Source organism: Urocitellus parryii (genome assembly GCF_045843805.1).
Source record: "Urocitellus parryii isolate mUroPar1 chromosome 13 unlocalized genomic scaffold, mUroPar1.hap1 SUPER_13_unloc_5, whole genome shotgun sequence".
NCBI classification, from domain to species: Eukaryota; Metazoa; Chordata; class Mammalia; order Rodentia; family Sciuridae; genus Urocitellus; species Urocitellus parryii.
The window spans coordinates 652,062-724,150 of record NW_027551773.1 but is presented as its reverse complement, the minus strand read 5'-3'; positions in this window follow the sequence as shown (position 1 = coordinate 724,150).

Genomic DNA, 72,089 nt, shown 5'->3' with positions numbered 1-72,089 from the left:
TTTTCATACATATATTTCACCTATATATGATTACAAATATCGCAGGTTCCCAATACCATTCTACAACTAGCAGAATGTTTCCTAACCCAAATCGAACATGTTCTTAACCCTAACCAGACACTGTTCCCTCAATCGACTTTACACAAGAGCAGGGACAGAGTTGGTCTTACAATACAGGAATGGAGGGGATCTTCCACCTGCTGAGAACCTCAAAGGTCCATGCAGAAATGAACCCTGGAGAAGATGTAGGCAGCTATGAAGGACCTGAGAGAGCAAAAGTCATCTTCCATGGCAAACAACCTGGTCAGGATGAAGGGATGTGTCTGAATGAGCCTCTCTCTTCTTAATGTAGACAAGATGGACCAAAGCAGGCCTGTGTGGAGAGCTGTTCCTTGGTGCCTATGGTTGATATTCCATTCTAACTTGTGAAAGTGTCACAGGAAGCAGGGGCAGCCTCCATCTCATGGGACCCTTGCAAGCAACTGTTGGGACACAGTGGTTGCCGAGGCAGTGACCTCATTCAGTTCCTGAAGGAAGTGACCTCACCTCACTTCCTTGGTGATGGAACTCTCTGAACTTGGGATCCAGGAAGCCAGGCACCCAGAGGCAGTCCCAGTCCCAGTCCCAGTGGGCTCACTTGTTTGGATTTACCAAGGACAGAGTCAGTCTTCCTTGGTACCTACTGATGTGAGGATGGCCAAATGCCAGGAAAGCACTGAAGAGGGCCTTGCCTGAGAAAGCAGGTAGTGGCTCACCGCTGGCTCCTGACAACTTCACAGAGTTGGCCAAGGAGGCCAGATCTGAGACAGGACAGGCCATTTCGGGGGAACATAGTATGGCCCAGCAGTCAGACGACACTCCGGGTAGTCACAGACCTACTTGGGGGAAGGAGGTGCCTTTGTGGGTGTGGGGGTGAGTTTGTGGATTTGTCTCATGTTCTGAGAATAGGTAGGAAAGGCGGTTTGTATGTTTGGAGTGGACTGTTTCCAGTAAGTCTTTGGACAAGGCGAGTGTTTCTAAGTTTGTGTATCTCACTGTGTCCCTGGTTGTAGACATTAGAAAAGAGAATGCATCAATGGATGTGTCCTGTCTAGTAGAAAGCTTCCCAGTCTTCATCCTGCCCAATTTATGAGTGGACTGCGGCTTGCCTTATGGATGGGCAACACCTACTATCTTCCTAAGTTCCTGTTTTCTTCCTGAATTCTGGCCACTCTCCAGAATAGGCTCATGGTTTTGTGTCCAAGATATGTACCACCTCCAAGCTCTGTGACATGGCCATGTACTGGATAGCTGAAAGGAATGGTGAGCATCTCAGAAAACTCAGATATCAGTGGGACCAGTAAAGTCTCAGTGGAGAAAGCCTGCTTTGGGCCTTTTGCTTGCCTATTGTTCTGTTGCCCTGAATGTCAGGAAGGCCTTTGCCTCAGGGCACCCCTTTGGGAAGCCTGAAGAAAACAGTTTTCAAATGGAAATGAATGGGCATCACCTGTGGCTCTTTGCTTCATTGCTTTGCAAAGGGATGTGTCTGAATCAGCCTCTTGGCCCTGTGTGAGGCTGTGGCTTAGATTGTCAGCACCTGATGGATTGAAGAAAGATCCCATGTGTGCATCCAAAGCCAAGATGGCAAAAACGCAGTCATTTTGCATGAAGTCTCTTGCCTTCCTCTGTAAGGTTCCTGACCTCCGTCAAGAGAGCATAGGGATCCTTTGGGTCAAATGAGTTCTTCAAAGCCCTGCAGAGGCTAGCCCATAGGCGCTTGGGTTTTCTCCTGACTCCAATTCACACAAAGAATCTATACCCCGCAGTCAGTAGGCCTCAAATTGGAGAAGCAGAGCAGTATTAAAGGCAGGCCTCTTTGATCACTCCTGGTGCACAGGAAGGCTGTCCAGGCCACCCTGATATTAGGCAAATGAGGGGCAAGGGAGCTTCTTGTGGACACTGTCTTGGGCTGAGCCCCTGATGGAAACCTCCAGCCAGAGGTTATGATGAGTGTGTATATGGAAGAAGATGAGGGCCATGTGGCAGTGTTTTGGTTTGAATTGTGGTCATTTGTGTGGCGGTTGGAAGAGATGACTGGGTCCACCTTGGCGTGAACTCTGGTGTGATTCCCCTTGGAGACTGAGCTCTGGAACTGACCTCAGAGAAGTATTGCCATGAATTGTGTTGAGATTTTAGGAGGCCACGCATGAGAGTCACCCTTGGAATCTGAGATCTAGGCCCAGGTTGGCTTTCCACAGAGCACTGGGAATCTCAGCCAGGATATCCCATGATTTTATTCTTCCAGACCTGGCAGCCATCGTTGAGAGTCAAAACACACATGGACCTCACATTGTAGACCTCAATGGGCCTGGCTTCATGCGACCTTTTGGCCACTCTTTGGGAAGCCTTGTTTGTGAGAGTTCTCCAGAGCTTTCATTGAAATGAGCTTCCTCACCATTTAATGGTTCCTGAATGAATGGAAACCCACAGTGCCTCCAACTTCATCCTTTAAAAATGGCTAGATAAATACCATGAAATTTTTCAGTTCCCATGACCAGGTGGCACTGGAGAACCTTTGGATGTCCTGTTGCTGATCAGGAGTGTACCAGACGGTGCCTTGATTGACTGGGTTTTATGAAAATGGTGTAGAACAGAGATGCCAGTAAGTTGAGTAGTGGGCCTGCTGAGTAGTGGGCCTAGAGAAGTGGTGTGCAGGAGTGTGATAAAACCTCTGTGGTAGGGCCATGTGGATCTGACATTGGGTTCCAAATGGCTTGTGACTGACATGGTGCAGCCAGCAGACACTTCTATGTAAAGGCATCTTGTTATATGGAGAGGTTTCAGGGCAATGTTCAGAATCAGGTTGCTAGGGTCAAGGGGGCAAGCTCTGTGGGATAGAAGACTGGTTGGTGCATTCTCCTAGGACCCTGACCCACCACACGTGACAGAACTCCCTCCAGCACTGTGTCCCAGTTGAACTCCTTGTATTTCATGAAGCAAATACCAAACTCCCAGTGCAGCAGCAAGAAACACCACGAAAAGTAGAGGAGGACCAAATGGCTTCCCAGTCCACACGGGGAGACACTTAGCCTCCAGTGGCCACTGTGGACCTACAAAGAGAGAATTCAGCACTTCTGCCTCATGTTCATTGGAAAATCAGAAACCATGTCCTCCAGGTCACATAGATGCAGACCCAGCTTTGATGGTCTCACTACAAAGGAAGCTAAAGCTCCTGACAACAACATAGATTTCAAGTGCCCAACCTCAGAGGCAGTTTCTCACCAAGTCTTTAGGCCAGCAGAGCTCCATGTTTGTGGAGTGTTTATCCTGTCCCTTACTTATGGAAACTCCTCTACCACCTCCAAGGTTGTGAACTCCTGAGCATTTTCCATTCCACATATGTATTCACAGATTTTCTAACTCTTCCCCTCGAGTTGCTTCTTCCGTGGGGCGAAGGTCATGTCAAGGCATTGTTCTGGATGAGAGTGGGAAGATTTTTGTGTAGCACGTATTTGCATACACATTAGATTCATTTCCTATTTTCCATTTGAAATACTGATTCCCTGACACTAACCCATACCCTACTAGACTCTGACTATGAATCCTAATATGATGGAGAAAAATAACCCAAACAGAATAGTAATACAAGCAGTTCAGAGGAGGCATGGTGTATAGTTGCACTTGCCTTTTGCATTATAAAGGGTAGGTGTTATAAATCTCGTCCAATTGAATAGAAATAGTTCTCCATGTGTTTTTAAAGTTAACAAATATGTGAATTCCTGTCTCCCTTTCTCTGTAGCCTATTCAGCACATGTATTTTTACATGCACATATAGAATCCTACCTGGTATCCCACGTATATTCTTGTGAGGTGGCTGACTTGGCAGATACAAATTGTGAGAAGAGATCACTCCTCCCAAACGCTGTTGGAACTGAAAATTCAACCTATGGGTGAGCTTCCTACTTGAACAACATGATACAAAAATCCATGTTCAGTAAAATGAATATTTTTGGATCAGTGGATGACATATATTTCATGATGAATTTCGATTGGCATATATATTTCAGATTTTTAATGTCTGTGTTTGTGGGTTTTTTTGTATATATATATATATATATATATATATATATATATATACACACACACACACACAGACTCTCCAGATTTTTCAAAATATGAAATATATGTGTCTTATGATACATTCCCTAAATTCATTCATGTTCATATATGTGGATTTATAATCAACTTTTCACAAAATTATTCTCAGAAGTATTTATCTACCTGAAATACATATTTTTTCCTAGTACTGAAAACTAACTTCAGTGGATGGTGCATAGAAATCCTAATCTTTCTACAGTAACTGACCCAGTTTAACATCAATGCAAGTAGATTCCTATGGGACATGATGTGTATTTTGACGTTCATTTTTATTCAACACTGGTACCTTACTATTTCTTCAGCTGATGCACATCATAGGATATACATTTCCTCCTCAAGTTTAAAAATTTCTAGGCATTTGGTTCACTTTCAATCACTTCCTGCTTCACAACACATGTATTCCTCCATGTTTCTTGACTGGTTTGTTCATGAGACTTCATTCCAAACACGTGATTTTCCATTTCCATAATCACTTTTGAAGCAAAACTCACACACCCTTCATGGTAAACCATAACCCTAATATTGCCATTAGATGTATAACTGGTAGGAATGAATGATTGTGTATCAATATAAGATTTCCTATGTAGTTTCAGATATCAATTCAATCCATTATTTAAATTGGAAGCAGTTATATTATTTATTCACAGTATGGTCTATTCATGCATTATCTCTAAATTCATAGACCCAGGGTTCACCTATTTGTACCCCCAAATACTAATTGATACGTCTTCAACATACTGCTCCCAGCAATGGTGGAAGTAATACTCATGTCACCTGATCTGCATATACATTTTATCACTGTGATCTTCTAGACAAAAAAATGCAAAGGTCACACTTATGATTGTAGCAAAGCCTAATTGGAAAGTGAGCATGGATTCCTAAAAACTTCCTTCTCCAGGTTGCCTAATGCTCTCCAATGTCAATCCTATTGGTGACTACACATTTGTTTCTTCCTAAGATTACATATTCATCCTCAACCCTGTTGAAACTGTCTAATCCTATCACTTTGCCTGATTTCCTAATGTCTCTATTGATATCTGCTTTCCACCATATTTTTCCCCAGTTCATCATTGTGACTGACTCTTCACATGTGCTGACATTTACATTCACTCTCTAACCGATACCCTATTGCTAAAGAACTTTTGGTCCAAATTTTATACTCACTCTTCTTCCTAAACCTACCGACTAGCTTCCTAATCTTACCTACTATCCCTTTTTGACTGGATGTTCTCTTCTACATTCAATCATCCAAGGTACAAGGTCCTATGCCATTGTAGATCAATTGATCTGAGACATCTGTGCAGAATGTAATTCAAAGCTAAGTATCCCAATCAAGGGCCCAATGCCCTTCTGGCCTTCAAATCTTACTTAGATTTCTGTTTTCATACATATATTTCACCTATATATGATTACAAATATCGCAGGTTCCCAATACCATTCTACAACTAGCAGAATGATTCCTAACCCAAATCAAACATGTTCTTAACCCTAACCAGACACTGTTCCCTCAATCGAACTTTACAGAAGAGCAGGGACAGAGTTGGTCTTACAATACAGGAATGGAGGGGATCTTCCAGCTGCTGAGAACCTCAAAGGTCCATGCAGAAATGAACCCTGGAGAAGATGTAGGCAGCTATGAAGGACCTGAGAGAACAAAAGTCATCTTCCATGGCAAACAACCTGGTCAGGATGAAGGGATGTGTCTGAATGAGCCTCTCTCTTCTTAATGTAGACAAGATGGACCAAAGCAGGCCTGTGTGGAGAGCTGTTCCTTGGTGCCTATGGTTGATATTCCATTCTAACTTGTGAAAGTGTCACAGGAAGCAGGGGCAGCCTCCATCTCCTGGGACCCTTGCAAGCAACTGTTAGGACACAGTGGTTGCCGAGGCAGTGACCTCATTCAGTTCCTGAAGGAAGTGACCTCACCTCACTTCCTTGGTGATGGAACTCTCTGAACTTGGGATCCAGGAAGCCAGGCACCCAGAGGCAGTCCCAGTCCCAGTCCCAGTGGGCTCACTTGTTTGGATTTACCAAGGACAGAGTCAGTCTTCCTTGGTACCTACTGATGTGAGGATGGCCAAATGCCAGGAAAGCACTGAAGAGGGCCTTGCCTGAGAAAGCAGGTAGTGGCTCACCGCTGGCTCCTGACAACTTCACAGAGTTGGCCAAGGAGGCCAGATCTGAGACAGGACAGGCCATTTCGGGGGAACATAGTATGGCCCAGCAGTCAGAAGACACTCCGGGTAGTCACAGACCTACTTGGGGGAAGGAGGTGCCTTTGTGGGTGTGGGGGTGAGTTTGTGGATTTGTCTCATGTTCTGAGAATAGGTAGGAAAGGCGGTTTGTTTGTTTGGAGTGGACTGTTTCCCGTAATCTTTGGACAAGGCGAGTGTTTCTAAGTTTGTGTATCTCACTGTGTCCCTGGTTGTAGACATTAGAAAAGAGAATGCATCAATGGATGTGTCCTGTCTAGTAGAAAGCTTCCCAGTCTTCATCCTGCCCAATTTATGAGTGGACTGCGGCTTGCCTTATGGATGGGCAACACCTACTATCTTCCTAAGTTCCTGTTTTCTTCCTGAATTCTGGCCACTCTCCAGAATAGGCTCATGGTTTTGTGTCCAAGATATGTACCACCTCCAAGCTCTGTGACATGGCCATGTACTGGATAGCTGAAAGGAATGGTGAGCATCTCAGAAAACTCAGATATCAGTGGGACCAGTAAAGTCTCAGTGGAGAAAGCCTGCTTTGGGCCTTTTGCTTACCTATTGTTCTGTTGCCCTGAATGTCAGGAAGGCCTTTGCCTCAGGGCACCCCTTTGGGAAGCCTGAAGAAAACAGTTTTCAAATGGAAATGAATGGGCATCACCTGTGGCTCTTTGCTTCATTGCTTTGCAAAGGGATGTGTCTGAATCAGCCTCTTGGCCCTGTGTGAGGCTGTGGCTTAGATTGTCAGCACCTGATGGACTGAAGAAAGATCCCATGTGTGCATCCAAAGCCAAGATGGCAAAAACGCAGTCATTTTGCATGAAGTCTCTCGCCTTCCTCTGTAAGGCTCCTGACCTCCGTCAAGAGAGCATAGGGATCCTTTGGGTCAAATGAGTTCTTCAAAGCCCTGCAGAGGCTAGCCCATAGGCGCTTGGGTTTTCTCCTGACTCCAATTCACACAAAGAATCTATACCCCGCAGTCAGTAGGCCTCAAATTGGAGAAGCAGAGCAGTATTAAAGGCAGGCCTCTTTGATCACTCCTGGTGCACAGGAAGGCTGTCCAGGCCACCCTGATATTAGGCAAATGAGGGGCAAGGGAGCTTCTTGTGGACACTGTCTTGGGCTGAGCCCCTGATGGAAACCTCCAGCCAGAGGTTATGATGAGTGCGTATATGGAAGAAGATGAGGGCCATGTGGCAGTGTTTTGGTTTGAATTGTGGTCATTTGTGTGGCGGTTGGAAGAGATGACTGGGTCCACCTTGGCGTGAACTCTGGTGTTATTCCCCTTGAAGACTGAGTTCTGGAACTGACATCAGAGAAGTATTGCCATGAATTGTGTTGAGATTTTAGGAGGCCACGCATGAGAGTCACCCTTGGAATCTGAGATCTAGGCCCAGGTTGGCTTTCCACAGAGCACTGGGAATCTCAGCCAGGGTATCACATGATTTTATTCTTCCAGACCTGGCAGCCATCGTTGAGAGTCAAAACACACATGGACCTCACATTGTAGACCTCAATGGGCCTGGCTTCATGCGACCTTTTGGCCACTCTTTGGGAAGCCTTGTTTGTGAGAGTTCTCCAGAGCTTTCATTGAAATGAGCTTCCTCACCATTTAATGGTTCCTGAATGAATGGAAACCCACAGTGCCTCCAACTTCATCCTTTAAAAATGGCTAGATAAATACCATGAAATTTTTCAGTTCCCATGACCAGGTGGCACTGGAGAACCTTTGGATGTCCTGTTGCTGATCAGGAGTGTACCAGACGGTGCCTTGATTGACTGGGTTTTATGAAAATGGTGTAGAACAGAGATGCCAGTAAGTTGAGTAGTGGGCCTGCTGAGTAGTGGGCCTAGAGAAGTGGTGTGCAGGAGTGTGATAAAACCTCTGTGGTAGGGCCATGTGGATCTGACATTGGGTTCCAAATGGCTTGTGACTGACATGGTGCAGCCAGCAGACACTTCTATGTAAAGGCATCTTGTTATATGGAGAGGTTTCAGGGCAATGTTCAGAATCAGGTTGCTAGGGTCAAGGGGGCAAGCTCTGTGGGATAGAAGACTGGTTGGTGCATTCTCCTAGGACCCTGACCCACCACACATGACAGAACTCCCTCCAGCACTGTGTCCCAGTTGAACTCCTTGTATTTCATGAAGCAAATACCAAACTCCCAGTGCAGCAGCAAGAAACACCACGAAAAGTAGAGGAGGACCAAATGGCTTCCCAGTCCACACGGGGAGACACTTAGCCTCCAGTTGCCACTGTGGACCTACAAAGAGAGAATTCAGCACTTCTGCCTCATGTTCATTGGAAAATCAGAAACCATGTCCTCCAGGTCACATAGATGCAGACCCAGCTTTGATGGTCTCACTACAAAGGAAGCTAAAGCTCCTGACAACAACATAGATTTCAAGTGCCCAACCTCAGAGGCAGTTTCTCACCAAGTCTTTAGGCCAGCAGAGCTCCATGTTTGTGAAGTGTTTATCCAGTCCCTTACTTATGGAAACTCCTCTACCACCTCCAAGGTTGTGAACTCCTGAGCATTTTCCATTCCACATATGTATTCACAGATTTTCTAACTCTCCCCCTCGAGTTGCTTCTTCCTTGGGGTGAAGGTCATGTCAAGGCATTGTTCTGGATGAGAGTGGGAAGATTTTTGTGTAGCACGTATTTGCATACACATTGGATTCATTTCCTATTTTCCATTTGAAATACTGATTCCCTGACACTAACCCATACCCTACTAGACTCTGACTATGAATCCTAATATGATGGAGAAAAATAACCCAAACAGAATAGTAATACAAGCAGTTCAGAGGAGGCATGGTGTATAGTTGCACTTGCCTTTTGCATTATAAAGGGTAGGTGTTATAAATCTCGTCCAATTGAATAGAAATAGTTCTCCATGTGTTTTTAAAGTTAACAAATATGTGAATTCCTGTCTCCCTTTCTCTGTAGCCTATTCAGCACATGTATTTTTACATGCACATATAGAATCCTACCTGGTATCCCACGTATATTCTTGTGAGGTGGCTGACTTGGCAGATACAAATTGTGAGAAGAGATCACTCCTCCCAAACGCTGTTGGAACTGAAAATTCAACCTATGGGTGAGCTTCCTACTTGAACAACATGATACAAAAATCCATGTTCAGTAAAATGAATATTTTTGGATCTGTGGATGACATATATTTCATGATGAATTTCGATTGGCATATATATTTCAGATTTTTAATGTCTGTGTTTGTGTTTTTTTCGTGTGTATATATATATATATATATATATATATATATACACACACACACACACAAACTCTCCAGATTTTTCAAAATATGAAATATATGTGTCTTATGATACATTCCCTAAATTCATTCATGTTCATATATGTGGATTTATAATCAACTTTTCACAAGATTATTCTCAGAAATATTTATCCACCTGAAATACATATTGTTTTCCTAGTACTGAAAACTAACTTCAGTGGATGGTGCATAGAAATCCTAATCTTTCTACAGTAACTGACCCAGTTTAACATCAATGCAAGTAGATTCCTTTGGGACATGATGTGTATTTTGACGTTCATTTTTATTCAACACTGGTACCTTACTATTTCTTCAGCTGATGCACATCATAGGATATACATTTCCTCCTCAAGTTTAAAAATTTCTAGGCATTTGGTTCACTTTCAATCACTTCCTGCTTCACAACACATGTATTCCTCCATGTTTCTTGACTGGTTTGTTCATGAGACTTCATTCCAAACACGTGATTTTCCATTTCCATAATCACTTTTGAAGCAAAACTCACACACCCTTCATGGTAAACCATAACCCTAATATTGCCATTAGATGTATAACTGGTAGGAATGAATGATTGTGTATCAATATAAGATTTCCTATGTAGTTTCAGATATCAATTCAATCCATTATTTAAATTGGAAGCAGTTATATTATTTATTCACAGTATGGTCTATTCATGCATTATCTCTATATTCATAGACCCAGGGTTCACCTATTTGTACCCCCAAATACTAATTGATACGTCTTCAACATACTGCTCCCAGCAATGGTGGAAGTAATACTCATGTCACCTGATCTGCATATACATTTTATCACTGTGATATTCTAGACAAAAGAATGCAAAGGTCACACTTATGATTGTAGCAAAGCCTAATTGGAAAGTGAGCATGGATTCCTAAAAACTTCCTTCTCCAGGTTGCCTAATGCTCTCCAATGTCAATCCTATTGGTGACTACACATTTGTTTCTTCCTAAGATTACATATTCATCCTCAACCCGGTTGAAAATGTCTAATCCTATCACTTTGCCTGATTTCCTAATGTCTCTATTGATATCTGCTTTCCTACATATTTTTCCCCAGTTCATCATTGTGACTGACTCTTCACATGTGCTGACATTTACATTCACTCTCTAACCGATACCCTATTGCTAAAGAACTTTTGGTCCAAATTTTATACTCACTCTTCTTCCTAAACCTACCGACTAGCTTCCTAATCTTACCTACTATCCCTTTTTGACTGGATGTTCTCTCCTACATTCAATCATCCAAGGTACAAGGTCCTATGCCATTGTAGATCAATTGATCTGAGACATCTGTGCAGAATGTAATTCAAAGCTATGTATCCCAATCAAGGGCCCAATGCCCTTCTGGCCTTCAAATCTTAGTTAGATTTCTGTTTTCATACATATATTTCACCTATATATGATTACAAATATCGCAGGTTCCCAATACCATTCTACAACTAGCAGAATGATTCCTAACCCAAATCGAACATGTTCTTAACCCTAACCAGACACTGTTCCCTCAATCGAACTTTACAGAAGAGCAGGGACAGAATTGGTCTTAGAATACAGGAATGGAGGGGATCTTCCAGCTGCTGAGAACCTCAAAGGTCCATGCAGAAATGAACCCTGGAGAAGATGTAGGCAGCTATGAAGGACCTGAGAGAGCAAAAGTCATCTTCCATGGCAAACAACCTGGTCAGGATGAAGGGATGTGTCTGAATGAGCCTCTCTCTTCTTAATGTAGACAAGATGGACCAAAGCAGGCCTGTGTGGAGAGCTGTTCCTTGGTGCCTATGGTTGATATTCCATTCTAACTTGTGAAAGTGTCACAGGAAGCAGGGGCAGCCTCCATCTCCTTGGACCCTTGCAAGCAACTGTTAGGACACAGTGGTTGCCGAGGCAGTGACCTCATTCAGTTCCTGAAGGAAGTGACCTCACCTCACTTCCTTGGTGATGGAACTCTCTGAACTTGGGATCCAGGAAGCCAGGCACCCAGAGGCAGTCCCAGTCCCAGTCCCAGTGGGCTCACTTGTTTGGATTTACCAAGGACAGAGTCAGTCTTCCTTGGTACCTACTGATGTGAGGATGGCCAAATGCCAGGAAAGCACTGAAGAGGGCCTTGCCTGAGAAAGCAGGTAGTGGCTCACCGCTGGCTCCTGACAACTTCACAGAGTTGGCCAAGGAGGCCAGATCTGAGACAGGACAGGCCATTTCAGGGGAACATAGTATGGCCTAGCAGTCAGACGACACTCCGGGTAGTCACAGACCTACTTGGGGGAAGGAGGTGCCTTTTTGGGTGTGGGGGTGAGTTTGTGGATTTGTCTCATGTTCTGAGAATAGGTAGGAAAGGCGGTTTGTTTGTTTGGAGTGGACTGTTTCCAGTAAGTCTTTGGACAAGGCGAGTGTTTCTAAGTTTGTGTATCTCACTGTGTCCCTGGTTGTAGACATTAGAAAAGAGAATGCATCAATGGATGTGTCCTGTCTAGTAGAAAGCTTCCCAGTCTTCATCCTGCCCAATTTATGAGTGGACTGCGGCTTGCCTTATGGATGGGCAACACCTACTATCTTCCTAAGTTCCTGTTTTCTTCCTGAATTCTGGCCACTCTCCAGAATAGGCTCATGGTTTTGTGTCCAAGATATGTACCACCTCCAAGCTCTGTGACATGGCCATGTACTGGATAGCTGAAAGGAATGGTGAGCATCTCAGAAAACTCAGATATCAGTGGGACCAGTAAAGTCTCAGTGGAGAAAGCCTGCTTTGGGCCTTTTGCTTACCTATTGTTCTGTTGCCCTGAATGTCAGGAAGGCCTTTGCCTCAGGGCACCCCTTTGGGAAGCCTGAAGAAAACAGTTTTCAAATGGAAATGAATGGGCATCACCTGTGGCTCTTTGCTTCATTGCTTTGCAAAGGGATGTGTCTGAATCAGCCTCTTGGCCCTGTGTGAGGCTGTGGCTTAGATTGTCAGCACCTGATGGACTGAAGAAAGATCCCATGTGTGCATCCAAAGCCAAGATGGCAAAAACGCAGTCATTTTGCATGAAGTCTCTCGCCTTCCTCTGTAAGGTTCCTGACCTCCGTCAAGAGAGCATAGGGATCCTTTGGGTCAAATGAGTTCTTCAAAGCCCTGCAGAGGCTAGCCCATAGGCGCTTGGGTTTTCTCCTGACTCCAATTCACACAAAGAATCTATACCCCGCAGTCAGTAGGCCTCAAATTGGAGAAGCAGAGCAGTATTAAAGGCAGGCCTCTTTGATCACTCCTGGTGCACAGGAAGGCTGTCCAGGCCACCCTGATATTAGGCAAATGAGGGGCAAGGGAGCTTCTTGTGGACACTGTCTTGGGCTGAGCCCCTGATGGAAACCTCCAGCCAGAGGTTATGATGAGTGTGTATATGGAAGAAGATGAGGGCCATGTGGCAGTGTTTTGGTTTGAATTGTGGTCATTTGTGTGGCGGTTGGAAGAGATGACTGGGTCCACCTTGGCGTGAACTCTGGTGTGATTCCCCTTGGAGACTGAGCTCTGGAACTGACCTCAGAGAAGTATTGCCATGAATTGTGTTGAGATTTTAGGAGGCCACGCATGAGAGTCACCCTTGGAATCTGAGATCTAGGCCCAGGTTGGCTTTCCACAGAGCACTGGGAATCTCAGCCAGGATATCCCATGATTTTATTCTTCCAGACCTGGCAGCCATCGTTGAGAGTCAAAACACACATGGACCTCACATTGTAGACCTCAATGGGCCTGGCTTCATGCGACCTTTTGGCCACTCTTTGGGAAGCCTTGTTTGTGAGAGTTCTCCAGAGGTTCATTGAAATGAGCTTCCTCATCATTTAATGGTTCCTGAATGAATGGAAACCCACAGTGCCTCCAACTTCATCCTTTAAAAATGGCTAGATAAATACCATGAAATTTTTCAGTTCCCATGACCAGGTGGCACTGGAGAACCTTTGGATGTCCTGTTGCTGATCAGGAGTGTACCAGACGGTGCCTTGATTGACTGGGTTTTATGAAAATGGTGTAGAACAGAGATGCCAGTAAGTTGAGTAGTGGGCCTGCTGAGTAGTGGGCCTAGAGAAGTGGTGTGCAGGAGTGTGATAAAACCTCTGTGGTAGGGCCATGTGGATCTGACATTGGGTTCCAAATGGCTTGTGACTGACATGGTGCAGCCAGCAGACACTTCTATGTAAAGGCATCTTGTTATATGGAGAGGTTTCAGGGCAATGTTCAGAATCAGGTTGCTAGGGTCAAGGGGGCAAGCTCTGTGGGATAGAAGACTGGTTGGTGCATTCTCCTAGGACCCTGACCCACCACACGTGACAGAACTCCCTCCAGCACTGTGTCCCAGTTGAACTCCTTGTATTTCATGAAGCAAATACCAAACTCCCAGTGCAGCAGCAAGAAACACCACGAAAAGTAGAGGAGGACCAAATGGCTTCCCAGTCCACACGGGGAGACACTTAGCCTCCAGTGGCCACTGTGGACCTACAAAGAGAGAATTCAGCACTTCTGCCTCATGTTTATTGGAAAATCAGAAACCATGTCCTCCAGGTCACATAGATGCAGACCCAGCTTTGATGGTCTCACTACAAAGGAAGCTAAAGCTCCTGACAACAACATAGATTTCAAGTGCCCAACCTCAGAGGCAGTTTCTCACCAAGTCTTTAGGCCAGCAGAGCTCCATGTTTGTGGAGTGTTTATCCTGTCCCTTACTTATGGAAACTCCTCTACCACCTCCAAGGTTGTGAACTCCTGAGCATTTTCCATTCCACATATGTATTCACAGATTTTCTAACTCTCCCCCTCGAGTTGCTTCTTCCTTGGGGCGAAGGTCATGTCAAGGCATTGTTCTGGATGAGAGTGGGAAGATTTTTGTGTAGCACGTATTTGCATACACATTGGATTCATTTCCTATTTTCCATTTGAAATACTGATTCCCTGACACTAACCCATACCCTACTAGACTCTGACTATGAATCCTAATATGATGGAGAAAAATAACCGAAACAGAATAGTAATACAAGCAGTTCAGAGGAGGCATGGTGTATAGTTGCACTTGCCTTTTGCATTATAAAGGGTAGGTGTTATAAATCTCGTCCAATTGAATAGAAATAGTTCTCCATGTGTTTTTAAAGTTAACAAATATGTGAATTCCTGTCTCCCTTTCTCTGTAGCCTATTCAGCACATGTATTTTTACATGCACATATAGAATCCTACCTGGTATCCCACGTATATTCTTGTGAGGTGGCTGACTTGGCAGATACAAATTGTGAGAAGAGATCACTCCTCCCAAACGCTGTTGGAACTGAAAATTCAACCTATGGGTGAGCTTCCTACTTGAACAACATGATACAAAAATCCATGTTCAGTAAAATGAATATTTTTGCATCTGTGGATGACATATATTTCATGATGAATTTCGATTGGCATATATATTTCAGATTTTTAATGTCTGTGTTTGTGTTTTTTTTGTGTATATATCTATGTATATATATATATATATATATATATATATATATGTATATATATATATACACACACACACACACAAACAAACTCTCCAGATTTTTCAAAATATGAAATATATGTGTCTTATGATACATTCCCGAAGTTCATTCATGTTCATATATGTGGATTTATAATCAACTTTTCACAAGATTATTCTCAGAAATATTTATCCACCTGAAATACATATTTTTTTCCTAGTACTGAAAACTAACTTCAATGGATGGTGCATAGAAATCCTAATCTTTCTACAGTAACTGACCCAGTTTAACATCAATGCAAGTAGATTCCTATGGGACATGATGTGTATTTTGACGTTCATTTTTATTCAACACTGATACCTTACTATTTCTTCAGCTGATGCACATCATAGGATATACATTTCCTCCTCAAGTTTAAAAATTTCTAGGCATTTGGTTCACTTTCAATCACTTCCTGCTTCACAACACATGTATTCCTCCATGTTTCTTGACTGGTTTGTTCATGAGACTTCATTCCAAACACGTGATTTTCCATTTCCATAATCACTTTTGAAGCAAAACTCACACACCCTTCATGGTAAACCATAACCCTAATATTGCCATTAGATGTATAACTGGTAGGAATGAATGATTGTGTATCAATATAAGATTTCCTATGTAGTTTCAGATATCAATTCAATCCATTATTTAAATTGGAAGCAGTTATATTATTTATTCACAGTATGGTCTATTCATGCATTAACTCTATATTCATAGACCCAGGGTACACCTATTTGTACCCCCAAATACTAATTGATACGTCTTCAACATACTGCTCCCAGCAATGGTGGAAGTAATACTCATGTCACCTGATCTGCATATACATTTTATCACTGTGATCTTCTAGACAAAAAAATGCAAAGGTCACACTTATGATTGTAGCAAAGCCTAATTGGAAAGTGAGCATGGATTCCTAAAAACTTCCTTCTCCAGGTTGCCTAATGCTCTCCAATGTCAATCCTATTGGTGACTACACATTTGTTTCTTCCTAAGATTACATATTCATCCTCAACCCGGTTGAAAATGTCTAATCCTATCACTTTGCCTGATTTCCTAATGTCTCTATTGATATCTGCTTTCCTACATATTTTTCCCCAGTTCATCATTGTGACTGACTCTTCACATGTGCTGACATTTACATTCACTCTCTAACCGATACCCTATTGCTAAAGAACTTTTGGTCCAAATTTTATACTCACTCTTCTTCCTAAACCTACCGACTAGCTTCCTAATCTTACCTACTATCCCTTTTTGACTGGATGTTCTCTCCTACATTCAATCATCCAAGGTACAAGGTCCTATGCCATTGTAGATCAATTGATCTGAGACATCTGTGCAGAATGTAATTCAAAGCTAAGTATCCCAATCAAGGGCCCAATGCCCTTCTGGCCTTCAAATCTTACTTAGATTTCTGTTTTCATACATATATTTCACCTATATATGATTACAAATATCGCAGGTTCCCAATACCATTCTACAACTAGCAGAATGATTCCTAACCCAAATCGAACATGTTCTTAACCCTAACCAGACACTGTTCCCTCAATCGAACTTTACAGAAGAGCAGGGACAGAGTTGGTCTTAGAATACAGGAATGGAGGGGATCTTCCACCTGCTGAGAACCTCAAAGGTCCATGCAGAAATGAACCCTGGAGAAGATGTAGGCAGCAATGAAGGACCTGAGAGAGCAAAAGTCATCTTCCATGGCAAACAACCTGGTGAGGATGAAGGGATGTGTCTGAATGAGCCTCTCTCTTCTTAATGTAGACAAGATGGACCAAAGCAGGCCTGTGTGGAGAGCTGTTCCTTGGTGCCTATGGTTGATATTCCATTCTAACTTGTGAAAGTGTCACAGGAAGCAGGGGCAGCCTCCATCTCCTGGGACCCTTGCAAGCAACTGTTAGGACACAGTGGTTGCCGAGGCAGTGACCTCATTCAGTTCCTGAAGGAAGTGACCTCACCTCACTTCCTTGGTGATGGAACTCTCTGAACTTGGGATCCAGGAAGCCAGGCACCCAGAGGCAGTCCCAGTCCCAGTCCCAGTGGGCTCACTTGTTTGGATTTACCAAGGACAGAGTCAGTCTTCCTTGGTACCTACTGATGTGAGGATGGCCAAATGCCAGGAAAGCACTGAAGAGGGCCTTGCCTGAGAAAGCAGGTAGTGGCTCACCGCTGGCTCCTGACAACTTCACAGAGTTGGCCAAGGAGGCCAGATCTGAGACAGGACAGGCCATTTCGGGGGAACATAGTATGGCCCAGCAGTCAGACGACACTCCGGGTAGTCACAGACCTACTTGGGGAAGGAGGTGCCTTTGTGGGTGTGGGGGTGAGTTTGTGGATTTGTCTCATGTTCTGAGAATAGGTAGGAAAGGCGGTTTGTTTGTTTGGAGTGGACTGTTTCCAGTAAGTCTTTGGACAAGGCGAGTGTTTCTAAGTTTGTGTATCTCACTGTGTCCCTGGTTGTAGACATTAGAAAAGAGAATGCATCAATGGATGTGTCCTGTCTAGTAGAAAGCTTCCCAGTCTTCATCCTGCCCAATTTATGAGTGGACTGCGGCTTGCCTTATGGATGGGCAACACCTACTATCTTCCTAAGTTCCTGTTTTCTTCCTGAATTCTGGCCACTCTCCAGAATAGGCTCATGGTTTTGTGTCCAAGATATGTACCACCTCCAAGCTCTGTGACATGGCCATGTACTGGATAGCTGAAAGGAATGGTGAGCATCTCAGAAAACTCAGATATCAGTGGGACCAGTAAAGTCTCAGTGGAGAAAGCCTGCTTTGGGCCTTTTGCTTACCTATTGTTCTGTTGCCCTGAATGTCAGGAAGGCCTTTGCCTCAGGGCACCCCTTTGGGAAGCCTGAAGAAAACAGTTTTCAAATGGAAATGAATGGGCATCACCTGTGGCTCTTTGCTTCATTGCTTTGCAAAGGGATGTGTCTGAATCAGCCTCTTGGCCCTGTGTGAGGCTGTGGCTTAGATTGTCAGCACCTGATGGACTGAAGAAAGATCCCATGTGTGCATCCAAAGCCAAGATGGCAAAAACGCAGTCATTTTGCATGAAGTCTCTCGCCTTCCTCTGTAAGGTTCCTGACCTCCGTCAAGAGAGCATAGGGATCCTTTGCGTCAAATGAGTTCTTCAAAGCCCTGCAGAGGCTAGCCCATAGGCGCTTGGGTTTTCTCCTGACTCCAATTCACACAAAGAATCTATACCCCGCAGTCAGTAGGCCTCAAATTGGAGAAGCAGAGCAGTATTAAAGGCAGGCCTCTTTGATCACTCCTGGTGCACAGGAAGGCTGTCCAGGCCACCCTGATATTAGGCAAATGAGGGGCAAGGGAGCTTCTTGTGGACACTGTCTTGGGCTGAGCCCCTGATGGAAACCTCCAGCCAGAGGTTATGATGAGTGTGTATATGGAAGAAGATGAGGGCCATGTGGCAGTGTTTTGGTTTCAATTGTGGTCATTTGTGTGGCGGTTGGAAGAGATGACTGGGTCCACCTTGGCGTGAACTCTGGTGTGATTCCCCTTGGAGACTGAGCTCTGGAACTGACCTCAGAGAAGTATTGCCATGAATTGTGTTGAGATTTTAGGAGGCCACGCATGAGAGTCACCATTGGAATCTGAGATCTAGGCCCAGGTTGGCTTTCCACAGAGCACTGGGAATCTCAGCCAGGATATCCCATGATTTTATTCTTCCAGACCTGGCAGCCATCATTGAGAGTCAAAACACACATGGACCTCACATTGTAGACCTCAATGGGCCTGGCTTCATGCGACCTTTTGGCCACTCTTTGGGAAGCCTTGTTTGTGAGAGTTCTCCAGAGCTTTCATTGAAATGAGCTTCCTCACCATTTAATGGTTCCTGAATGAATGGAAACCCACAGTGCCTCCAACTTCATCCTTTAAAAATGGCTAGATAAATACCATGAAATTTTTCAGTTCCCATGACCAGGTGGCACTGGAGAACCTTTGGATGTCCTGTTGCTGATCAGGAGTGTACCAGACGGTGCCTTGATTGACTGGGTTTTATGAAAATGGTGTAGAACAGAGATGCCAGTAAGTTGAGTAGTGGGCCTGCTGAGTAGTGGGCCTAGAGAAGTGGTGTGCAGGAGTGTGATAAAACCTCTGTGGTAGGGCCATGTGGATCTGACATTGGGTTCCAAATGGCTTGTGACTGACATGGTGCAGCCAGCAGACACTTCTATGTAAAGGCATCTTGTTATATGGAGAGGTTTCAGGGCAATGTTCAGAATCAGGTTGCTAGGGTCAAGGGGGCAAGCTCTGTGGGATAGAAGACTGGTTGGTGCATTCTCCTAGGACCCTGACCCACCACACGTGACAGAACTCCCTCCAGCACTGTGTCCCAGTTGAACTCCTTGTATTTCATGAAGCAAATACCAAACTCCCAGTGCAGCAGCAAGAAACACCACGAAAAGTAGAGGAGGACCAAATGGCTTCCCAGTCCACACGGGGAGACACTTAGCCTCCAGTGGCCACTGTGGACCTACAAAGAGAGAATTCAGCACTTCTGCCTCATGTTTATTGGAAAATCAGAAACCATGTCCTCCAGGTCACATAGATGCAGACCCAGCTTTGATGGTCTCACTACAAAGGAAGCTAAAGCTCCTGACAACAACATAGATTTCAAGTGCCCAACCTCAGAGGCAGTTTCTCACCAAGTCTTTAGGCCAGCAGAGCTCCATGTTTGTGGAGTGTTTATCCTGTCCCTTACTTATGGAAACTCCTCTACCACCTCCAAGGTTGTGAACTCCTGAGCATTTTCCATTCCACATATGTATTCACAGATTTTCTAACTCTCCCCCTCGAGTTGCTTCTTCCTTGGGGCGAAGGTCATGTCAAGGCATTGTTCTGGATGAGAGTGGGAAGATTTTTGTGTAGCACGTATTTGCATACACATTGGATTCATTTCCTATTTTCCATTTGAAATACTGATTCCCTGACACTAACCCATACCCTACTAGACTCTGACTATGAATCCTAATATGATGGAGAAAAATAACCGAAACAGAATAGTAATACAAGCAGTTCAGAGGAGGCATGGTGTATAGTTGCACTTGCCTTTTGCATTATAAAGGGTAGGTGTTATAAATCTCGTCCAATTGAATAGAAATAGTTCTCCATGTGTTTTTAAAGTTAACAAATACGCGGCCACAGATAACCGGCTCCACAGGTGGCAACTCGGCGGGTGCAGAGGTCAGGTCCCGTAACCAGCAATCGCTTTTGCAAGCGGCGGTTACCCTGAGCGGCTTGGGCCGCCCCGCCCGAACCCGCAGTCAGCCTCCGCCATCCGGGCTCCCCCGGAAGGCATAGCACTCACACTGGGAGCAGCTACTTCTCCCTCCGGGTCCCTAACCACGCGGCCACAGATAACCGGCTCCACAGGTGGCAACGCGGCGGGTGCAGAGGTCAGGTCCCGGAACCAGCAATCGCTTTTGCAAGCGGCGTTTACCCTGAGCGGCTTGGGCCGCACCGGCCGAACCCGCGGTCGGCCTCCGCCATCCGGGCTCTCCCGGAAGGTATAGCACTCACTCTGGGAGCAGCTGCTTCTCCCTCCGGGTCCCTAAACACGCGGCCACAGATAACCGGCTCCTCAGGTGGCACCTCGGTGGGTGCTGAAGTCAAGTCCCGGAGCCACCAATCGCTTTGGCAAGCGGCGGTTACCCTGAGCGGCTTGGGCCGCCCCGCCCGAACCCGCAGTCAGCCGCCGCCATCCGGACTCCCTCGGAAGGCATAGCGCTCACTCTGGGAGCAGCTACTTCTCCCTCCGGGTCCCCAACCACGCGGCCACAGATAACCGGCTCCACAGGTGGCAACTCGGCGGGTGCAGAGGTCAGGTCCCGGAACCAGCAATCGCTTTTGCAAGCGGCGGTTACCCTGAGCGGCTTGGGCCGCCCCGCCCGAACCCGCGGTCGGCCTCCGCCATCCGGGGCTCCCTCGGAAGGCATAGCGCTCACTCTGGGAGCAGCTACTTCTCCCTCCGGGTCCCTAACCACGCGGCCACAGATAACCGGCTCCACAGGTGGCAACTCGGCGGGTGCAGAGGTCAGGTCCGGAACCAGCAATCGCTTTTGCAAGCGGCGGTTACCCTGAGCGGCTTGGGCCGCCCCGCCCGAACCCGCAGTCGGCCGCCGCCATCCGGACTCCCTCGGAAGGCATAGCGCTCACTCTGGGAGCAGCTACTTCTCCCTCCGGGTCCCTAACCACGCGGCCACAGATAACCGGCTCCACAGGTGGCAACACGGCGGGTGCAGAGGTCAGGTCCTGGAACCAGCAATCGCTTTTGCAAGCGGCGGTTACCCTGAGCGGCTTGGGCCGCCCCGCCCGAACCCGCGGTCGGGCTCCGCCATCCGGGCTCCCTCGGAAGGCATAGCGCTCACTCTGGGAGCAGCTACTTCTCCCTCCGGGTCCCTAAACACGCGGCCACAGATAACCGGCTCCTCAGGGGGCACCACGGCGGGTGCTGAAGTCAAGTCCCGGAGCCACCAATCGCTTTTGCAAGCGGCGGTTACCCTGAGCAGCTTGGGGCCGCCCCGCCTGAACCCGCAGTCGGCCTCCGCCATCCGGGCTCCCTCGGAAGGCATAGCGCTCACTCTGGGAGCAGCTGCTTCTCCCTCCGGGTCCCTAACCACGCGGCCACAGATAACCGGCTCCACAGGTGGCAACGCGGCGGGTGCAGAGGTCAGGTCCCGGACACCAGCAACCGCTTTTGCAAGCTGCGGTCACCCTGAGCGGCTTGGGCCGCCCCGCCAGAACCCATAGTCGGCCGCCGCCAATTTCCAGCGAAATCGAGGGGCTCCAGACAGATTTCCATCGTGCAAAGTTTGACTGCGGGAGCTCCTTTTCTCCGCACGGAGGGGAGCATAGCCTGATAGGCAATCGCCCAGCTGCGGGTGGAGTCGGTGGCGCGCAGGGAGAAGCAAGGTGCCGGAGCGGGGGGAGCAAAGATACCTGCGGCCCACTGGAAAGAAAGGCCAGGGGTAAATTTCAAAAACACAACAGTTGCACCAAGCAGAAAGAAACTCGAGCAGTATGAAAAGACAAGGAAAGAAAGGAGACAAGCTATGCAGGTCAACTCAACATTAGAAGAGGTAATAGCTGCAACTGATGGAATGTCAGATAAAGAGTTCAAGATATACATGCTTCAGATTATCTGGAGTCTCAAGGAAGACATGAGACAGCAAAATCAGACAATGAAAGATCACATTGACAAACAAATCCAGGAAGTAAAAGATCAATTTCACAGGGAGATAGAGGTAATAAAAAACAAACAAATAGAAATCCTAGAAATGCAGGAAACAATAAACCAACTTAAAAACTCAATTGAGAATACTACCAGCAGAGTAGATCACTTAGAAGAGAGAACATCAGACAATGAGACAAAGTATTTCAACTGGAAAAGATCATAGACAGCTCAGCAAGTCTACTAAGAAGCCATGAGCAGAACATCCAAGAAATATGGGACAATATCAAAAGACAAATTTAAGAGTCATTGGGATACAAGAAGGCACAGAACTCCAACCAAAGGAATAAACAGTTTATTCAGTGAAATAATACGAGAAAACTTCCCAGACCTGAAGAATGAGGCAGAATCCCAAATCCTAGAAGCCTACAGACGCCGAATATGCAAAATCATAAGAGATCCACACCTAGACACATTATAATGAAGATGTCCAACATACAGAATAAGGAGAGAATTTTAAAAGCTGCAAGAGAAAGAAAGCAGATTACATTTAGGGGTAAACCAATCAGGATAACAGCTGATCTCTCGACACAGACTCTGAAAGCTAGAAGATCCTGGAATAACATATTTCAAACACTGAAAGAAAATGGGTTCCAACCAAGAATCGTGTATCCAGCGAAATTAAGCTTCAGGATAGAAGATGAAATTAAAACCTTCCACGATAAACAAAAATTAAAAGAATTCGCAGCTAGAAAACCATCTCTTCAAAAAATCCTTGGCAAAACATTACAGGAAGAGGAAATGGAAAACAACATTGAAAACCAACAATGGGAGGTAGGACAGTAAAGGGGGAAAGTAGTCAAAGAGGATAACAAATCAGGTTTAGTAACATCAAAAAATAAATATGGCTAGAAGAACAAACCATATCTCAATAATAACCCTAAATGTTAATGGCTTAAACTCACCAATCAAGAGACACAGGCTAGCAGAATGGATCACAAAACAAGACCCAACAATATGCTGCCTACAGGAGACGCATCTGATAGGAAAAGATATTCATAGACTGAAGGTGAAAGGTTGGGAAAAATCATACCACTCATATGGACTGCGGAAACAAGCAGGAGTGGCCATACTCATATCTAATAAAATAGATTTCAAACCAAAGTTAATCAAAAGGGATAAAGAAGGACACGTCATACTGCTCAAGGGAACCATACACCAACAAGACATAACAATCATAAATATATATGCCCCAAATAATGGCGCAGCTGTGTTCATCAAGCAAACTCTTCTCAAGTTTAAGAGTCTAATAGACCACCATACAATAATCATGGGAGACTTCAACACACCTCTCTCACCACTGGACAGATCTTCCAAACAAAAGTTAAATAAGGAAACTATAGAACTCAATAACACAATTAACAATCTAGACTTAATTGACATATATAGACTATACCACCCAACATCAAGTAGTTACACTTTTTTCTCAGCAGCACATGGAACCTTCTCAAAAATAGACCATATATTATGTCACAGGGCAACTCTTAGACAATATAAAGGGGTAGAGATATCACCATGCATCTTATCTGATCACAATGGAATGAAACTGAAATTCAATGATAAAAGTAGGAAGGAAAAACCAAGCATCACTTGGAGAATGAACAATAGGTTGCTGAATGATCAATGGGTTTTAGAAGACATCAAGGAGGAAATTAAAAACTTCCTAGAGTTAAATGAAAACACAGACACAACATATCGGAACCTATGGGACACATTGAAAGCAGTTCTAAGAGGAAAATTCATTGCTTGGAGTTCATTCCTCAAAAAAAGAAAAAACCAACAAATAAATGATCTCATACTTCATCTCAAAATCCTAGAAAAAGAAGAGCAAAACAACAGCAAAAGAAGTAGAAGGCAAGAAATTATTAAAATCAGAGCTGAAATTAATGAAATTGAAACAAAAGAAACAATTGAAAAAATCGACAAAACTAAAAGTTGGTTCTTTGAAAAAATAAATAAAATTGACAGACCCTTGGCCATGCTAACAAAGAGAAGAAGAGAGAGTACCCAAATTACTAGCATACGGGATGAAAAAGGCAATATCACAACAGACACTTCAGAAATACAGAAGATAATCAGAAATTATTTTGAATCCTTATACTCCAATAAAATAGAAGATACTGAAGGCATAGATAAATTCCTTAAGTCTTATGATCTGCCCAGATTGAGTCAGGAGGATATAGACAACCTAAACAGACCAATAACAATAGAGGAAATAGAAGAAACCATCAAAAGATTGCCAACTAAGAAAAGCCCAGGACCGGACGGGTATACAGCAGAGTTTTACAAAACCTTTAAAGAGGAACTAACACCAATACTTTTCAAGCTATTTCAGGAAATAGAAAAAGAGGGAGAACTTCCAAATTCATTCTACGAGGCTAACATCACCCTGATTCCGAAACCAGACAAAGACACCTCAAAGAAAGAAAACTACAGACCAATATCTCTAATGAACCTTGATGCAAAAATTCTCAATAAAATTCTGGCGAATCGGATTCAAATACATATCAAAAAAATTATACACCATGATCAAGTAGGATTCATCCCTGGTATGCAAGGTTGGTTCAATATACGGAAATCAATAAATGTTATCCACCACATCAATAGACTTAAAAATAAGAACCATATGATCATCTCGATAGATGCAGAAAAAGCATTCGACAAAGTACAGCATCCCATTATGTTCAAAACTCTAGAAAAATTAGGGATAACTGGATCATACCTCAACATTGTAAAAGCAATCTATGATAAGCCACAGGCCAGCATCATTCTGAATGGAGAAAAATTGAAGGCATTCCCCCTAAGATCTGGTACAAGACAGGGATGCCCTCTCTCACCACTTCTGTTCAACATAGTCCTCGAAACACTGGCCAGAGCAATTAGACAGTCAAAAGAAATTAAAGGCATAAAAATAGGAAAAGAAGAACTTAAATTATCACTATTTGCAGATGATATGATTCTATACCTAGCAGACCCAAAAGGGTCTACAAAGAAGCTATTAGAGCTAATAAATGAATTCAGCAAAGTGGCAGGATATAAGATCAACACACATAAATCTAAGGCATTCCTGTATATCAGCGACAAATCCTCTGAAACGGAAATGAGGACAACTACTCCATTCACAATATCCCCCAAAAAAATAAAATACTTGGGAATCAACCTAACAAAAGAGGTGAAAGACTTATACAATGAAAATTACAGAACCCTAAAGAAAGACATAGAAGAAGACCTTAGAAGATGGAAAAATATACCCTGCTCATGGATAGGCAGAACTAACATCATCAAAATGGCGATATTACCAAAAGTCCTATATAAGTTCAATGCAATGCCAATCAAAATCCCAACAGCATATCTTGTAGAAATTGATAAAAGAATCATGAAATTCATATGGAATAATAAAAGACCCAGAATAGCAAAAACAATACTAAGCAGGAAGTGTGAATCAGGTGGTATAGCGATACCAGACTTCAAACTATACTACAGAGCAATAGTAACAAAAACAGCATGGTACTGGTACCAAAACAGGAGGGTGGACCAATGGTACAGAATAGAGGACACAGTAACCAATCCACAAAACTACAACTATCTTATTTTTGATAAAGGGGCTAAAAGCATGCAATGGAGGAAGGATAGCATCTTCAACAAATGGTGCTGGGAAAACTGGAAATCCATTTGCACCAAAATGAATCTGAATCCATATCTCTCGCCGTGCACAAAAGTTAACTCAAAATGGATCAAGGAGCTTGATATTAAATCAGAGACATGGCATCTGATAGAAGAAAAAGTTGGTTATGATCTACACGCTGTGGGATCGGGCTCCAAATTCCTCAATAGGACACCCATAGCGCTAGAGTTAACAAATAGAATCAACAAATGGGACTTACTCAAACTAAAAAGTTTTTTCTCAGCAAAAGAAACAATAAGAGAGATAAACAGGGAGCCTACTTCTTGGGAACAAATCTTTACTCCACACACTTCAGATAGAGCCCTAATAACCAGAATATACAAAGAACTCAAAAAATTAGACAATAAGATAACAAATAACCCAATCAATAAATGGGCCAAGGACCTGAACAGACACTTCTCAGAGGAGGACATACAATCAATCAACAAGTACATGAAAAAATGCTCACCATCGCTAGCAGTCAGAGAAATGCAAATCAAAACTACCCTAAGATACCATCTCACTCCAGTAAGACTGGCAGCCATTAGGAAGTCAAACAACAATAAGTGCTGGAGAGGATGCGGGGAAAAGGGCACTCTTGTTCATTGCTGGTGGGACTGCAAATTGGTGCAGCCAATTTGGAAAGCAGTATGGAGATTTCTTGGAAAGCTGGGAATGGAACCACCATTCGATCCAGCTATTTCCCTTCTCGGTCTATTCCCTAAAGCCCTAACAAGAGCATGCTACAGGGACACTGCTACATCGATGTTCATAGCAGCTCAATTCACGATAGCAAGACTGTGGAACCAGCCTAGATGCCCTTCAATAGATGAATGGATAAAAAAAATGTGGCATTTATATACTATGGAGTATTACTCTGCATTAAAAAATGACAAAATCATAGAATTTGGAGGGAAATGGATGGCATTAGAGCAGATTATGCTAAGTGAAGCTAGTCAATCTTTAAAAAACAAATACCAAATGACTCCTTTGATATAAGGGGAGTAAACAAGGACAGGGTAGGGACGAAGAGCTTGAGAAGAAGATCTACATTAAACAGGGATGAGAGGTGGGAGGGAAAGGGAGTGAGAAGGGAAAGTGCATGGAAATGGAAGGCGATCCTCAGGGTTATACAAAATGTCATATAAGAGGAAAGGAGGGGTAAGACAAGATAATACAAATGGAAGAAATGATTTACAGTAGAAGGGGTAGAGAGAGAAAAGGGGAGGGGAGGGGAGGGGAGGGGAGGGGGGATAGTAGAGAATAGGACAGACAGCAGAATACATCAGACACTAGAAAGGCAATATGTCAATCAATGGAAGGGAAACTGATGTGATACAGCAATTTGTATACGGGGTAAAAGCGGGAGTTCATAATCCACGTGAATCAACCGTGTAATATGATGTATCAAGAACTATGTAATGTTATGAACGACCAATAAAAAAAAAAAAAAAGGAAAAAAAAAAAAAAAATAAGGAGGGAAGCAGGATGGGGTGGGGGGTGTCTCATGATAATAGAAGATCAGTGGAGGAGAGGAAGGGGATCGAGGGGGAGGGAGGGGGGATGGAAAAAGGGAGGAACTAGAGAATGAAATTGATCGGATTGTGCTATGGACATATATGAATATACTACACACCTTTATGTATATCTATAAATCACCAATTAAAACAATAAATAAATAGAAGGAAGACCGGTAGAGTATAGGAAAGGGAAAGCAGGAGGCAGGAAAGGAAGGAAAGAGGAAGTACTAGGAACTGAAATGGAGCAAATAAATATTCCAAGCATATAAGATTATGTCAAAAGAACCCCACTGTTGTATACAACTATAATGTACTAATAAAAACCTTCTAAAAAAAAAAAATAAATAAATAAATAAATAAATAAATAAATAAATAAATAAAAAAAAAAAAATAAAGTTAACAAATATGTGAATTCCTGTCTCCCTTTCTCTGTAGCCTATTCAGCACATGTATTTTTACATGCACATATAGAATCCTACCTGGTATCCCACGTATATTCTTGTGAGGTGGCTGACTTGGCAGATACAAATTGTGAGAAGAGATCACTCCTCCCAAACGCTGTTGGAACTGAAAATTCAACCTATGGGTGAGCTTCCTACTTGAACAACATGATACAAAAATCCATGTTCAGTAAAATGAATATTTTTGCATCTGTGGATGACATATATTTCATGATGAATTTCGATTGGCATATATATTTCAGATTTTTAATGTCTGTGTTTGTGTTTTTTTTGTGTATATATCTATGTATATATATATATATATATATGCACACACACACAAACTCTCCAGATTTTTCAAAATATGAAATATATGTGTCTTATGATACATTCCCTAAATTCATTCATGTTCATATATGTGGATTTATAATCAACTTTTCACAAGATTATTCTCAGAAATATTTATCCACCTGAAATACATATTTTTTTCCTAGTACTGAAAACTAACTTCAGTGGATGGTGCTTAGAAATCCTAATCTTTCTACAGTAACTGACCCAGTTTAACATCAATGCAAGTAGATTCCTATGGGACATGATGTGTATTTTGACGTTCATTTTTATTCAACACTGGTACCTTACTATTTCTTCAGCTGATGCACATCATAGGATATACATTTCCTCCTCAAGTTTAAAAATTTCTAGGCATTTGGTTCACTTTCAATCACTTCCTGCTTCACAACACATGTATTCCTCCATGTTTCTTGACTGGTTTGTTCATGAGACTTCATTCCAAACACGTGATTTTCCATTTCCATAATCACTTTTGAAGCAAAACTCACACACCCTTCATGGTAAACCATAACCCTAATATTGCCATTAGATGTATAACTGGTAGGAATGAATGATTGTGTATCAATATAAGATTTCCTATGTAGTTTCAGATATCAATTCAATCCATTATTTAAATTGGAAGCAGTTATATTATTTATTCACAGTATGGTCTATTCATGCATTATCTCTATATTCATAGACCCAGGGTTCACCTATTTGTACCCCCAAATACTAATTGATACGTCTTCAACATACTGCTCCCAGCAATGGTGGAAGTAATACTCATGTCACCTGATCTGCATATACATTTTATCACTGTGATATTCTAGACAAAAGAATGCAAAGGTCACACTTATGATTGTAGCAAAGCCTAATTGGAAAGTGAGCATGGATTCCTAAAAACTTCCTTCTCCAGGTTGCCTAATGCTCTCCAATGTCAATCCTATTGGTGACTACACATTTGTTTCTTCCTAAGATTACATATTCATCCTCAACCCGGTTGAAAATGTCTAATCCTATCACTTTGCCTGATTTCCTAATGTCTCTATTGATATCTGCTTTCCTACATATTTTTCCCCAGTTCATCATTGTGACTGACTCTTCACATGTGCTGACATTTACATTCACTCTCTAACCGATACCCTATTGCTAAAGAACTTTTGGTCCAAATTTTATACTCACTCTTCTTCCTAAACCTACCGACTAGCTTCCTAATCTTACCTACTATCCCTTTTTGACTGGATGTTCTCTTCAACATTCAATCATCCAAGGTACAAGGTCCTATGCCATTGTAGATCAATTGATCTGAGACATCTGTGCAGAATGTAATTCAAAGCTAAGTATCCCAATCAAGGGCCCAATGCCCTTCTGGCCTTCAAATCTTACTTAGATTTCTGTTTTCATACATATATTTCACCTATATATGATTACAAATATCGCAGGTTCCCAATACCATTCTACAACTAGCAGAATGATTCCTAACCCAAATGGAACATGTTCTTAACCCTAACCAGACACTGTTCCCTCAATCGAACTTTACAGAAGAGCAGGGACAGAGTTGGTCTTACAATACAGGAATGGAGGGGATCTTCCAGCTGCTGAGAACCTCAAAGGTCCATGCAGAAATGAACCCTGGAGAAGATGTAGGCAGCTATGAAGGACCTGAGAGAGCAAAAGTCATCTTCCATGGCAAACAACCTGGTCAGGATGAAGGGATGTGTCTGAATGAGCCTCTCTCTTCTTAATGTAGACAAGATGGACCAAAGCAGGCCTGTGTGGAGAGCTGTTCCTTGGTGCCTATGGTTTATATTCCATTCTAACTTGTGAAAGTGTCACAGGAAGCAGGGGCAGCCTCCATCTCCTGGGACCCTTGCAAGCAACTGTTAGGACACAGTGGTTGCCGAGGCAGTGACCTCATTCAGTTCCTGAAGGAAGTGACCTCACCTCACTTCCTTGGTGATGGAACTCTCTGAACTTGGGATCCAGGAAGCCAGGCACCCAGAGGCAGTCCCAGTCCCAGTCCCAGTGGGCTCACTTGTTTGGATTTACCAAGGACAGAGTCAGTCTTCCTTGGTACCTACTGATGTGAGGATGGCCAAATGCCAGGAAAGCACTGAAGAGGGCCTTGCCTGAGAAAGCAGGTAGTGGCTCACCGCTGGCTCCTGACAACTTCACAGAGTTGGCCAAGGAGGCCAGATCTGAGACAGGACAGGCCATTTCGGGGGAACATAGTATGGCCCAGCAGTCAGATGACACTCCGGGTAGTCACAGACCTACTTGGGGGAAGGAGGTGCCTTTGTGGGTGTGGGGGTGAGTTTGTGGATTTGTCTCATGTTCTGAGAATAGGTAGGAAAGGCGGTTTGTTTGTTTGTTTGGAGTGGACTGTTTCCAGTAAGTCTTTGGACAAGGCGAGTGTTTCTAAGTTTGTGTATCTCACTGTGTCCCTGGTTGTAGACATTAGAAAAGAGAATGCATCAATGGATGTGTCCTGTCTAGTAGAAAGCTTCCCAGTCTTCATCCTGCCCAATTTATGAGTGGACTGCGGCTTGCCTTATGGATGGGCAACACCTACTATCTTCCTAAGTTCCTGTTTTCTTCCTGAATTCTGGCCACTCTCCAGAATAGGCTCATGGTTTTGTGTCCAAGATATGTACCACCTCCAAGCTCTGTGACATGGCCATGTACTGGATAGCTGAAAGGAATGGTGAGCATCTCAGAAAACTCAGATATCAGTGGGACCAGTAAAGTCTCAGTGGAGAAAGCCTGCTTTGGGCCTTTTGCTTACCTATTGTTCTGTTGCCCTGAATGTCAGGAAGGCCTTTGCCTCAGGGCACCCCTTTGGGAAGCCTGAAGAAAACAGTTTTCAAATGGAAATGAATGGGCATCACCTGTGGCTCTTTGCTTCATTGCTTTGCAAAGGGATGTGTCTGAATCAGCCTCTTGGCCCTGTGTGAGGCTGTGGCTTAGATTGTCAGCACCTGATGGACTGAAGAAAGATCCCATGTGTGCATCCAAAGCCAAGATGGCAAAAACGCAGTCATTTTGCATGAAGTCTCTCGCCTTCCTCTGTAAGGTTCCTGACCTCCGTCAAGAGAGCATAGGGATCCTTTGCGTCAAATGAGTTCTTCAAAGCCCTGCAGAGGCTAGCCCATAGGCGCTTGGGTTTTCTCCTGACTCCAATTCACACAAAGAATCTATACCCCGCAGTCAGTAGGCCTCAAATTGGAGAAGCAGAGCAGTATTAAAGGCAGGCCTCTTTGATCACTCCTGGTGCACAGGAAGGCTGTCCAGGCCACCCTGATATTAGGCAAATGAGGGGCAAGGGAGCTTCTTGTGGACACTGTCTTGGGCTGAGCCCCTGATGGAAACCTCCAGCCAGAGGTTATGATGAGTGTGTATATGGAAGAAGATGAGGGCCATGTGGCAGTGTTTTGGTTTCAATTGTGGTCATTTGTGTGGCGGTTGGAAGAGATGACTGGGTCCACCTTGGCGTGAACTCTGGTGTGATTCCCCTTGGAGACTGAGCTCTGGAACTGACCTCAGAGAAGTATTGCCATGAATTGTGTTGAGATTTTAGGAGGCCACGCATGAGAGTCACCCTTGGAATCTGAGATCTAGGCCCAGGTTGGCTTTCCACAGAGCACTGGGAATCTCAGCCAGGATATCCCATGATTTTATTCTTCCAGACCTGGCAGCCATCGTTGAGAGTCAAAACACACATGGACCTCACATTGTAGACCTCAATGGGCCTGGCTTCATGCGACCTTTTGGCCACTCTTTGGGAAGCCTTGTTTGTGAGAGTTCTCCAGAGCTTTCATTGAAATGAGCTTCCTCACCATTTAATGGTTCCTGAATGAATGGAAACCCACAGTGCCTCCAACTTCATCCTTTAAAAATGGCTAGATAAATACCATGAAATTTTTCAGTTCCCATGACCAGGTGGCACTGGAGAACCTTTGGATGTCCTGTTGCTGATCAGGAGTGTACCAGACGGTGCCTTGATTGACTGGGTTTTATGAAAATGGTGTAGAACAGAGATGCCAGTAAGTTGAGTAGTGGGCCTGCTGAGTAGTGGGCCTAGAGAAGTGGTGTGCAGGAGTGTGATAAAACCTCTGTGGTAGGGCCATGTGGATCTGACATTGGGTTCCAAATGGCTTGTGACTGACATGGTGCAGCCAGCAGACACTTCTATGTAAAGGCATCTTGTTATATGGAGAGGTTTCAGGGCAATGTTCAGAATCAGGTTGCTAGGGTCAAGGGGGCAAGCTCTGTGGGATAGAAGACTGGTTGGTGCATTCTCCTAGGACCCTGACCCACCACACGTGACAGAACTCCCTCCAGCACTGTGTCCCAGTTGAACTCCTTGTATTTCATGAAGCAAATACCAAACTCCCAGTGCAGCAGCAAGAAACACCACGAAAAGTAGAGGAGGACCAAATGGCTTCCCAGTCCACACGGGGAGACACTTAGCCTCCAGTGGCCACTGTGGACCTACAAAGAGAGAATTCAGCACTTCTGCCTCATGTTCATTGGAAAATCAGAAACCATGTCCTCCAGGTCACATAGATGCAGACCCAGCTTTGATGGTCTCACTACAAAGGAAGCTAAAGCTCCTGACAACAACATAGATTTCAAGTGCCCAACCTCAGAGGCAGTTTCTCACCAAGTCTTTAGGCCAGCAGAGCTCCATGTTTGTGGAGTGTTTATCCTGTCCCTTACTTATGGAAACTCCTCTACCACCTCCAAGGTTGTGAACTCCTGAGCATTTTCCATTCCACATATGTATTCACAGATTTTCTAACTCTCCCCCTCGAGTTGCTTCTTCCTTGGGGCGAAGGTCATGTCAAGGCATTGTTCTGGATGAGAGTGGGAAGATTTTTGTGTAGCACGTATTTGCATACACATTGGATTCATTTCCTATTTTCCATTTGAAATACTGATTCCCTGACACTAACCCATACCCTACTAGACTCTGACTATGAATCCTAATATGATGGAGAAAAATAACCGAAACAGAATAGTAATACAAGCAGTTCAGAGGAGGCATGGTGTATAGTTGCACTTGCCTTTTGCATTATAAAGGGTAGGTGTTATAAATCTCGTCCAATTGAATAGAAATAGTTCTCCATGTGTTTTTAAAGTTAACAAATATGTGAATTCCTGTCTCCCTTTCTCTGTAGCCTATTCAGCACATGTATTTTTACATGCACATATAGAATCCTACCTGGTATCCCACGTATATTCTTGTGAGGTGGCTGACTTGGCAGATACAAATTGTGAGAAGAGATCACTCCTCCCAAACGCTGTTGGAACTGAAAATTCAACCTATGGGTGAGCTTCCTACTTGAACAACATGATACAAAAATCCATGTTCAGTAAAATGAATATTTTTGCATCTGTGGATGACATATATTTCATGATGAATTTCGATTGGCATATATATTTCAGATTTTTAATGTCTGTGTTTGTGTTTTTTTTGTGTATATATCTATGTATATATATATATATATATATATATATATATATATATATATATGTATATATATATATACACACACACACACACAAACAAACTCTCCAGATTTTTCAAAATATGAAATATATGTGTCTTATGATACATTCCCGAAGTTCATTCATGTTCATATATGTGGATTTATAATCAACTTTTCACAAGATTATTCTCAGAAATATTTATCCACCTGAAATACATATTTTTTTCCTAGTACTGAAAACTAACTTCAATGGATGGTGCATAGAAATCCTAATCTTTCTACAGTAACTGACCCAGTTTAACATCAATGCAAGTAGATTCCTATGGGACATGATGTGTATTTTGACGTTCATTTTTATTCAACACTGATACCTTACTATTTCTTCAGCTGATGCACATCATAGGATATACATTTCCTCCTCAAGTTTAAAAATTTCTAGGCATTTGGTTCACTTTCAATCACTTCCTGCTTCACAACACATGTATTCCTCCATGTTTCTTGACTGGTTTGTTCATGAGACTTCATTCCAAACACGTGATTTTCCATTTCCATAATCACTTTTGAAGCAAAACTCACACACCCTTCATGGTAAACCATAACCCTAATATTGCCATTAGATGTATAACTGGTAGGAATGAATGATTGTGTATCAATATAAGATTTCCTATGTAGTTTCAGATATCAATTCAATCCATTATTTAAATTGGAAGCAGTTATATTATTTATTCACAGTATGGTCTATTCATGCATTAACTCTATATTCATAGACCCAGGGTACACCTATTTGTACCCCCAAATACTAATTGATACGTCTTCAACATACTGCTCCCAGCAATGGTGGAAGTAATACTCATGTCACCTGATCTGCATATACATTTTATCACTGTGATCTTCTAGACAAAAAAATGCAAAGGTCACACTTATGATTGTAGCAAAGCCTAATTGGAAAGTGAGCATGGATTCCTAAAAACTTCCTTCTCCAGGTTGCCTAATGCTCTCCAATGTCAATCCTATTGGTGACTACACATTTGTTTCTTCCTAAGATTACATATTCATCCTCAACCCGGTTGAAAATGTCTAATCCTATCACTTTGCCTGATTTCCTAATGTCTCTATTGATATCTGCTTTCCTACATATTTTTCCCCAGTTCATCATTGTGACTGACTCTTCACATGTGCTGACATTTACATTCACTCTCTAACCGATACCCTATTGCTAAAGAACTTTTGGTCCAAATTTTATACTCACTCTTCTTCCTAAACCTACCGACTAGCTTCCTAATCTTACCTACTATCCCTTTTTGACTGGATGTTCTCTCCTACATTCAATCATCCAAGGTACAAGGTCCTATGCCATTGTAGATCAATTGATCTGAGACATCTGTGCAGAATGTAATTCAAAGCTAAGTATCCCAATCAAGGGCCCAATGCCCTTCTGGCCTTCAAATCTTACTTAGATTTCTGTTTTCATACATATATTTCACCTATATATGATTACAAATATCGCAGGTTCCCAATACCATTCTACAACTAGCAGAATGATTCCTAACCCAAATGGAACATGTTCTTAACCCTAACCAGACACTGTTCCCTCAATCGAACTTTACAGAAGAGCAGGGACAGAATTGGTCTTAGAATACAGGAATGGAGGGGATCTTCCAGCTGCTGAGAACCTCAAAGGTCCATGCAGAAATGAACCCTGGAGAAGATGTAGGCAGCTATGAAGGACCTGAGAGAGCAAAAGTCATCTTCCATGGCAAACAACCTGGTCAGGATGAAGGGATGTGTCTGAATGAGCCTCTCTCTTCTTAATGTAGACAAGATGGACCAAAGCAGGCCTGTGTGGAGAGCTGTTCCTTGGTGCCTATGGTTGATATTCCATTCTAACTTGTGAAAGTGTCACAGGAAGCAGGGGCAGCCTCCATCTCCTTGGACCCTTGCAAGCAACTGTTAGGACACAGTGGTTGCCGAGGCAGTGACCTCATTCAGTTCCTGAAGGAAGTGACCTCACCTCACTTCCTTGGTGATGGAACTCTCTGAACTTGGGATCCAGGAAGCCAGGCACCCAGAGGCAGTCCCAGTCCCAGTCCCAGTGGGCTCACTTGTTTGGATTTACCAAGGACAGAGTCAGTCTTCCTTGGTACCTACTGATGTGAGGATGGCCAAATGCCAGGAAAGCACTGAAGAGGGCCTTGCCTGAGAAAGCAGGTAGTGGCTCACCGCTGGCTCCTGACAACTTCACAGAGTTGGCCAAGGAGGCCAGATCTGAGACAGGACAGGCCATTTCAGGGGAACATAGTATGGCCTAGCAGTCAGACGACACTCCGGGTAGTCACAGACCTACTTGGGGGAAGGAGGTGCCTTTTTGGGTGTGGGGGTGAGTTTGTGGATTTGTCTCATGTTCTGAGAATAGGTAGGAAAGGCGGTTTGTTTGTTTGGAGTGGACTGTTTCCAGTAAGTCTTTGGACAAGGCGAGTGTTTCTAAGTTTGTGTATCTCACTGTGTCCCTGGTTGTAGACATTAGAAAAGAGAATGCATCAATGGATGTGTCCTGTCTAGTAGAAAGCTTCCCAGTCTTCATCCTGCCCAATTTATGAGTGGACTGCGGCTTGCCTTATGGATGGGCAACACCTACTATCTTCCTAAGTTCCTGTTTTCTTCCTGAATTCTGGCCACTCTCCAGAATAGGCTCATGGTTTTGTGTCCAAGATATGTACCACCTCCAAGCTCTGTGACATGGCCATGTACTGGATAGCTGAAAGGAATGGTGAGCATCTCAGAAAACTCAGATATCAGTGGGACCAGTAAAGTCTCAGTGGAGAAAGCCTGCTTTGGGCCTTTTGCTTACCTATTGTTCTGTTGCCCTGAATGTCAGGAAGGCCTTTGCCTCAGGGCACCCCTTTGGGAAGCCTGAAGAAAACAGTTTTCAAATGGAAATGAATGGGCATCACCTGTGGCTCTTTGCTTCATTGCTTTGCAAAGGGATGTGTCTGAATCAGCCTCTTGGCCCTGTGTGAGGCTGTGGCTTAGATTGTCAGCACCTGATGGACTGAAGAAAGATCCCATGTGTGCATCCAAAGCCAAGATGGCAAAAACGCAGTCATTTTGCATGAAGTCTCTCGCCTTCCTCTGTAAGGTTCCTGACCTCCGTCAAGAGAGCATAGGGATCCTTTGCGTCAAATGAGTTCTTCAAAGCCCTGCAGAGGCTAGCCCATAGGCGCTTGGGTTTTCTCCTGACTCCAATTCACACAAAGAATCTATACCCCGCAGTCAGTAGGCCTCAAATTGGAGAAGCAGAGCAGTATTAAAGGCAGGCCTCTTTGATCACTCCTGGTGCACAGGAAGGCTGTCCAGGCCACCCTGATATTAGGCAAATGAGGGGCAAGGGAGCTTCTTGTGGACACTGTCTTGGGCTGAGCCCCTGATGGAAACCTCCAGCCAGAGGTTATGATGAGTGTGTATATGGAAGAAGATGAGGGCCATGTGGCAGTGTTTTGGTTTGAATTGTGGTCATTTGTGTGGCGGTTGGAAGAGATGACTGGGTCCACCTTGGCGTGAACTCTGGTGTGATTCCCCTTGGAGACTGAGTTCTGGAACTGACCTCAGAGAAGTATTGCCATGAATTGTGTTGAGATTTTAGGAGGCCACGCATGAGAGTCACCCTTGGAATCTGAGATCTAGGCCCAGGTTGGCTTTCCACAGAGCACTGGGAATCTCAGCCAGGATATCACATGATTTTATTCTTCCAGACCTGGCAGCCATCGTTGAGAGTCAAAACACACATGGACCTCACATTGTAGACCTCAATGGGCCTGGCTTCATGCGACCTTTTGGCCACTCTTTGGGAAGCCTTGTTTGTGAGAGTTCTCCAGAGCTTTCATTGAAATGAGCTTCCTCACCATTTAATGGTTCCTGAATGAATGGAAACCCACAGTGCCTCCAACTTCATCCTTTAAAAATGGCTAGATAAATACCATGAAATTTTTCAGTTCCCATGACCAGGTGGCACTGGAGAACCTTTGGATGTCCTGTTGCTGATCAGGAGTGTACCAGACGGTGCCTTGATTGACTGGGTTTTATGAAAATGGTGTAGAACAGAGATGCCAGTAAGTTGAGTAGTGGGCCTGCTGAGTAGTGGGCCTAGAGAAGTGGTGTGCAGGAGTGTGATAAAACCTCTGTGGTAGGGCCATGTGGATCTGACATTGGGTTCCAAATGGCTTGTGACTGACATGGTGCAGCCAGCAGACACTTCTATGTAAAGGCATCTTGTTATATGGAGAGGTTTCAGGGCAATGTTCAGAATCAGGTTGCTAGGGTCAAGGGGGCAAGCTCTGTGGGATAGAAGACTGGTTGGTGCATTCTCCTAGGACCCTGACCCACCACACGTGACAGAACTCCCTCCAGCACTGTGTCCCAGTTGAACTCCTTGTATTTCATGAAGCAAATACCAAACTCCCAGTGCAGCAGCAAGAAACACCACGAAAAGTAGAGGAGGACCAAATGGCTTCCCAGTCCACACGGGGAGACACTTAGCCTCCAGTGGCCACTGTGGACCTACAAAGAGAGAATTCAGCACTTCTGCCTCATGTTCATTGGAAAATCAGAAACCATGTCCTCCAGGTCACATAGATGCAGACCCAGCTTTGATGGTCTCACTACAAAGGAAGCTAAAGCTCCTGACAACAACATAGATTTCAAGTGCCCAACCTCAGAGGCAGTTTCTCACCAAGTCTTTAGGCCAGCAGAGCTCCATGTTTGTGGAGTGTTTATCCTGTCCCTTACTTATGGAAACTCCTCTACCACCTCCAAGGTTGTGAACTCCTGAGCATTTTCCATTCCACATATGTATTCACAGATTTTCTAACTCTTCCCCTCGAGTTGCTTCTTCCTTGGGGCGAAGGTCATGTCAAGGCATTGTTCTGGATGAGAGTGGGAAGATTTTTGTGTAGCATGTATTTGCATACACATTGGATTCATTTCCTATTTTCCATTTGAAATACTGATTCCCTGACACTAACCCATACCCTACTAGACTCTGACTATGAATCCTAATATGATGGAGAAAAATAACCCAAACAGAATAGTAATACAAGCAGTTCAGAGGAGGCATGGTGTATAGTTGCACTTGCCTTTTGCATTATAAAGGGTAGGTGTTATAAATCTCGTCCAATTGAATAGAAATAGTTCTCCATGTGTTTTTAAAGTTAACAAATATGTGAATTCCTGTCTCCCTTTCTCTGTAGCCTATTCAGCACATGTATTTTTACATGCACATATAGAATCCTACCTGGTATCCCACGTATATTCTTGTGAGGTGGCTGACTTGGCAGATACAAATTGTGAGAAGAGATCACTCCTCCCAAACGCTGTTGGAACTGAAAATTCAACCTATGGGTGAGCTTCCTACTTGAACAACATGATACAAAAATCCATGTTCAGTAAAATGAATATTTTTGGATCTGTGGATGACATATATTTCATGATGAATTTCGATTGGCATATATATTTCAGATTTTTAATGTCTGTGTTTGTGTTTTTTTTTGTGTATATATATATATATATATATATATATATATATATGCACACACACACAAACTCTCCAGATTTTTCAAAATATGAAATATATGTGTCTTATGATACATTCCCTAAATTCATTCATGTTCATATATGTGGATTTATAATCAACTTTTCACAAGATTATTCTCAGAAATATTTATCCACCTGAAATACATATTTTTTTCCTAGTACTGAAAACTAACTTCAGTGGATGGTGCTTAGAAATCCTAATCTTTCTACAGTAACTGACCCAGTTTAACATCAATGCAAGTAGATTCCTATGGGACATGATGTGTATTTTGACGTTCATTTTTATTCAACACTGGTACCTTACTATTTCTTCAGCTGATGCACATCATAGGATATACATTTCCTCCTCAAGTTTAAAAATTTCTAGGCATTTGGTTCACTTTCAATCACTTCCTGCTTCACAACACATGTATTCCTCCATGTTTCTTGACTGGTTTGTTCATGAGACTTCATTCCAAACACGTGATTTTCCATTTCCATAATCACTTTTGAAGCAAAACTCACACACCCTTCATGGTAAACCATAACCCTAATATTGCCATTAGATGTATAACTGGTAGGAATGAATGATTGTGTATCAATATAAGATTTCCTATGTAGTTTCAGATATCAATTCAATCCATTATTTAAATTGGAAGCAGTTATATTATTTATTCACAGTATGGTCTATTCATGCATTATCTCTATATTCATAGACCCAGGGTTCACCTATTTGTACCCCCAAATACTAATTGATACGTCTTCAACATACTGCTCCCAGCAATGGTGGAAGTAATACTCATGTCACCTGATCTGCATATACATTTTATCACTGTGATATTCTAGACAAAAGAATGCAAAGGTCACACTTATGATTGTAGCAAAGCCTAATTGGAAAGTGAGCATGGATTCCTAAAAACTTCCTTCTCCAGGTTGCCTAATGCTCTCCAATGTCAATCCTATTGGTGACTACACATTTGTTTCTTCCTAAGAGTACATATTCATCCTCAACCCGGTTGAAAATGTCTAATCCTATCACTTTGCCTGATTTCCTAATGTCTCTATTGATATCTGCTTTCCTACATATTTTTCCCCAGTTCATCATTGTGACTGACTCTTCACATGTGCTGACATTTACATTCACTCTCTAACCGATACCCTATTGCTAAAGAACTTTTGGTCCAAATTTTATACTCACTCTTCTTCCTAAACCTACCGACTAGCTTCCTAATCTTACCTACTATCCCTTTTTGACTGGATGTTCTCTTCAACATTCAATCATCCAAGGTACAAGGTCCTATGCCATTGTAGATCAATTGATCTGAGACATCTGTGCAGAATGTAATTCAAAGCTAAGTATCCCAATCAAGGGCCCAATGCCCTTCTGGCCTTCAAATCTTACTTAGATTTCTGTTTTCATACATATATTTCACCTATATATGATTACAAATATCGCAGGTTCCCAATACCATTCTACAACTAGCAGAATGATTCCTAACCCAAATGGAACATGTTCTTAACCCTAACCAGACACTGTTCCCTCAATCGAACTTTACAGAAGAGCAGGGACAGAGTTGGTCTTACAATACAGGAATGGAGGGGATCTTCCAGCTGCTGAGAACCTCAAAGGTCCATGCAGAAATGAACCCTGGAGAAGATGTAGGCAGCTATGAAGGACCTGAGAGAGCAAAAGTCATCTTCCATGGCAAACAACCTGGTCAGGATGAAGGGATGTGTCTGAATGAGCCTCTCTCTTCTTAATGTAGACAAGATGGACCAAAGCAGGCCTGTGTGGAGAGCTGTTCCTTGGTGCCTATGGTTGATATTCCATTCTAACTTGTGAAAGTGTCACAGGAAGCAGGGGCAGCCTCCATCTCCTGGGACCCTTGCAAGCAACTGTTAGGACACAGTGGTTGCCGAGGCAGTGACCTCATTCAGTTCCTGAAGGAAGTGACCTCACCTCACTTCCTTGGTGATGGAACTCTCTGAACTTGGGATCCAGGAAGCCAGGCACCCAGAGGCAGTCCCAGTCCCAGTCCCAGTGGGCTCACTTGTTTGGATTTACCAAGGACAGAGTCAGTCTTCCTTGGTACCTACTGATGTGAGGATGGCCAAATGCCAGGAAAGCACTGAAGAGGGCCTTGCCTGAGAAAGCAGGTAGTGGCTCACCGCTGGCTCCTGACAACTTCACAGAGTTGGCCAAGGAGGCCAGATCTGAGACAGGACAGGCCATTTCGGGGGAACATAGTATGGCCCAGCAGTCAGATGACACTCCGGGTAGTCACAGACCTAGTTGGGGGAAGAAGGTGCCTTTGTGGGTGTGGGGGTGAGTTTGTGGATTTGTCTCATGTTCTGAGAATAGGTAGGAAAGGCGGTTTGTTTGTTTGGAGTGGACTGTTTCCAGTAAGTCTTTGGACAAGGCGAGTGTTTCTAAGTTTGTGTATCTCACTGTGTCCCTGGTTGTAGACATTAGAAAAGAGAATGCATCAATGGATGTGTCCTGTCTAGTAGAAAGCTTCCCAGTCTTCATCCTGCCCAATTTATGAGTGGACTGCGGCTTGCCTTATGGATGGGCAACACCTACTATCTTCCTAAGTTCCTGTTTTCTTCCTGAATTCTGGCCACTCTCCAGAATAGGCTCATGGTTTTGTGTCCAAGATATGTACCACCTCCAAGCTCTGTGACATGGCCATGTACTGGATAGCTGAAAGGAATGGTGAGCATCTCAGAAAACTCAGATATCAGTGGGACCAGTAAAGTCTCAGTGGAGAAAGCCTGCTTTGGGCCTTTTGCTTACCTATTGTTCTGTTGCCCTGAATGTCAGGAAGGCCTTTGCCTCAGGGCACCCCTTTGGGAAGCCTGAAGAAAACAGTTTTCAAATGGAAATGAATGGGCATCACCTGTGGCTCTTTGCTTCATTGCTTTGCAAAGGGATGTGTCTGAATCAGCCTCTTGGCCCTGTGTGAGGCTGTGGCTTAGATTGTCAGCACCTGATGGACTGAAGAAAGATCCCATGTGTGCATCCAAAGCCAAGATGGCAAAAACGCAGTCATTTTGCATGAAGTCTCTCGCCTTCCTCTGTAAGGTTCCTGACCTCCGTCAAGAGAGCATAGGGATCCTTTGCGTCAAATGAGTTCTTCAAAGCCCTGCAGAGGCTAGCCCATAGGCGCTTGGGTTTTCTCCTGACTCCAATTCACACAAAGAATCTATACCCCGCAGTCAGTAGGCCTCAAATTGGAGAAGCAGAGCAGTATTAAAGGCAGGCCTCTTTGATCACTCCTGGTGCACAGGAAGGCTGTCCAGGCCACCCTGATATTAGGCAAATGAGGGGCAAGGGAGCTTCTTGTGGACACTGTCTTGGGCTGAGCCCCTGATGGAAACCTCCAGCCAGAGGTTATGATGAGTGTGTATATGGAAGAAGATGAGGGCCATGTGGCAGTGTTTTGGTTTGAATTGTGGTCATTTGTGTGGCGGTTGGAAGAGATGACTGGGTCCACCTTGGCGTGAACTCTGGTGTGATTCCCCTTGGAGACTGAGCTCTGGAACTGACCTCAGAGAAGTATTGCCATGAATTGTGTTGAGATTTTAGGAGGCCACGCATGAGAGTCACCCTTGGAATCTGAGATCTAGGCCCAGGTTGGCTTTCCACAGAGCACTGGGAATCTCAGCCAGGATATCACATGATTTTATTCTTCCAGACCTGGCAGCCATCGTTGAGAGTCAAAACACACATGGACCTCACATTGTAGACCTCAATGGGCCTGGCTTCATGCGACCTTTTGGCCACTCTTTGGGAAGCCTTGTTTGTGAGAGTTCTCCAGAGCTTTCATTGAAATGAGCTTCCTCACCATTTAATGGTTCCTGAATGAATGGAAACCCACAGTGCCTCCAACTTCATCTTTTAAAAATGGCTAGATAAATACCATGAAATTTTTCAGTTCCCATGACCAGGTGGCACTGGAGAACCTTTGGATGTCCTGTTGCTGATCAGGAGTGTACCAGACGGTGCCTTGATTGACTGGGTTTTATGAAAATGGTGTAGAACAGAGATGCCAGTAAGTTGAGTAGTGGGCCTGCTGAGTAGTGGGCCTAGAGAAGTGGTGTGCAGGAGTGTGATAAAACCTCTGTGGTAGGGCCATGTGGATCTGACATTGGGTTCCAAATGGCTTGTGACTGACATGGTGCAGCCAGCAGACACTTCTATGTAAAGGCATCTTGTTATATGGAGAGGTTTCAGGGCAATGTTCAGAATCAGGTTGCTAGGGTCAAGGGGGCAAGCTCTGTGGGATAGAAGACTGGTTGGTGCATTCTCCTAGGACCCTGACCCACCACACGTGACAGAACTCCCTCCAGCACTGTGTCCCAGTTGAACTCCTTGTATTTCATGAAGCAAATACCAAACTCCCAGTGCAGCAGCAAGAAACACCACGAAAAGTAGAGGAGGACCAAATGGCTTCCCAGTCCACACGGGGAGACACTTAGCCTCCAGTGGCCACTGTGGACCTACAAAGAGAGAATTCAGCACTTCTGCCTCATGTTCATTGGAAAATCAGAAACCATGTCCTCCAGGTCACATAGATGCAGACCCAGCTTTGATGGTCTCACTACAAAGGAAGCTAAAGCTCCTGACAACAACATAGATTTCAAGTGCCCAACCTCAGAGGCAGTTTCTCACCAAGTCTTTAGGCCAGCAGAGCTCCATGTTTGTGGAGTGTTTATCCTGTCCCTTACTTATGGAAACTCCTCTACCACCTCCAAGGTTGTGAACTCCTGAGCATTTTCCATTCCACATATGTATTCACAGATTTTCTAACTCTTCCCCTCGAGTTGCTTCTTCCTTGGGGCGAAGGTCATGTCAAGGCATTGTTCTGGATGAGAGTGGGAAGATTTTTGTGTAGCACGTATTTGCATACACATTGGATTCATTTCCTATTTTCCATTTGAAATACTGATTCCCTGACACTAACCCATACCCTACTAGACTCTGACTATGAATCCTAATATGATGGAGAAAAATAACCCAAACAGAATAGTAATACAAGCAGTTCAGAGGAGGCATGGTGTATAGTTGCACTTGCCTTTTGCATTATAAAGGGTAGGTGTTATAAATCTCGTCCAATTGAATAGAAATAGTTCTCCATGTGTTTTTAAAGTTAACAAATATGTGAATTCCTGTCTCCCTTTCTCTTTAGCCTATTCAGCACATGTATTTTTACATGCACATATAGAATCCTACCTGGTATCCCACGTATATTCTTGTGAGGTGGCTGACTTGGCAGATACAAATTGTGAGAAGAGATCACTCCTCCCAAACGCTGTTGGAACTGAAAATTCAACCTATGGGTGAGCTTCCTACTTGAACAACATGATACAAAAATCCATGTTCAGTAAAATGAATATTTTTGGATCTGTGGATGACATATATTTCATGATGAATTTCGATTGGCATATATATTTCAGATTTTTAATGTCTGTGTTTGTGTTTTTTTTGTGTATATATATATATATATATATATATATATATATACACCCACACAAACTCTCCAGATTTTTCAAAATATGAAATATATGTGTCTTATGATACATTCCCTAAATTCATTCATGTTCATATATGTGGATTTATAATCAACTTTTCACAAGATTATTCTCAGAAATATTTATCCACCTGAAATACATATTTTTTTCCTAGTACTGAAAACTAACTTCAGTGGATGGTGCATAGAAATCCTAATCCTTCTACAGTAACTGACCCAGTTTAACATCAATGCAAGTAGATTCCTATGGGACATGATGTGTATTTTGACGTTCATTTTTATTCAACACTGATACCTTACTATTTCTTCAGCTGATGCACATCATAGGATATACATTTCCTCCTCAAGTTTAAAAATTTCTAGGCATTTGGTTCACTTTCAATCACTTCCTGCTTCGCAACACATGTATTCCTCCATGTTTCTTGACTGGTTTGTTCATGAGACTTCATTCCAAACACGTGATTTTCCATTTCCATAATCACTTTTGAAGCAAAACTCACACACCCTTCATGGTAAACCATAACCCTAATAATGCCATTAGATGTATAACTGGTAGGAATGAATGATTGTGTATCAATATAAGATTTCCTATGTAGTTTCATATATCAATTCAATCCATTATTTAAATTGGAAGCAGTTATATTATTTATTCACAGTATGGTCTATTCATGCATTATCTCTATATTCATAGACCCAGGGTTCACCTATTTGTACCCCCAAATACTAATTGATACGTCTTCAACATACTGCTCCGAGCAATGGTGGACGTAATACTCATGTCACCTGATCTGCATATACATTTTATCACTGTGATATTCTAGACAAAAAAATGCAAAGGTCACACTTATGATTGTAGCAAAGCCTAATTGGAAAGTGAGCATGGATTCCTAAAAACTTCCTTCTCCAGGTTGCCTAATGCTCTCCAATGTCAATCCTATTGGTGACTACACATTTGTTTCTTCCTAAGATTACATATTCATCCTCAACCCGGTTGAAAATGTCTAATCCTATCACTTTGCCTGATTTCCTAATGTCTCTATTGATATCTGCTTTCCTACATATTTTTCCCCAGTTCATCATTGTGACTGACTCTTCACATGTGCTGACATTTACATTCACTCTCTAACCGATACCCTATTGCTAAAGAACTTTTGGTCCAAATTTTATACTCACTCTTCTTCCTAAACCTACCGACTAGCTTCCTAATCTTACCTACTATCCCTTTTTGACTGGATGTTCTCTCCTACATTCAATCATCCAAGGTACAAGGTCCTATGCCATTGTAGATCAATTGATCTGAGACATCTGTGCAGAATGTAATTCAAAGCTAAGTATCCCAATCAAGGGCCCAATGCCCTTCTGGCCTTCAAATCTTACTTAGATTTCTGTTTTCATACATATATTTCACCTATATATGATTACAAATATCGCAGGTTCCCAATACCATTCTACAACTAGCAGAATGATTCCTAACCCAAATGGAACATGTTCTTAACCCTAACCAGACACTGTTCCCTCAATCGAACTTTACAGAAGAGCAGGGACAGAGTTGGTCTTACAATACAGGAATGGAGGGGATCTTCCAGCTGCTGAGAACCTCAAAGGTCCATGCAGAAATGAACCCTGGAGAAGATGTAGGCAGCTATGAAGGACCTGAGAGAGCAAAAGTCATCTTCCATGGCAAACAACCTGGTCAGGATGAAGGGATGTGTCTGAATGAGCCTCTCTCTTCTTAATGTAGACAAGATGGACCAAAGCAGGCCTGTGTGGAGAGCTGTTCCTTGGTGCCTATGGTTGATATTCCATTCTAACTTGTGAAAGTGTCACAGGAAGCAGGGGCAGCCTCCATCTCCTGGGACCCTTGCAAGCAACTGTTAGGACACAGTGGTTGCCGAGGCAGTGACCTCATTCAGTTCCTGAAGGAAGTGACCTCACCTCACTTCCTTGGTGATGGAACTCTCTGAACTTGGGATCCAGGAAGCCAGGCACCCAGAGGCAGTCCCAGTCCCAGTCCCAGTGGGCTCACTTGTTTGGATTTACCAAGGACAGAGTCAGTCTTCCTTGGTACCTACTGATGTGAGGATGGCCAAATGCCAGGAAAGCACTGAAGAGGGCCTTGCCTGAGAAAGCAGGTAGTGGCTCACCGCTGGCTCCTGACAACTTCACAGAGTTGGCCAAGGAGGCCAGATCTGAGACAGGACAGGCCATTTCGGGGGAACATAGTATGGCCCAGCAGTCAGATGACACTCCGGGTAGTCACAGACCTAGTTGGGGGAAGAAGGTGCCTTTGTGGGTGTGGGGGTGAGTTTGTGGATTTGTCTCATGTTCTGAGAATAGGTAGGAAAGGCGGTTTGTTTGTTTGGAGTGGACTGTTTCCAGTAAGTCTTTGGACAAGGCGAGTGTTTCTAAGTTTGTGTATCTCACTGTGTCCCTGGTTGTAGACATTAGAAAAGAGAATGCATCAATGGATGTGTCCTGTCTAGTAGAAAGCTTCCCAGTCTTCATCCTGCCCAATTTATGAGTGGACTGCGGCTTGCCTTATGGATGGGCAACACCTACTATCTTCCTAAGTTCCTGTTTTCTTCCTGAATTCTGGCCACTCTCCAGAATAGGCTCATGGTTTTGTGTCCAAGATATGTACCACCTCCAAGCTCTGTGACATGGCCATGTACTGGATAGCTGAAAGGAATGGTGAGCATCTCAGAAAACTCAGATATCAGTGGGACCAGTAAAGTCTCAGTGGAGAAAGCCTGCTTTGGGCCTTTTGCTTACCTATTGTTCTGTTGCCCTGAATGTCAGGAAGGCCTTTGCCTCAGGGCACCCCTTTGGGAAGCCTGAAGAAAACAGTTTTCAAATGGAAATGAATGGGCATCACCTGTGGCTCTTTGCTTCATTGCTTTGCAAAGGGATGTGTCTGAATCAGCCTCTTGGCCCTGTGTGAGGCTGTGGCTTAGATTGTCAGCACCTGATGGACTGAAGAAAGATCCCATGTGTGCATCCAAAGCCAAGATGGCAAAAACGCAGTCATTTTGCATGAAGTCTCTCGCCTTCCTCTGTAAGGTTCCTGACCTCCGTCAAGAGAGCATAGGGATCCTTTGCGTCAAATGAGTTCTTCAAAGCCCTGCAGAGGCTAGCCCATAGGCGCTTGGGTTTTCTCCTGACTCCAATTCACACAAAGAATCTATACCCCGCAGTCAGTAGGCCTCAAATTGGAGAAGCAGAGCAGTATTAAAGGCAGGCCTCTTTGATCACTCCTGGTGCACAGGAAGGCTGTCCAGGCCACCCTGATATTAGGCAAATGAGGGGCAAGGGAGCTTCTTGTGGACACTGTCTTGGGCTGAGCCCCTGATGGAAACCTCCAGCCAGAGGTTATGATGAGTGTGTATATGGAAGAAGATGAGGGCCATGTGGCAGTGTTTTGGTTTGAATTGTGGTCATTTGTGTGGCGGTTGGAAGAGATGACTGGGTCCACCTTGGCGTGAACTCTGGTGTGATTCCCCTTGGAGACTGAGCTCTGGAACTGACCTCAGAGAAGTATTGCCATGAATTGTGTTGAGATTTTAGGAGGCCACGCATGAGAGTCACCCTTGGAATCTGAGATCTAGGCCCAGGTTGGCTTTCCACAGAGCACTGGGAATCTCAGCCAGGATATCACATGATTTTATTCTTCCAGACCTGGCAGCCATCGTTGAGAGTCAAAACACACATGGACCTCACATTGTAGACCTCAATGGGCCTGGCTTCATGCGACCTTTTGGCCACTCTTTGGGAAGCCTTGTTTGTGAGAGTTCTCCAGAGCTTTCATTGAAATGAGCTTCCTCACCATTTAATGGTTCCTGAATGAATGGAAACCCACAGTGCCTCCAACTTCATCTTTTAAAAATGGCTAGATAAATACCATGAAATTTTTCAGTTCCCATGACCAGGTGGCACTGGAGAACCTTTGGATGTCCTGTTGCTGATCAGGAGTGTACCAGACGGTGCCTTGATTGACTGGGTTTTATGAAAATGGTGTAGAACAGAGATGCCAGTAAGTTGAGTAGTGGGCCTGCTGAGTAGTGGGCCTAGAGAAGTGGTGTGCAGGAGTGTGATAAAACCTCTGTGGTAGGGCCATGTGGATCTGACATTGGGTTCCAAATGGCTTGTGACTGACATGGTGCAGCCAGCAGACACTTCTATGTAAAGGCATCTTGTTATATGGAGAGGTTTCAGGGCAATGTTCAGAATCAGGTTGCTAGGGTCAAGGGGGCAAGCTCTGTGGGATAGAAGACTGGTTGGTGCATTCTCCTAGGACCCTGACCCACCACACGTGACAGAACTCCCTCCAGCACTGTGTCCCAGTTGAACTCCTTGTATTTCATGAAGCAAATACCAAACTCCCAGTGCAGCAGCAAGAAACACCACGAAAAGTAGAGGAGGACCAAATGGCTTCCCAGTCCACACGGGGAGACACTTAGCCTCCAGTGGCCACTGTGGACCTACAAAGAGAGAATTCAGCACTTCTGCCTCATGTTCATTGGAAAATCAGAAACCATGTCCTCCAGGTCACATAGATGCAGACCCAGCTTTGATGGTCTCACTACAAAGGAAGCTAAAGCTCCTGACAACAACATAGATTTCAAGTGCCCAACCTCAGAGGCAGTTTCTCACCAAGTCTTTAGGCCAGCAGAGCTCCATGTTTGTGGAGTGTTTATCCTGTCCCTTACTTATGGAAACTCCTCTACCACCTCCAAGGTTGTGAACTCCTGAGCATTTTCCATTCCACATATGTATTCACAGATTTTCTAACTCTTCCCCTCGAGTTGCTTCTTCCTTGGGGCGAAGGTCATGTCAAGGCATTGTTCTGGATGAGAGTGGGAAGATTTTTGTGTAGCACATATTTGCATACACATTGGATTCATTTCCTATTTTCCATTTGAAATACTGATTCCCTGACACTAACCCATACCCTACTAGACTCTGACTATGAATCCTAATATGATGGAGAAAAATAACCCAAACAGAATAGTAATACAAGCAGTTCAGAGGAGGCATGGTGTATAGTTGCACTTGCCTTTTGCATTATAAAGGGTAGGTGTTATAAATCTCGTCCAATTGAATAGAAATAGTTCTCCATGTGTTTTTAAAGTTAACAAATATGTGAATTCCTGTCTCCCTTTCTCTTTAGCCTATTCAGCACATGTATTTTTACATGCACATATAGAATCCTACCTGGTATCCCACGTATATTCTTGTGAGGTGGCTGACTTGGCAGATACAAATTGTGAGAAGAGATCACTCCTCCCAAACGCTGTTGGAACTGAAAATTCAACCTATGGGTGAGCTTCCTACTTGAACAACATGATACAAAAATCCATGTTCAGTAAAATGAATATTTTTGGATCTGTGGATGACATATATTTCATGATGAATTTCGATTGGCATATATATTTCAGATTTTTAATGTCTGTGTTTGTGTTTTTTTTGTGTATATATATATATATATATATATATATATATATATATACACCCACACAAACTCTCCAGATTTTTCAAAATATGAAATATATGTGTCTTATGATACATTCCCTAAATTCATTCATGTTCATATATGTGGATTTATAATCAACTTTTCACAAGATTATTCTCAGAAATATTTATCCACCTGAAATACATATTTTTTTCCTAGTACTGAAAACTAACTTCAGTGGATGGTGCATAGAAATCCTAATCCTTCTACAGTAACTGACCCAGTTTAACATCAATGCAAGTAGATTCCTATGGGACATGATGTGTATTTTGACGTTCATTTTTATTCAACACTGATACCTTACTATTTCTTCAGCTGATGCACATCATAGGATATAGATTTCCTCCTCAAGTTTAAAAATTTCTAGGCATTTGGTTCACTTTCAATCACTTCCTGCTTCGCAACACATGTATTCCTCCATGTTTCTTGACTGGTTTGTTCATGAGACTTCATTCCAAACACGTGATTTTCCATTTCCATAATCACTTTTGAAGCAAAACTCACACACCCTTCATGGTAAACCATAACCCTAATAATGCCATTAGATGTATAACTGGTAGGAATGAATGATTGTGTATCAATATAAGATTTCCTATGTAGTTTCATATATCAATTCAATCCATTATTTAAATTGGAAGCAGTTATATTATTTATTCACAGTATGGTCTATTCATGCATTATCTCTATATTCATAGACCCAGGGTTCACCTATTTGTACCCCCAAATACTAATTGATACGTCTTCAACATACTGCTCCGAGCAATGGTGGACGTAATACTCATGTCACCTGATCTGCATATACATTTTATCACTGTGATATTCTAGACAAAAAAATGCAAAGGTCACACTTATGATTGTAGCAAAGCCTAATTGGAAAGTGAGCATGGATTCCTAAAAACTTCCTTCTCCAGGTTGCCTAATGCTCTCCAATGTCAATCCTATTGGTGACTACACATTTGTTTCTTCCTAAGATTACATATTCATCCTCAACCCGGTTGAAAATGTCTAATCCTATCACTTTGCCTGATTTCCTAATGTCTCTATTGATATCTGCTTTCCTACATATTTTTCCCCAGTTCATCATTGTGACTGACTCTTCACATGTGCTGACATTTACATTCACTCTCTAACCGATACCCTATTGCTAAAGAACTTTTGGTCCAAATTTTATACTCACTCTTCTTCCTAAACCTACCGACTAGCTTCCTAATCTTACCTACTATCCCTTTTTGACTGGATGTTCTCTCCTACATTCAATCATCCAAGGTACAAGGTCCTATGCCATTGTAGATCAATTGATCTGAGACATCTGTGCAGAATGTAATTCAAAGCTAAGTATCCCAATCAAGGGCCCAATGCCCTTCTGGCCTTCAAATCTTACTTAGATTTCTGTTTTCATACATATATTTCACCTATATATGATTACAAATATCGCAGGTTCCCAATACCATTCTACAACTAGCAGAATGATTCCTAACCCAAATGGAACATGTTCTTAACCCTAACCAGACACTGTTCCCTCAATCGAACTTTACAGAAGAGCAGGGACAGAGTTGGTCTTACAATACAGGAATGGAGGGGATCTTCCAGCTGCTGAGAACCTCAAAGGTCCATGCAGAAATGAACCCTGGAGAAGATGTAGGCAGCTATGAAGGACCTGAGAGAGCAAAAGTCATCTTCCATGGCAAACAACCTGGTCAGGATGAAGGGATGTGTCTGAATGAGCCTCTCTCTTCTTAATGTAGACAAGATGGACCAAAGCAGGCCTGTGTGGAGAGCTGTTCCTTGGTGCCTATGGTTGATATTCCATTCTAACTTGTGAAAGTGTCACAGGAAGCAGGGGCAGCCTCCATCTCCTGGGACCCTTGCAAGCAACTGTTAGGACACAGTGGTTGCCGAGGCAGTGACCTCATTCAGTTCCTGAAGGAAGTGACCTCACCTCACTTCCTTGGTGATGGAACTCTCTGAACTTGGGATCCAGGAAGCCAGGCACCCAGAGGCAGTCCCAGTCCCAGTCCCAGTGGGCTCACTTGTTTGGATTTACCAAGGACAGAGTCAGTCTTCCTTGGTACCTACTGATGTGAGGATGGCCAAATGCCAGGAAAGCACTGAAGAGGGCCTTGCCTGAGAAAGCAGGTAGTGGCTCACCGCTGGCTCCTGACAACTTCACAGAGTTGGCCAAGGAGGCCAGATCTGAGACAGGACAGGCCATTTCGGGGGAACATAGTATGGCCCAGCAGTCAGATGACACTCCGGGTAGTCACAGACCTAGTTGGGGGAAGAAGGTGCCTTTGTGGGTGTGGGGGTGAGTTTGTGGATTTGTCTCATGTTCTGAGAATAGGTAGGAAAGGCGGTTTGTTTGTTTGGAGTGGACTGTTTCCAGTAAGTCTTTGGACAAGGCGAGTGTTTCTAAGTTTGTGTATCTCACTGTGTCCCTGGTTGTAGACATTAGAAAAGAGAATGCATCAATGGATGTGTCCTGTCTAGTAGAAAGCTTCCCAGTCTTCATCCTGCCCAATTTATGAGTGGACTGCGGCTTGCCTTATGGATGGGCAACACCTACTATCTTCCTAAGTTCCTGTTTTCTTCCTGAATTCTGGCCACTCTCCAGAATAGGCTCATGGTTTTGTGTCCAAGATATGTACCACCTCCAAGCTCTGTGACATGGCCATGTACTGGATAGCTGAAAGGAATGGTGAGCATCTCAGAAAACTCAGATATCAGTGGGACCAGTAAAGTCTCAGTGGAGAAAGCCTGCTTTGGGCCTTTTGCTTACCTATTGTTCTGTTGCCCTGAATGTCAGGAAGGCCTTTGCCTCAGGGCACCCCTTTGGGAAGCCTGAAGAAAACAGTTTTCAAATGGAAATGAATGGGCATCACCTGTGGCTCTTTGCTTCATTGCTTTGCAAAGGGATGTGTCTGAATCAGCCTCTTGGCCCTGTGTGAGGCTGTGGCTTAGATTGTCAGCACCTGATGGACTGAAGAAAGATCCCATGTGTGCATCCAAAGCCAAGATGGCAAAAACGCAGTCATTTTGCATGAAGTCTCTCGCCTTCCTCTGTAAGGTTCCTGACCTCCGTCAAGAGAGCATAGGGATCCTTTGCGTCAAATGAGTTCTTCAAAGCCCTGCAGAGGCTAGCCCATAGGCGCTTGGGTTTTCTCCTGACTCCAATTCACACAAAGAATCTATACCCCGCAGTCAGTAGGCCTCAAATTGGAGAAGCAGAGCAGCATTAAAGGCAGGCCTCTTTGATCACTCCTGGTGCACAGGAAGGCTGTCCAGGCCACCCTGATATTAGGCAAATGAGGGGCAAGGGAGCTTCTTGTGGACACTGTCTTGGGCTGAGCCCCTGATGGAAACCTCCAGCCAGAGGTTATGATGAGTGTGTATATGGAAGAAGATGAGGGCCATGTGGCAGTGTTTTGGTTTGAATTGTGGTCATTTGTGTGGCGGTTGGAAGAGATGACTGGGTCCACCTTGGCGTGAACTCTGGTGTGATTCCCCTTGGAGACTGAGCTCTGGAACTGACCTCAGAGAAGTATTGCCATGAATTGTGTTGAGATTTTAGGAGGCCACGCATGAGAGTCACCCTTGGAATCTGAGATCTAGGCCCAGGTTGGCTTTCCACAGAGCACTGGGAATCTCAGCCAGGATATCACATGATTTTATTCTTCCAGACCTGGCAGCCATCGTTGAGAGTCAAAACACACATGGACCTCACATTGTAGACCTCAATGGGCCTGGCTTCATGCGACCTTTTGGCCACTCTTTGGGAAGCCTTGTTTGTGAGAGTTCTCCAGAGCTTTCATTGAAATGAGCTTCCTCACCATTTAATGGTTCCTGAATGAATGGAAACCCACAGTGCCTCCAACTTCATCTTTTAAAAATGGCTAGATAAATACCATGAAATTTTTCAGTTCCCATGACCAGGTGGCACTGGAGAACCTTTGGATGTCCTGTTGCTGATCAGGAGTGTACCAGACGGTGCCTTGATTGACTGGGTTTTATGAAAATGGTGTAGAACAGAGATGCCAGTAAGTTGAGTAGTGGGCCTGCTGAGTAGTGGGCCTAGAGAAGTGGTGTGCAGGAGTGTGATAAAACCTCTGTGGTAGGGCCATGTGGATCTGACATTGGGTTCCAAATGGCTTGTGACTGACATGGTGCAGCCAGCAGACACTTCTATGTAAAGGCATCTTGTTATATGGAGAGGTTTCAGGGCAATGTTCAGAATCAGGTTGCTAGGGTCAAGGGGGCAAGCTCTGTGGGATAGAAGACTGGTTGGTGCATTCTCCTAGGACCCTGACCCACCACACGTGACAGAACTCCCTCCAGCACTGTGTCCCAGTTGAACTCCTTGTATTTCATGAAGCAAATACCAAACTCCCAGTGCAGCAGCAAGAAACACCACGAAAAGTAGAGGAGGACCAAATGGCTTCCCAGTCCACACGGGGAGACACTTAGCCTCCAGTGGCCACTGTGGACCTACAAAGAGAGAATTCAGCACTTCTGCCTCATGTTCATTGGAAAATCAGAAACCATGTCCTCCAGGTCACATAGATGCAGACCCAGCTTTGATGGTCTCACTACAAAGGAAGCTAAAGCTCCTGACAACAACATAGATTTCAAGTGCCCAACCTCAGAGGCAGTTTCTCACCAAGTCTTTAGGCCAGCAGAGCTCCATGTTTGTGGAGTGTTTATCCTGTCCCTTACTTATGGAAACTCCTCTACCACCTCCAAGGTTGTGAACTCCTGAGCATTTTCCATTCCACATATGTATTCACAGATTTTCTAACTCTTCCCCTCGAGTTGCTTCTTCCTTGGGGCGAAGGTCATGTCAAGGCATTGTTCTGGATGAGAGTGGGAAGATTTTTGTGTAGCACGTATTTGCATACACATTGGATTCATTTCCTATTTTCCATTTGAAATACTGATTCCCTGACACTAACCCATACCCTACTAGACTCTGACTATGAATCCTAATATGATGGAGAAAAATAACCCAAACAGAATAGTAATACAAGCAGTTCAGAGGAGGCATGGTGTATAGTTGCACTTGCCTTTTGCATTATAAAGGGTAGGTGTTATAAATCTCGTCCAATTGAATAGAAATAGTTCTCCATGTGTTTTTAAAGTTAACAAATATGTGAATTCCTGTCTCCCTTTCTCTTTAGCCTATTCAGCACATGTATTTTTACATGCACATATAGAATCCTACCTGGTATCCCACGTATATTCTTGTGAGGTGGCTGACTTGGCAGATACAAATTGTGAGAAGAGATCACTCCTCCCAAACGCTGTTGGAACTGAAAATTCAACCTATGGGTGAGCTTCCTACTTGAACAACATGATACAAAAATCCATGTTCAGTAAAATGAATATTTTTGGATCTGTGGATGACATATATTTCATGATGAATTTCGATTGGCATATATATTTCAGATTTTTAATGTCTGTGTTTGTGTTTTTTTTGTGTATATATATATATATATATATATATATATATATACACCCACACAAACTCTCCAGATTTTTCAAAATATGAAATATATGTGTCTTATGATACATTCCCTAAATTCATTCATGTTCATATATGTGGATTTATAATCAACTTTTCACAAGATTATTCTCAGAAATATTTATCCACCTGAAATACATATTTTTTTCCTAGTACTGAAAACTAACTTCAGTGGATGGTGCATAGAAATCCTAATCCTTCTACAGTAACTGACCCAGTTTAACATCAATGCAAGTAGATTCCTATGGGACATGATGTGTATTTTGACGTTCATTTTTATTCAACACTGATACCTTACTATTTCTTCAGCTGATGCACATCATAGGATATACATTTCCTCCTCAAGTTTAAAAATTTCTAGGCATTTGGTTCACTTTCAATCACTTCCTGCTTCGCAACACATGTATTCCTCCATGTTTCTTGACTGGTTTGTTCATGAGACTTCATTCCAAACACGTGATTTTCCATTTCCATAATCACTTTTGAAGCAAAACTCACACACCCTTCATGGTAAACCATAACCCTAATAATGCCATTAGATGTATAACTGGTAGGAATGAATGATTGTGTATCAATATAAGATTTCCTATGTAGTTTCATATATCAATTCAATCCATTATTTAAATTGGAAGCAGTTATATTATTTATTCACAGTATGGTCTATTCATGCATTATCTCTATATTCATAGACCCAGGGTTCACCTATTTGTACCCCCAAATACTAATTGATACGTCTTCAACATACTGCTCCGAGCAATGGTGGACGTAATACTCATGTCACCTGATCTGCATATACATTTTATCACTGTGATATTCTAGACAAAAAAATGCAAAGGTCACACTTATGATTGTAGCAAAGCCTAATTGGAAAGTGAGCATGGATTCCTAAAAACTTCCTTCTCCAGGTTGCCTAATGCTCTCCAATGTCAATCCTATTGGTGACTACACATTTGTTTCTTCCTAAGATTACATATTCATCCTCAACCCGGTTGAAAATGTCTAATCCTATCACTTTGCCTGATTTCCTAATGTCTCTATTGATATCTGCTTTCCTACATATTTTTCCCCAGTTCATCATTGTGACTGACTCTTCACATGTGCTGACATTTACATTCACTCTCTAACCGATACCCTATTGCTAAAGAACTTTTGGTCCAAATTTTATACTCACTCTTCTTCCTAAACCTACCGACTAGCTTCCTAATCTTACCTACTATCCCTTTTTGACTGGATGTTCTCTCCTACATTCAATCATCCAAGGTACAAGGTCCTATGCCATTGTAGATCAATTGATCTGAGACATCTGTGCAGAATGTAATTCAAAGCTAAGTATCCCAATCAAGGGCCCAATGCCCTTCTGGCCTTCAAATCTTACTTAGATTTCTGTTTTCATACATATATTTCACCTATATATGATTACAAATATCGCAGGTTCCCAATACCATTCTACAACTAGCAGAATGATTCCTAACCCAAATGGAACATGTTCTTAACCCTAACCAGACACTGTTCCCTCAATCGAACTTTACAGAAGAGCAGGGACAGAGTTGGTCTTACAATACAGGAATGGAGGGGATCTTCCAGCTGCTGAGAACCTCAAAGGTCCATGCAGAAATGAACCCTGGAGAAGATGTAGGCAGCTATGAAGGACCTGAGAGAGCAAAAGTCATCTTCCATGGCAAACAACCTGGTCAGGATGAAGGGATGTGTCTGAATGAGCCTCTCTCTTCTTAATGTAGACAAGATGGACCAAAGCAGGCCTGTGTGGAGAGCTGTTCCTTGGTGCCTATGGTTGATATTCCATTCTAACTTGTGAAAGTGTCACAGGAAGCAGGGGCAGCCTCCATCTCCTGGGACCCTTGCAAGCAACTGTTAGGACACAGTGGTTGCCGAGGCAGTGACCTCATTCAGTTCCTGAAGGAAGTGACCTCACCTCACTTCCTTGGTGATGGAACTCTCTGAACTTGGGATCCAGGAAGCCAGGCACCCAGAGGCAGTCCCAGTCCCAGTCCCAGTGGGCTCACTTGTTTGGATTTACCAAGGACAGAGTCAGTCTTCCTTGGTACCTACTGATGTGAGGATGGCCAAATGCCAGGAAAGCACTGAAGAGGGCCTTGCCTGAGAAAGCAGGTAGTGGCTCACCGCTGGCTCCTGACAACTTCACAGAGTTGGCCAAGGAGGCCAGATCTGAGACAGGACAGGCCATTTCGGGGGAACATAGTATGGCCCAGCAGTCAGATGACACTCCGGGTAGTCACAGACCTAGTTGGGGGAAGAAGGTGCCTTTGTGGGTGTGGGGGTGAGTTTGTGGATTTGTCTCATGTTCTGAGAATAGGTAGGAAAGGCGGTTTGTTTGTTTGGAGTGGACTGTTTCCAGTAAGTCTTTGGACAAGGCGAGTGTTTCTAAGTTTGTGTATCTCACTGTGTCCCTGGTTGTAGACATTAGAAAAGAGAATGCATCAATGGATGTGTCCTGTCTAGTAGAAAGCTTCCCAGTCTTCATCCTGCCCAATTTATGAGTGGACTGCGGCTTGCCTTATGGATGGGCAACACCTACTATCTTCCTAAGTTCCTGTTTTCTTCCTGAATTCTGGCCACTCTCCAGAATAGGCTCATGGTTTTGTGTCCAAGATATGTACCACCTCCAAGCTCTGTGACATGGCCATGTACTGGATAGCTGAAAGGAATGGTGAGCATCTCAGAAAACTCAGATATCAGTGGGACCAGTAAAGTCTCAGTGGAGAAAGCCTGCTTTGGGCCTTTTGCTTACCTATTGTTCTGTTGCCCTGAATGTCAGGAAGGCCTTTGCCTCAGGGCACCCCTTTGGGAAGCCTGAAGAAAACAGTTTTCAAATGGAAATGAATGGGCATCACCTGTGGCTCTTTGCTTCATTGCTTTGCAAAGGGATGTGTCTGAATCAGCCTCTTGGCCCTGTGTGAGGCTGTGGCTTAGATTGTCAGCACCTGATGGACTGAAGAAAGATCCCATGTGTGCATCCAAAGCCAAGATGGCAAAAACGCAGTCATTTTGCATGAAGTCTCTCGCCTTCCTCTGTAAGGTTCCTGACCTCCGTCAAGAGAGCATAGGGATCCTTTGCGTCAAATGAGTTCTTCAAAGCCCTGCAGAGGCTAGCCCATAGGCGCTTGGGTTTTCTCCTGACTCCAATTCACACAAAGAATCTATACCCCGCAGTCAGTAGGCCTCAAATTGGAGAAGCAGAGCAGTATTAAAGGCAGGCCTCTTTGATCACTCCTGGTGCACAGGAAGGCTGTCCAGGCCACCCTGATATTAGGCAAATGAGGGGCAAGGGAGCTTCTTGTGGACACTGTCTTGGGCTGAGCCCCTGATGGAAACCTCCAGCCAGAGGTTATGATGAGTGTGTATATGGAAGAAGATGAGGGCCATGTGGCAGTGTTTTGGTTTGAATTGTGGTCATTTGTGTGGCGGTTGGAAGAGATGACTGGGTCCACCTTGGCGTGAACTCTGGTGTGATTCCCCTTGGAGACTGAGCTCTGGAACTGACCTCAGAGAAGTATTGCCATGAATTGTGTTGAGATTTTAGGAGGCCACGCATGAGAGTCACCCTTGGAATCTGAGATCTAGGCCCAGGTTGGCTTTCCACAGAGCACTGGGAATCTCAGCCAGGATATCACATGATTTTATTCTTCCAGACCTGGCAGCCATCGTTGAGAGTCAAAACACACATGGACCTCACATTGTAGACCTCAATGGGCCTGGCTTCATGCGACCTTTTGGCCACTCTTTGGGAAGCCTTGTTTGTGAGAGTTCTCCAGAGCTTTCATTGAAATGAGCTTCCTCACCATTTAATGGTTCCTGAATGAATGGAAACCCACAGTGCCTCCAACTTCATCTTTTAAAAATGGCTAGATAAATACCATGAAATTTTTCAGTTCCCATGACCAGGTGGCACTGGAGAACCTTTGGATGTCCTGTTGCTGATCAGGAGTGTACCAGACGGTGCCTTGATTGACTGGGTTTTATGAAAATGGTGTAGAACAGAGATGCCAGTAAGTTGAGTAGTGGGCCTGCTGAGTAGTGGGCCTAGAGAAGTGGTGTGCAGGAGTGTGATAAAACCTCTGTGGTAGGGCCATGTGGATCTGACATTGGGTTCCAAATGGCTTGTGACTGACATGGTGCAGCCAGCAGACACTTCTATGTAAAGGCATCTTGTTATATGGAGAGGTTTCAGGGCAATGTTCAGAATCAGGTTGCTAGGGTCAAGGGGGCAAGCTCTGTGGGATAGAAGACTGGTTGGTGCATTCTCCTAGGACCCTGACCCACCACACGTGACAGAACTCCCTCCAGCACTGTGTCCCAGTTGAACTCCTTGTATTTCATGAAGCAAATACCAAACTCCCAGTGCAGCAGCAAGAAACACCACGAAAAGTAGAGGAGGACCAAATGGCTTCCCAGTCCACACGGGGAGACACTTAGCCTCCAGTGGCCACTGTGGACCTACAAAGAGAGAATTCAGCACTTCTGCCTCATGTTCATTGGAAAATCAGAAACCATGTCCTCCAGGTCACATAGATGCAGACCCAGCTTTGATGGTCTCACTACAAAGGAAGCTAAAGCTCCTGACAACAACATAGATTTCAAGTGCCCAACCTCAGAGGCAGTTTCTCACCAAGTCTTTAGGCCAGCAGAGCTCCATGTTTGTGGAGTGTTTATCCTGTCCCTTACTTATGGAAACTCCTCTACCACCTCCAAGGTTGTGAACTCCTGAGCATTTTCCATTCCACATATGTATTCACAGATTTTCTAACTCTTCCCCTCGAGTTGCTTCTTCCTTGGGGCGAAGGTCATGTCAAGGCATTGTTCTGGATGAGAGTGGGAAGATTTTTGTGTAGCACGTATTTGCATACACATTGGATTCATTTCCTATTTTCCATTTGAAATACTGATTCCCTGACACTAACCCATACCCTACTAGACTCTGACTATGAATCCTAATATGATGGAGAAAAATAACCCAAACAGAATAGTAATACAAGCAGTTCAGAGGAGGCATGGTGTATAGTTGCACTTGCCTTTTGCATTATAAAGGGTAGGTGTTATAAATCTCGTCCAATTGAATAGAAATAGTTCTCCATGTGTTTTTAAAGTTAACAAATATGTGAATTCCTGTCTCCCTTTCTCTTTAGCCTATTCAGCACATGTATTTTTACATGCACATATAGAATCCTACCTGGTATCCCACGTATATTCTTGTGAGGTGGCTGACTTGGCAGATACAAATTGTGAGAAGAGATCACTCCTCCCAAACGCTGTTGGAACTGAAAATTCAACCTATGGGTGAGCTTCCTACTTGAACAACATGATACAAAAATCCATGTTCAGTAAAATGAATATTTTTGGATCTGTGGATGACATATATTTCATGATGAATTTCGATTGGCATATATATTTCAGATTTTTAATGTCTGTGTTTGTGTTTTTTTTGTGTATATATATATATATATATATATATATATATATACACCCACACAAACTCTCCAGATTTTTCAAAATATGAAATATATGTGTCTTATGATACATTCCCTAAATTCATTCATGTTCATATATGTGGATTTATAATCAACTTTTCACAAGATTATTCTCAGAAATATTTATCCACCTGAAATACATATTTTTTTCCTAGTACTGAAAACTAACTTCAGTGGATGGTGCATAGAAATCCTAATCCTTCTACAGTAACTGACCCAGTTTAACATCAATGCAAGTAGATTCCTATGGGACATGATGTGTATTTTGACGTTCATTTTTATTCAACACTGATACCTTACTATTTCTTCAGCTGATGCACATCATAGGATATACATTTCCTCCTCAAGTTTAAAAATTTCTAGGCATTTGGTTCACTTTCAATCACTTCCTGCTTCGCAACACATGTATTCCTCCATGTTTCTTGACTGGTTTGTTCATGAGACTTCATTCCAAACACGTGATTTTCCATTTCCATAATCACTTTTGAAGCAAAACTCACACACCCTTCATGGTAAACCATAACCCTAATAATGCCATTAGATGTATAACTGGTAGGAATGAATGATTGTGTATCAATATAAGATTTCCTATGTAGTTTCAGATATCAATTCAATCCATTATTTAAATTGGAAGCAGTTATATTATTTATTCACAGTATGGTCTATTCATGCATTATCTCTATATTCATAGACCCAGGGTTCACCTATTTGTACCCCCAAATACTAATTGATACGTCTTCAACATACTGCTCCGAGCAATGGTGGACGTAATACTCATGTCACCTGATCTGCATATACATTTTATCACTGTGATATTCTAGACAAAAAAATGCAAAGGTCACACTTATGATTGTAGCAAAGCCTAATTGGAAAGTGAGCATGGATTCCTAAAAACTTCCTTCTCCAGGTTGCCTAATGCTCTCCAATGTCAATCCTATTGGTGACTACACATTTGTTTCTTCCTAAGATTACATATTCATCCTCAACCCGGTTGAAAATGTCTAATCCTATCACTTTGCCTGATTTCCTAATGTCTCTATTGATATCTGCTTTCCTACATATTTTTCCCCAGTTCATCATTGTGACTGACTCTTCACATGTGCTGACATTTACATTCACTCTCTAACCGATACCCTATTGCTAAAGAACTTTTGGTCCAAATTTTATACTCACTCTTCTTCCTAAACCTACCGACTAGCTTCCTAATCTTACCTACTATCCCTTTTTGACTGGATGTTCTCTCCTACATTCAATCATCCAAGGTACAAGGTCCTATGCCATTGTAGATCAATTGATCTGAGACATCTGTGCAGAATGTAATTCAAAGCTAAGTATCCCAATCAAGGGCCCAATGCCCTTCTGGCCTTCAAATCTTACTTAGATTTCTGTTTTCATACATATATTTCACCTATATATGATTACAAATATCGCAGGTTCCCAATACCATTCTACAACTAGCAGAATGATTCCTAACCCAAATGGAACATGTTCTTAACCCTAACCAGACACTGTTCCCTCAATCGAACTTTACAGAAGAGCAGGGACAGAGTTGGTCTTACAATACAGGAATGGAGGGGATCTTCCAGCTGCTGAGAACCTCAAAGGTCCATGCAGAAATGAACCCTGGAGAAGATGTAGGCAGCTATGAAGGACCTGAGAGAGCAAAAGTCATCTTCCATGGCAAACAACCTGGTCAGGATGAAGGGATGTGTCTGAATGAGCCTCTCTCTTCTTAATGTAGACAAGATGGACCAAAGCAGGCCTGTGTGGAGAGCTGTTCCTTGGTGCCTATGGTTGATATTCCATTCTAACTTGTGAAAGTGTCACAGGAAGCAGGGGCAGCCTCCATCTCCTGGGACCCTTGCAAGCAACTGTTAGGACACAGTGGTTGCCGAGGCAGTGACCTCATTCAGTTCCTGAAGGAAGTGACCTCACCTCACTTCCTTGGTGATGGAACTCTCTGAACTTGGGATCCAGGAAGCCAGGCACCCAGAGGCAGTCCCAGTCCCAGTCCCAGTGGGCTCACTTGTTTGGATTTACCAAGGACAGAGTCAGTCTTCCTTGGTACCTACTGATGTGAGGATGGCCAAATGCCAGGAAAGCACTGAAGAGGGCCTTGCCTGAGAAAGCAGGTAGTGGCTCACCGCTGGCTCCTGACAACTTCACAGAGTTGGCCAAGGAGGCCAGATCTGAGACAGGACAGGCCATTTCGGGGGAACATAGTATGGCCCAGCAGTCAGACGACACTCCGGGTAGTCACAGACCTACTTGGGGGAAGGAGGTGCCTTTGTGGGTGTGGGGGTGAGTTTGTGGATTTGTCTCATGTTCTGAGAATAGGTAGGAAATGCGGTTTGTTTGTTTGTTTGGAGTGGACTGTTTCCAGTAAGTCTTTGGACAAGGCGAGTGTTTCTAAGTTTGTGTATCTCACTGTGTCCCTGGTTGTAGACATTAGAAAAGAGAATGCATCAATGGATGTGTCCTGTCTAGTAGAAAGCTTCCTAGTCTTCATCCTGCCCAATTTATGAGTGGACTGCGGCTTGCCTTATGGATGGGCAACACCTACTATCTTCCTAAGTTCCTGTTTTCTTCCTGAATTCTGGCCACTCTCCAGAATAGGCTCATGGTTTTGTGTCCAAGATATGTACCACCTCCAAGCTCTGTGACATGGCCATGTACTGGATAGCTGAAAGGAATGGTGAGCATCTCAGAAAACTCAGATATCAGTGGGACCAGTAAAGTCTCAGTGGAGAAAGCCTGCTTTGGGCCTTTTGCTTACCTATTGTTCTGTTGCCCTGAATGTCAGGAAGGCCTTTGCCTCAGGGCACCCCTTTGGGAAGCCTGAAGAAAACAGTTTTCCAATGGAAATGAATGGGCATCACCTGTGGCTCTTTGCTTCATTGCTTTGCAAAGGGATGTGTCTGAATCAGCCTCTTGGCCCTGTGTGAGGCTGTGGCTTAGATTGTCAGCACCTGATGGACTGAAGAAAGATCCCATGTGTGCATCCAAAGCCAAGATGGCAAAAACGCAGTCATTTTGCATGAAGTCTCTCGCCTTCCTCTGTAAGGTTCCTGACCTCCGTCAAGAGAGCATAGGGATCCTTTGGGTCAAATGAGTTCTTCAAAGCCCTGCAGAGGCTAGCCCATAGGCGCTTGGGTTTTCTCCTGACTCAAATTCACACAAAGAATCTATACCCCGCAGTCAGTAGGCCTCAAATTGGAGAAGCAGAGCAGTATTAAAGGGAGGCCTCTTTGGTCACTCCTGGTGCACAGGAAGGCTGTCCAGGCCACCCTGATATTAGGCAAATGAGGGGCAAGGGAGCTTCTTGTGGACACTGTCTTGGGCTGAGCCCCTGATGGAAACCTCCAGCCAGAGGTTATGATGAGTGTGTATATGGAAGAAGATGAGGGCCATGTGGCAGTGTTTTGGTTTGAATTGTGGTCATTTGTGTGGCGGTTGGAAGAGATGACTGGGTCCACCTTGGCGTGAACTCTGATGTGATTCCCCTTGGAGACTGAGTTCGGGAACTGACCTCAGAGAAGTATTGCCATGAATTGTGTTGAGATTTTAGTTGGCCACGCATGAGAGTCACCCTTGGAATCTGAGATCTAGGCCCAGGTTGGCTTTCCACAGAGCACTGGGAATCTCAGCCAGGATATCACATGATTTTATTCTTCCAGACCTGGCAGCCATCGTTGAGAGTCAAAACACACATGGACCTCACATTGTAGACCTCAATGGGCCTGGCTTCATGCGACCTTTTGGCCACTCTTTGGGAAGCCTTGTTTGTGAGAGTTCTCCAGAGCTTTCATTGAAATGAGCTTCCTCACCATTTAATGGTTCCTGAATGAATGGAAACCCACAGTGCCTCCAACTTCATCCTTTAAAAATGGCTAGATAAATACCATGAAATTTTTCAGTTCCCATGACCAGGTGGCACTGGAGAACCTTTGGATGTCCTGTTGCTGATCAGGAGTGTACCAGACGGTGCCTTGATTGACTGGGTTTTATGAAAATGGTGTAGAACAGAGATGCCAGTAAGTTGGGGCCTGCTGAGTAGTGGGCCTAGAGAAGTGGTGTGCAGGAGTGTGATAAAACCTCTGTGGTAGGGCCATGTGGATCTGACATTGGGTTCCAAATGGCTTGTGACTGACATGGTGCAGCCAGCAGACACTTCTATGTAAAGGCATCTTGTTATATGGAGAGGTTTCAGGGCAATGTTCAGAATCAGGTTGCTAGGGACAAGGGGGCAAGCTCTGTGTGATAGAAGACTGGTTGGTGCATTCTCCTAGGACCCTGACCCACCACACGTGACAGAACTCCCTCCAGCACTGTGTCCCAGTTGAACTCCTTGTATTTCATGAAGCAAATACCAAACTCCCAGTGCAGCAGCAAGAAACACCACGAAAAGTAGAGGAGGACCAAATGGCTTCCCAGTCCACACGGGGAGACACTTAGCCTCCAGTGGCCACTGTGGACCTACAAAGAGAGAATTCAGCACTTCTGCCTCATGTTCATTGGAAAATCAGAAACCATGTCCTCCAGGTCACATAGATGCAGACCCAGCTTTGATGGTCTCACTACAAAGGAAGCTAAAGCTCCTGACAACAACATAGATTTCAATTGGCCAACCTCAGAGGCAGTTTCTCACCAAGTCTTTAGGCCAGCAGAGCTCCATGTTTGTGGAGTGTTTATCCTGTCCCTTACTTATGGAAACTCCTCTACCACCTCCAAGGTTGTGAACTCCTGAGCATTTCCCATTCCACATATGTATTCACAGATTTTCTAACTCTTCCCCTCGAGTTGCTTCTTCCTTGGGGCGAAGGTCATGTCAAGGCATTGTTCTGGATGAGAGTGGGAAGATTTTTGTGTAGCACGTATTTGCATACACATTGGATTCATTTCCTATTTTCCATTTGAAATACTGATTCCCTGACACTAACCCATACCCTACTAGACTCTGACTATGAATCCTAATATGATGGAGAAAAATAACCCAAACACAATAGTAATACAAGCAGTTCAGAGGAGGCATGGTGTATAGTTGCACTTGCCTTTTGCATTATAAAGGGTAGGTGTTATAAATCTCATCCAATTGAATAGAAATAGTTCTCCATGTGTTTTTAAAGTTAACAAATATGTGAATTCCTGTCTCCCTTTCTCTTTAGCCTATTCAGCACATGTATTTTTACATGCACATATAGAATCCTACCTGGTATCCCACGTATATTCTTGTGAGGTGACTGACTTGGCAGATACAAATTGTGAGAAGAGATCACTCCTCCCAAATGCTGTTGGAACTGAAAATTCAACCTATGGGTGACCTTCCTACTTGAACAACATGATACAAAAATCCATGTTGAGTAAAATGAATATTTTTGGATCTGTGGATGACATATTTCATGATGAATTTCAATTGGCATATATATTTCAGATTTTTAATGTCTGTGTTTGTATTTTTTTGTATATATATATATATATATATATATATATATATATATATACACCCACACAAACTCTCCAGATTTTTCAAAATATGAAATATATGTGTCTTATGATACATTCCCTAAATTCATTCATGTTCATATATGTGGATTTATAATCAACTTTTCACAAGATTATTCTCAGAAATATTTATCCACCTGAAATACATATTTTTTTCCTAGTACTGAAAACTAACTTCAATGGATGGTGCATAGAAATCCTAATCTTTCTACAGTAACTGACCCAGTTTAACATCAATGCAAGTAGATTCCTATGGGACATGATGTGTATTTTGACGTTCATTTTTATTCAACACTGATACCTTACTATTTCTTCAGCTGATGCACATCATAGGATATACATTTCCTCCTCAAGTTTAAAAATTTCTAGGCATTTGGTTCACTTTCAATCACTTCCTGCTTCACAACACATGTATTCCTCCATGTTTCTTGACTGGTTTGTTCATGAGACTTCATTCCAAACACGTGATTTTCCATTTCCATAATCACTTTTGAAGCAAAACTCACACACCCTTCATGGTAAACCATAACCCTAATATTGCCATTAGATGTATAACTGGTAGGAATGAATGATTGTGTATCAATATAAGATTTCCTATGTAGTTTCAGATATCAATTCAATCCATTATTTAAATTGGAAGCAGTTATATTATTTATTCACAGTATGGTCTATTCATGCATTATCTCTATATTCATAGACCCAGGGTTCACCTATTTGTACCCCCAAATACTAATTGATACGTCTTCAACATACTGCTCCGAGCAATGGTGGAAGTAATACTCATGTCACCTGATCTGCATATACATTTTATCACTGTGATATTCTAGACAAAAAAATGCAAAGGTCACACTTATGATTGTAGCAAAGCCTAATTGGAAAGTGAGCATGGATTCCTAAAAACTTCCTTCTCCAGGTTGCCTAATGCTCTCCAATGTCAATCCTATTGGTGACTACACATTTGTTTCTTCCTAAGATTACATATTCATCCTCAACCCGGTTGAAAATGTCTAATCCTATCACTTTGCCTGATTTCCTAATGTCTCTATTGATATCTGCTTTCCTACATATTTTTCCCCAGTTCATCATTGTGACTGACTCTTCACATGTGCTGACATTTACATTCACTCTCTAACCGATACCCTATTGCTAAAGAACTTTTGGTCCAAATTTTATACTCACTCTTCTTCCTAAACCTACTGACTAGCTTCCTAATCTTACCTACTATCCCTTTTTGACTGGATGTTCTCTCCTACATTCAATCATCCAAGGTACAAGGTCCTATGCCATTGTAGATCAATTGATCTGAGACATCTGTGCAGAATGTAATTCAAAGCTAAGTATCCCAATCAAGGGCCCAATGCCCTTCTGGCCTTCAAATCTTACTTAGATTTCTGTTTTCATACATATATTTCACCTATATATGATTACAAATATCGCACTTTCCCAATACCATTCTACAACTAGCAGAATGATTCCTAACCCAAATGGAACATGTTCTTAACCCTAACCAGACACTGTTCCCTCAATCGAACTTTACAGAAGAGCAGGGACAGAGTTGGTCTTACAATACAGGAATGGAGGGGATCTTCCACCTGCTGAGAACCTCAAAGGTCCATGCAGAAATGAACCCTGGAGAAGATGTAGGCAGCTATGAAGGACCTGAGAGAGCAAAAGTCATCTTCCATGGCAAACAACCTGGTCAGGATGAAGGGATGTGTCTGAATGAGCCTCTCTCTTCTTAATGTAGACAAGATGGACCAAAGCAGGCCTGTGGGGAGAGATGTTCCTTGGTGCCTATGGTTGATATTCCATTCTAACTTGTGAAAGTGTCACAGGAAGCAGGGGCAGCCTCCAACTCCTGGGACCCTTGCAAGCAACTGTTAGGACACAGTGGTTGCCGAGGCAGTGACCTCATTCAGTTCCTGAAGGAAGTGACCTCACCTCACTTCCTTGGTGATGGAACTCTCTGAACTTGGGATCCAGGAAGCCAGGCACCCAGAGGCAGTCCCAGTCCCAGTCCCAGTGGGCTCACTTGTTTGGATTTACCAAGGACAGAGTCAGTCTTCCTTGGTACCTACTGATGTGAGGATGGCCAAATGCCAGGAAAGCACTGAAGAGGGCCTTGCCTGAGAAAGCAGGTAGTGGCTCACCGCTGGCTCCTGACAACTTCACAGAGTTGGCCAAGGAGGCCAGATCTGAGACAGGACAGGCCATTTCGGGGGAACATAGTATGGCCCAGCAGTCAGACGATACTCCGGGTAGTCACAGACCTACTTGGGGGAAGGAGGTGCCTTTGTGGGTGTGGGGGTGAGTTTGTGGATTTGTCTCATGTTCTGAGAATAGGTAGGAAAGGCGGTTTGTTTGTTTGTTTGGAGTGGACTGTTTCCAGTAAGTCTTTGGACAAGGCGAGTGTTTCTAAGTTTGTGTATCTCACTGTGTCCCTGGTTGTAGACATTAGAAAAGAGAATGCATCAATGGATGTGTCCTGTCTAGTAGAAAGCTTCCCAGTCTTCATCCTGCCCAATTTATGAGTGGACTGCGGCTTGCCTTATGGATGGGCAACACCTACTATCTTCCTAAGTTCCTGTTTTCTTCCTGAATTCTGGCCACTCTCCAGAATAGGCTCATGGTTTTGTGTCCAAGATATGTACCACCTCCAAGCTCTGTGCCATGGCCATGTACTGGATAGCTGAAAGGAATGGTGAGCATCTCAGAAAACTCAGATATCAGTGGGACCAGTAAAGTCTCAGTGGAGAAAGCCTGCTTTGGGCCTTTTGCTTGCCTATTGTTCTGTTGCCCTGAATGTCAGGAAGGCCTTTGCCTCAGGGCACCCCTTTGGGAAGCCTGAAGAAAACAGTTTTCCAATGGAAATGAATGGGCATCACCTGTGGCTCTTTGCTTCATTGCTTTGCAAAGGGATGTGTCTGAATCAGCCTCTTGGCCCTGTGTGAGGCTGTGGCTTAGATTGTCAGCACCTGATGGACTGAAGAAAGATCCCATGTGTGCATCCAAAGCCAAGATGGCAAAAACGCAGTCATTTTGCATGAAGTCTCTCGCCTTCCTCTGTAAGGTTCCTGACCTCCGTCAAGAGAGCATAGGGATCCTTTGGGTCAAATGAGTTCTTCAAAGCCCTGCAGAGGCTAGCCCATAGGCGCTTGGGTTTTCTCCTGACTCCAATTCACACAAAGAATCTATACCCCGCAGTCAGTAGGCCTCAAATTGGAGAAGCAGAGCAGTATTAAAGGCAGGCCTCTTTGATCACTCCTGGTGCACAGGAAGGCTGTCCAGGCCACCCTGATATTAGGCAAATGAGGGGCAAGGGAGCTTCTTGTGGACACTGTCTTGGGCTGAGCCCCTGATGGAAACCTCCAGCCAGAGGTTATGATGAGTGTGTATATGGAAGAAGATGAGGGCCATGTGGCAGTGTTTTGGTTTGAATTGTGGTCATTTGTGTGGCGGTTGGAAGAGATGACTGGGTCCACTTTGGCGTGAACTCTGGTGTGATTCCCCTTGGAGACTGAGTTCTGGAACTGACCTCAGAGAAGTATTGCCATGAATTGTGTTGAGATTTTAGTTGGCCAAGCATGAGAGTCACCCTTGGAATCTGAGATCTAGGCCCAGGTTGGCTTTCCAAAGAGCACTGGGAATCTCAGCCAGGATATCACATGATTTTATTCTTTCAGACCTGGCAGCCATCTTTGAGAGTCAAAACACACATGGACCTCACATTGTAGACCTCAGTGGGCCTGGCTTCATGCGACCTTTTGGCCACTCTTTGGGAAGCCTTGTTTGTGAGAGTTCTCAAGAGCTTTCATTGAAATGAGCTTCCTCACCATTTAATGGTTCCTGAATGAATGGAAACCCACAGTGCCTCCAACTTCATCCTTCAAAAATGGCTAGATAAATACCATGAAATTTTTAAGTTCCCATGACCAGGTGGCACTGGAGAACCTTTGGATGTCCTGTTGCTGATCAGGAGTGTACCAGACGGTGCCTTGATTGACTGGGTTTTATGAAAATGATGTAGAACAGAGATGCCAGTAAGTTGGGGCCTGCTGAGTAGTGGGCCTAGAGAAGTGGTGTGCAGGAGTGTGATAAAACCTCTGTGGTAGGGCCATGTGGATCTGACATTGGGTTCCAAATGGCTTGTGACTGACATGGTGCAGCCAGCAGACACTTATATGTAAAGGCATCTTGTTATATGGAGAGGTTTCAGGGCAATGTTCAGAATCAGGTTGCTAGGGTCAAGGGGGCAAGCTCTGTGGGATAGAAGACTGGTTGGTGCATTCTCCTAGGACCCTGACCCACCACACGTGACAGAACTCCCTCCAGCACACTGTCCCAGTTGAACTCCTTGTATTTCATGAAGCAAATACCAAACTCCCAGTGCAGCAGCAAGAAACACCACGAAAAGTAGAGGAGGACCAAATGGCTTCCCAGTCCACACGGGGAGACACTTAGCCTCCAGTGGCCACTGTGGACCTACAAAGAGAGAATTCAGCACTTCTGCCTCATGTTCATTGGAAAATCAGAAACCATGTCCTCCAGGTCACATAGATGCAGACCCAGCTTTGATGGTCTCACTACAAAGGAAGCTAAAGCTCCTGACAACAACATAGATTTCAAGTGCCCAACCTCAGAGGCAGTTTCTCACCAAGTCTTTAGGCCAGCAGAGCTCCATGTTTGTGGAGTGTTTACCCTGTCCCTTACTTATGGAAACTCCTCTACCACCTCCAAGTTTGTGAACTCCTGAGCATTTTCCATTCCACATATGTATTCACAGATTTTCTAACTCTCCCCCTCGAGTTGCTTCTTCCTTGGGGCGAAGGTCATGTCAAGGCATTGTTCTGGATGAGAGTGGGAAGATTTTTGTGTAGCACGTATTTGCATACACATTGGATTCATTTCCTATTTTCCATTTGAAATACTGATTCCCTGACACTAACCCATACCTTACTAGACACTATGAATCCTAATATGATGGAGAGAAATAACCCAAACAGAATAGTAATACAAGCAGTTCAGAGGAGGCATGGTGTATAGTTGCATTGCCTTTTGCATTATAAAGGGTAGGTTTTATAAATCTAGTCA